Below are 72,089 nucleotides of genomic sequence, written 5' to 3'. Positions count from 1 at the left end.
AATTGAACCTTCTTTAATCTCAAATATAGCTTCGTCCTTCAGATTGTTTTATCAGGAACTATACGAACTTATCTGATTTATTGTAGAGTCAATATCATTGGTGGTTTTGTGCCACTGCTTCAAATCATACTACATTTCATTAAGTATACTAGGATTTTCAATCTGTTGATTGACCATAGGATCTACGAATTTCATGACCTTCTCTCCAATGGGCATTTACTCCACTATTAGCACCACGCTTCCTCATCACTGTTTGGTGGAAAATGTGCAAATACTGCACACAGGCGGCAAAACAATCGGACTTCTTTTCTGTCCCTGCATTCTTCCATTAATCCCAACTCTTGTATTTTGATCCATAGACTAACTCGCTCCGACAACAGGAAAGCCAGACTTCTTCCCAGACTAAACAGAACCGTACTCGACGAAAAACAACAGCAGAACGGCAGCAGAAGCAAAAGAAGAGCAACCTATGGTAGATATAAAGGAAAATAGATGGATATGACACAACCCCCGATCACGAAACCCAACTGCAAATGTACTTTCCCACCAAGAAGTATATTCCGGAAGATGATGACATAACTCTAGAATCACTCAACGAAAGCCAGCTTGCAGGAGACCTAAGGTACCTACTGCAAGAAAGTCAGACACCCACACACCCGGCCGGCCGAAGTGGCCGTGCGGTTAAAGGCGCTGCAGTCTGGAACCGCAAGACCGCTACGGTCGCAGGTTCAAATCCTGCCTCGGATATGGATGTTTGTGATGTCCTTAGGTTAGTTAGGTTTAACTAGCTCTAAGTTCTAGGGGACTAATGACCTCAGCAGTTGAGTCCCATAGTGCTCAGAACCATTTGAACCATTTTTGAACCCACATACCTACTGACACTGAGCCAAGACTAGCAGATCCAATTATAAACGCTCGTGAGTAACTCCAAGTAGATCATTAGTGAGAAAAGCGACAGTATGATACGCTTATAAACGATCATGAGTAACGCAAAGTAGATCAATAGTAAAAAAAGCGACAAATGATAAACTTCATTTGCATGTTTTTTGACGTAATCACATGAAACTTTTAAAGTGTTAAACTGCATCGGCCACCATTGACTGTCATCGAGGCAACTGAAAGAGCATTAGTATGGGCCTCAAAAACCGCTTTATCAGCGCAAACGAATAAGCTGCATCTAGATAAAACGTAAGCATACAGTGTACAATTGTAAATTACCTTATCCAAAAATTGCTGCCTAAACCAGTATAAAGATAGTGTTAAACCATTACTTAAATAACTGCCAATGTAGTACTTTAATACATTCCGTCTTAAAATGTATGTGTTTAAATGGTACTAGGAGTAAATACAGTAAAAATTAATTCATCCTAAGTAGTTTACTATACGGCTGTAAGCAAGTGGGAAATTATAATTGGAGATATAGCAGCTAACAAATAACAATAAATGGAATGCAGTTTATTAGATTCAAGTAAACGACCGTATGAAAACAAAAATGTTAACCGATTGACAGAATAAATTAGTTATAACTAAGTAACAGGACGAAAAAGAAAAAGAAATACAGTGAAATTTTAGTCTAAGTCCCACTGAACCAAACCACTCTCAGAAAGCCCTCGTTGTCAGCAGGGAAGAAACAGAAATTGGAAAGAAACAGAATTTCCACATGTCACGAGTCTTCTCTTTCTTTTTTTGTTTATGAGTGCGTGTACGATTTGCTATTTGCATTGTATGTCTATTATACGTACAAAATTTAATTACTATGGTATTTTAATTTCATTATTTAAACTTTCCTTCGTGATGGATGGCGGAAACGCAGTTGTTTGATAAGTTCATATTATTAATAAATTAGGCTCTGGCGGCAAGAATGGTCTTCCGTTGCCTTTATTGTCACTAGACCCCCCTTCGGACGCACCTGTGAACAGTTATTATCTTCCAGGAGATGGAAAATCGATAAGGCAGTAAAGAAATTGAGGCCCATTCTTGCAGCCACAGGATGATTTACTTATAATTTCAATTTAAGTGCTTTATTTTTCTGCATACATGACTGTAAAATTGCAATGTTTATTCCCTTTGTGCATAAATATTTCTCCTTTTTCGTCTCGCCATAAATATCCATTGTTAAGCTTGTGTAGTCCAAAATGACGAAAATTTATGAATCAAAAATTTCCTTCAAATAACGGACTTAGTGGACCCTTGAAGTTTCCTAATTAATTTTGAAAGTTTTGCCTCGTTAATAATGAAGTATGCATTAACGTCACAAGCAGTTCATATGTGTGTCACAAAAATGTGCAAACAATGACACTAAATTAGTCTCACCTAAAAATTGCCTCCGCTGCATTATATCGTGAGCGATATAGATTTTTTGGCCACTACTGGTCTTGTAATTCATTAATACCTGATCTATAACTGTATCATGTTAATTTCATGTTTGAATATCCTATTTTGGAATCCTGTCTTCAAGTAAATTCTGCGAATTCAGGCAAGTGACACAGTTTCGTACCAGTGAATATTATGGGCTTTTAGCACATGTGAAGTGTGAGTTTAGCGCCATTATGGACCGAACACTTTTCACGACCTTGTTTGGTAATGTGTCTTGCTGACTTTGGAGCTCAAAATATCATTTATAATGCAGTAACCCATAGTCCACGAGTTAAGGATCACAAACGCGTAATTGCAGTTCTAGCGACATCATTTGAAGAGGCTAACAAAAGATTTTAGTTACGTCATTCCTACTATCATGTTGCTACCAAGCTCCAGTTTGGCGGTATAAGTGATCGTTTCTTATTATCTGTTTAAATTACGCGTCAATAATAACATGTAGATATCCGTATAATTCATATCCATTGAAATCGTTAGTCTAAATAAGCATTTCTAACTCCAGTAAGCATAATTATTGGTGCATGCTCTAATTAGTTGTAAACAAAAACATATTTGTATGCATATAGTCAGTAGGTGTAGACACCAGCTGTCGAGCATCCAGAACAAACTCACAAAGAACTCTTTCCTTTTGATCATTACTTTACCCTTTATTCAGACAGTACATTTGTCATCGATCGTCGTTATATCACCTCACCACCACTTCGAAGTGCGTGTAAAAAATTTCGTTTCCACTGATTCTTCTCCCGACCAGCAACTGCGGCGAATTATATTAGCATGATGTTGGGCAACGTTCTCAGTAATTTATTAACTAATTTTCCAGCACTCTCTTTTGTGACTTGAAACGTGATATGAAGTGTCATCGAGACTGGTAGTACGCTAGTTGAATCAAAGTGCATGTTGTAAAACAGCTGCTAATTTCATTTTTTTCCAGTCCATTACCACGATTGGCTGAATCTGTGAATATTTCATTATTTTCTAGGCCATTAGTTTTGGTGAGGACGTTCTTACAACATTCCGGAGCGTGGGAGACAGCCAAACATAATGCGTACTTCAATACATGGTAGCAGGTGCTGTAATTTTCGTTTTATGTTGTGGGTGTTTTCGCCCCCATTTTTTTCAGTCATCAGTCTTCTGACTGGTTTGATGCGGCCCGCCACGAATACCTCTCCTGTGCCAACCTCTTCTTATCAGAGTATCACTTGCAACCTACGTCATCAATTATTTGCTGGATGTATTCCATTCTCTGTTTTCCTCTACAGTTTTGCCTTCTACAGCTCCCTCTAGTACCGTGCAAGTCATTCCCTCATGTCTTAACGGATGTCCTATCATCCTGCACTTTCCCCTTATCAGTGTTTTCCACATATTCCTTTCCTCTCCGATTCGGCACAGAACCTCCTCATTCCTTATCTTATCAGTCCCTCAAATTTTCTACATTCGTCTGTAGCACCACATCTCAGATGCTTCGATTCTCTTCTGGTTTGGTTTTCCCACAGTCCATGTTTCACTACCATACAATGCTGTACTCCAGACGTACATTCTCAGAAATTTCTTCCTCAAATTAAGTCCGATGTTTGATATCGGTAGACTTCTCTTGGCCAGGAATGCCTTTAGTATAATTGAACAGTACGCCTTACTAATAGCGGATTTGTTCTTTGTTGCTCCCCACGTCTCTGTCTAAGTGCAACTGCCACATTTTTAAAGAAATTATCATTCGGAATTATGGATCTACTTAAGACTTTTGGCAAACGACTCGCCCTTTATATTATCTTTTAATGAGGATTATCTCTCAACTAAAGAAATTCTTGTGTCTCCTTCCCATATATCCTTTGCTGATGATTCCAATTTTCTTTCATTCCTGATTTTATAACGACGTTACAGATACAATATTTCAACTCCAGCAGTCACCTGACGACTGAAATGTGCTGCATTTCTCCTATCTAAAAGCCGATGCAGATTGGTAGCTCATGAACAAAACATAATGCAAGAAAAAGACCTATTGTTTAAGTTTAAGAAGTAAAAATCTTGATCCACCTGGTATACAATTCCTAATCTAATGTGATAGTCGTCAGAACACTCAAACAAACGGCTCAAACAACTGTCGGCAAACATATTAGAAAATGCCTTCTCATAGCTACACTGACGGCAAAATAAATCGCAGCACCAAGAAGGAGCTGTACGACCTAAACGAAAGTTGGTGGGCGTGTTCCTACAGCGGAAAGACGACATCTATTCAGATTTCGTGCGATTCATATAAGAGTCACGTAATCAGGTATACTTTAAATACACCCCGTAACGATCGTTAGCGTTAGTTGCCTTGCACATGATTGATAGCGGCGGTGGTCACGAGAAAGTGCAGTCGCAGGAAGAAAGGACTCCGGGCAGCCAACTGGCAATATCGAGAGGGAAGACAATCGTGTTTGGCGTGTGGCTCTGATGATGATGATGATGATGATGTCCGTTTGTAGGGCGCTCAACATCGTGGACATCAGCGTCCGTACAAGTTTCAAACTCTCCATTTCCAGTCGCGCCACTACTTGAATGATGATGAGATGACGAGGACAACCAAAAAAACCCAGTCTCCTGGAGGAGGAATTCCCCGATGCTGCCGGTAATCGAACCCGGGACCCCGTAATCCAGAGGCAGCAACACTAGCCACTAGGGCACGATCTGCAGACGTAAGGCTCTGATGCATCGTATCGATTTGCAGCATCAATTCTGAACAACAGTTGACTCCAACTGTTACAAATCGCTTCATTCAAGGACAACTCTGAACCAGACGTCGTGTAGCGAGCATTCCGCTGACCCTAAACCATCGCCATTTGCGAATTCAGTGGTGTCAAGTGAAAGCTCAGTGGAGGACAGGGAGGAGGTCTGTTGTGTTTCTGATAAAAGCTGGTTCTGCTTGAGTGCCAGTGAAGGCCGTATGTTGGTTAGAAGGCCAGTTGAGAGTCTACAATCAACCTGTTGGCGTGCTAGGCACTTTGGACATACATCTGGAATTACGGTCTGGGATGCGATTTCGTATAACAGCAGGAGCACTTTCGTGGTTATCTCGCGCACCTTGGCTGCAAATTTGTACTTCAGTCTGGTGATTCGACTTCTTCTGCTGCCATTCAGGAACAGCATTCCTGGGGGTGTTCCCCAACAGGATAATACTCGACCGCATAAAGCTATTTTAACCCATAATGATCAACACATTGTCGACATATGCCCTTGCCCTGCTCCATCGTCAGATTTAGCTCCAGTCGAGCAAATACGGGGCACCATCGGACAACTCTAGTGTCAACCAGGATTAACAGCCCCTGTATTGAATGACCAAGTGTAGCAGGCATGAAACTGACATACGGCACTTGTACAACACAATTCTTGCTCTTCATGTTTGCATTCAACTTTCTGGCTGTTACACCGGTTATTAACATACCACCAGTTCACATTTGCCACGACTTACCTCGAGCTCTTATTAACCTGTGGTCTTGCAATGTTATTCAGTTGTATATGTTAACCACACAAATGTTTTCTCGAAATTTCATTACTCGACATTAATAATGTTCAGTCGTTGCGGTTTTTTTCAGTCAGTATGTTTAATGATCACACACTGATCATCGATACTGGAAAGAAACATATTAGGTAAGCCACCCGCTGATGTGCACAGCTAAGGAAATGCAAGTACTAATCTCCATCATACTTCTTGTATTGGGTTAAAAGTGATATTATTGGTTGCTGATGCATAAGAGAAGCTATCCAGTGTCTTCGCAGTACAAGTAATGGAAGATTAAAGCTCAACAGAAAATTTATATTGCTTTCGTAAACCTCGGGAAAGTGTTCAAAGCATTCTGCACTCTCAGCTGGAACAAACTAAAGGTTGTTTAAAATAAATATAAGCCGCGCGGGATTAGCCGAGCGGTCTTAGGCGCTGCAGTCAGGGACTGTGCGGCTGGTCCCAGCGGAGGTTCGAGCCCTTCCTCGGGCATGGGTGTGTATGTTTGTCCTTCGGATAATTTAGGTTAAATAGTGTGTAAGCTTAGGGACTGATGACCTTAGCAGTTAAGTCCCATAAGATTTCACACACATTTGAACATTTCAACAAATAAATATTAAACTTCAATACAGAGACTGAAGCATAATTAAAAAACTATTGAATGAACCTATAACACTTGAAAGTGTTGGAAAAGGATGCAATTTGTCTCCACATCTATTCTTCACCTGCGTAGAAAGTGCCATAAACGAGAGCAGAGATTCCTTAAAAGTATCAGAATAAATACTGAAAGAATGTGGATGCTTAGGTTTGAGAATGCAACAAAACTCCAAGGAATCGTAGCAGCCATGGATAAAGAACAAAATGGAAATTAATTTAAAAAAGAGTGAAATACTCCTTTACTCCAAGGCACCAGAAGAAACAAGCATTAAAATTAGGGGAAATAAAATAAAACAATGAATACCATAGAAATAGTTAGGAAGTAAGTAACGGAAAATGGAAGAAGCATGCAAGACGTAAAGCAAAGAATCAGAGAAGTGGTAGCAAGAAAACTGCAGTGTCCTTACTACATAAATAATGTAGTGAGGAAATAGACGGTGGTTAACAGCTGCACTATAAGCTCTAAGACTGTGAAAAACGGTCAATTAGCACCTACAGAGTGAAATATCACTAATAGTTTGAGGTTGTTGTTGTGGTTGTGGTCTTCAGTCCCGAGACTGGTTTGATGCAGCTCTCCATACTGCCGTATCCTGTGCAAGCTTCTTAATTTGCCGGCCGGTGTGGCTGTGCGGTTCTAGGCGCTTCAGTCTGGAACCGCGTGACCGCTACGGTCGCAGGTTCGAATTCTGCCTCGGGCATGGATGTGTGTTAGGTTTAAGTAGTTAGGTTTAAGTAGTTCTCAGTTCTAGGGGACTGATGACCACAGATGTTAAGTCCCATAGTGGTCAGAGCCATTAGAACCATTTTGAACTTCTTAATTTCCAAGTACCTACTGCAACCTACATCCTTCTGAATCTGCTTAGTGTATTCATCGCTTGGTATCCCTCTACAATTTTCACCCTCCACGCTACCCTCCATACTATCCTATCTTGTGCAAGCTTCTTAATTTCCAAGTACCTACTGCAACGTACATCCTTCTGAATCTGCTTAGTGTATTCATCCCTTGCTATCCCTCTACGATTTTTACCCTCCACTCTACCCTCCAATACTAAATTTACAATCCCTTGATGTCTCAGAACATAACCTACGAACCGATCCCTTCTTAACTGCAAGGGCACGATCTGGCACACCGGGGGCGATGGCTGGTTGCTTCGACATCCCGTCGTGGTGATAATAATGTCGCGAGTATAGCCCGAAAATAAATTATACAGGTCTGGTTGTTCCGGACTAAAGACTTCCTCTGAGGGATACGAAGAAGGCTTACTACACAATCACTGACGGTACAGTGATTGATTTTAACAAGCGAAGTCACACAGTAACTCCGATACAGTCAACTTTACCCAGAACTGCTCAAGACGGACAACATAGGCCGCTTGTACGCAGAACGCTCAATTGCCAACTGTACTTGGAAAGTTACGTTGAAGTCGAAACTTCAGCAACTTCGTCAAACAGTTACAATTAAATGACGGTATATTAGACAGCCAACGGAAGACAGGCTGTCCAGACCAGCGAGAGCTCAGTCTTGTAACCTACCCCGACCGAAAAGCTAGAGCCGACTTCCTCAAGAGCACCCATACAAGCTGAACACAGAACATTCCCGCCCTCACGATATTGACCATGGTTAAACGTTCCAATCAGCAACTCGAAAACCGGCGGAAAATTCCACTCTACTGCCGAAGCACTACTATTCCACCAATGGAGATACTTGGCGCCAATTTCTGCGCCGATTTTGCTACGTCACAGAGCTATCCCCTGAGCAAGCCAATCACACTTATGATTTTGCAGAAAACGCGGGAATTTGGCCGCCAAGACTGCCTGGGAACACAAGTCATTCCCACGCCTCGCTGGTAGTCCGCCATTAAGTGTTTTCACTAAGTGTTTGCGAAGTAACGGAATCTCTAGCCCCAGCCGCTCCTTCAGGCCCCTCTGGCGTGTCGCCCCCGATCTTATGACAATGTCAGTGTCTGAACAGGATTCACTTGATTCCCTCACAACCATCGTCATAACCCTTTCAAGATCAGCAGATCCTGTCTGTCACCAGACCACCTGGGTGACGAGAGACGCTGTGTGGAAAGTCCGCGTGTGAAGCAAAAGCAACTTTTCACCACATGCAATTAGAGAGGAAGATATGAATATCTTCTGAGTTCTCAGTACTAGCCTTGTAATGACAATACTCGGCTGTACTTCCCCAAATCAAGTTACTCAGAGTAAGATATAAATACGCAAAGGGGCAAGTCACTGTGTGCATCTTAAAGGCATGCCACCTCCAATATCCTATCTACTTAGACCATCATCAGTTATTTTGCTCCCCAATTTTGCATTTGTGCTATGGTGCTGCCAACGTCTGTTAAAGATATTATGGATAGATAACCCCCTCGCCCAACCAGGAAATCATTCAAAGAACTGGTGAAGAAAGGACATTCAGGAGAACAATAGTGTAAGAACATACAACTATATAGGTAACATATACAAGACAACCAGTACCTAGTAAATTTTTAAATGATTTTGTGATGCCTACAACAAATATTTTCTATATTTGATGTATGCCCTTTCGAGTATCTAAAATGGAAGTACTATGCATTAAATGGAGAAAGAAGGAGAAAATATTTTTAAGTAACACGAATCAGAGCCCGCACGGAAAGATTTAAGCATCAGTTTTTCCCATGCGCTGTGCGAAAGTGAATCGGTACAGAAATAGAGTGAAAGTGATTTGATGAACCCTCTACCAGGCACTTAATGGTGAATTACAGAGTGATTCAACACAACTGAGAGGTATTGCCGCTGTAATTTGTTGACAGATTGAATCATGCTATCGTGTGTTGTTATCAACTTCACCGTTCCAGTAACCCGACCAATAAATATCAGGCGAAGAAGGATTTTCGATCTTGCAGGCCAAGACACTGGGCTGATTTTTGTGATCCACCGATGATTCTAGACGCGACCTAATACTCCTCGTGCTACTACAGAACAATGTACTGGACAACCATCACGCTGTTTGTCGCAAGTCCCAGGGAAGGTTTGCAAGCAATACTGAAAAATAGTCCGCCAAGAATGTTCGATATTTATCACCACTGAAGGTGCCATCGATAAAGAATAGACCAATGAGCTTGTCAACGATTATTGCACATCAAACATTCACATTCCACAGAAGCTAATGTACAACTTGGAATGACCAATGTGGGTTTTCCACATTCAGTTAATGCATGTTGTGTCGATTAATGTTACCATGGTTCGTGAAGACCGACACGTCAGAAAACAGAACATCACCCAAGAAATAGGGGTCTCTCTGTATCTGCAACCACTGGAAAGATGTTACTCGGTTCTGATGGAGGCGAATACGAAACGGGTTTTTAAGTCTCAAAGCATAGCAGAAAGTGTCTGCTTAATTCCCACTTCATTACTTAATTGGAGCATGGTAGGGCGCTAAAAGCATGAAGTATTTTTGTGATTCTTAGCTCATAGATATGACATGTCGGGAGTTTAAAGTGATTGGCAGCGAGTCCATCCTTTAGTAAATCTTGCTGGTCAGGTCCACAGCCATACAGGGCAGACAGGGCAGCTCCTCATCGAGACAGGTCTCCAGCAGAGCAATGCCATGCTACCTGCTGCAGCGCCAGCAGAAGTGTGGGCTGGGGCTGTAACGTGTGCGTGGGGCACACGATACTCATTAAAGCATGTACTATAGTAAGTCAGTGGGGATCACCTTACGAGACAGGATATTTGTATACATATTGACCACGTGTACCTGAATGGTGGCAAATCAGACTTACACCCACTCTGTAATAACAATGATACGTCAAAGAAGTCCGAAATTCAACTACATGTCAGGACGGACAAAAGCAACACAGCAGATGCTACCAATCTGTTAATAATACGGTCGCCAGCCTAATTAGGCATTAACTGAGTTTCTTCCCTGTACTAGTTGGCAGATATTTGTGCAGAGCAACAAGTAGTAACACTGCATAATATAGTAGAATTTTAGAACCAGGAAATCTACTGAACTGATAGTTTCACATTCTGTACTAATATGGGAAAAACCATAAATACACTCCTGGAAATTGAAATAAGAACACCGTGAATTCATTGTCCCAGGAAGGGGAAACTTTATTGACACATTCCTGGGGTCAGATACATCACATGATCACACTGACAGAACCACAGGCACATAGACACAGGCAACAGAGCATGCACAATGTCGGCACTAGTACAGTGTATATCCACCTATCGCAGCAATGCAGGCTGCTATTCTCCCATGGAGACGATCGTAGAGATGCTGGATGTAGTCCTGTGGAACGGCTTGCCATGCCATTTCCACCTGGCGCCTCAGTTGGACCAGCGTTCGTGCTGGACGTGCAGACCGCGTGAGACGACGCTTCATCCAGTCCCAAACATGCTCAGTGGGGACAGATCCGGAGATCTTGCTGGCCAGGGTAGTTGACTTACATCTTCTAGAGCACGTTGGGTGGCACGGGATGCATGCGGACGTGCATTGTCCTGTTGGAACAGCAAGTTCCCTTGCCGGTCTAGGAATGGTAGAACGATGGGTTCGATGACGGTTTGGGTGTACCGTGCGCTATTCAGTGTCCCCTCGACGATCACCAGTGGTGTACGGCCAGTGTAGGAGATCGCTCCCCACACCATGATGCCGGGTGTTGGCCCTGTGTGCCTCGGTCGTATGCAGTCCTGATTGTGGCGCTCACCTGCACGGCGCCAAACACGCATACGACCATCATTGGCACCAAGGCAGAAGCGACTCTCATCGCTGAAGACGACACGTCTCCATTCGTCCCTCCATTCACGCCTGTCGCGACACCACTGGAGGCGGGCTGCACGATGTTGGGGCGTGAGCGGAAGACGGCCTAACGGTGTGCGGGACCGTAGCCTAGCTTCATGGAGACGGTTGCGAATGGTCCTTGCCGATACCCCAGGAGCAACAGTGTCCCTAATTTGCTGGGAAGTGGCGGTGCGGTCCCCTACGGCACTGCGTAGGATCCTACGGTCTTGGCGTGCATCCGTGCGTCGCTGCGGTCCGGTCCCAGGTCGACGGGCCCGTGCACCTTCCGCCGACCACTGGCGACAACATCGATGTACTGTGGAGACCTCATGCCCCACGTGTTGTGCAATTCGGCGGTACATCCACCCGGCCTCCCGCATGCCCACTATACGCCCTCGCTCAAAGTCCGTCAACTGCACATACGGTTCACGTCCACGCTGTCGCGGCATGCTACCAGTGTTAAAGACTGCGATGGAGCTCCGTATGCCACGGCAAACTGGCTGACACTGACGGCGGCGGTGCACAAATGCTGCGCAGCTAGCGCCATTCGACGGCCAACACCGCGGTTCCTGGTGTGTCCGCTGTGCCGTGCGTGTGATCATTGCTTGTACAGCCCTCTCGCAGTGTCCGGAGCAAGTATGGTGGGTCTGACACACCGGTGTCAATGTGTTCTTTTTTCCATTTCCAGGAGTGTACATAACACTACACTATAATGTATACTACAAAACTTCGTTCTGTCTATTGATCTGATTATAATCGGGCATAGGTTACCCTAGAAATAGCACTTTCGAATCACATACACAATGTCAATTTTGATAAAGGTAAAACACTGATAAATTTTGGCTTTTATATTGACTTTAACTTTGCTGGTCAAATCAGTTTAAAACACTTCAGAATTCAAATAAATGAGGGGGGGGGGGGTGGACCCTGAAACTGTTATGATCACTGTATTAAAAAAAAATTTGATCACTGAATTCATTATGCGCTCAAGATTTCCAGTATATGAGTTACTACTCTTTTTATCTTATTTCCTGCTTATTTAAATACCTTTTTATCTGACTCGAAATAATTAAACTTCATTACTAAATCAATATTAAAGTTATCTTCCAACTTTGTCAGACCTTCGTTATTCATTTACTGGTTCATTAACAAAACAGTTCTTTAAACACCATTCTAATATAGTTAGGTCTGCAAGTAATTATTATTAACACAAAAAATTTAATATTTCATTTCGGGACACTCGGATTGCACGACATTTGGAAAGGACACTATCTAGGTTAGTTGTGAGGATAATTGAATGATAGGAAAGTTCAGGTAAAATTTAAGTTGTTATTGAACAGTATGGAACAAAAGTAACACTGGTCCATACGAATACAGTACTAAAAGTTTCAACCTGTTCGTATCGATGCGGCGGTTGGCAGGCGGCGAGCTGGCGAGGCACAAAGCACACATACAACCACAGCTATGGCTCTTGACGTATCGGCACTTTATTTCTTCATAGCGTCGAAATACTTTTCCATTTAGTGCCTATGGAATTTTGCCGTGCTGTATGGGCGTTGGAACGGCATACCCGAGGCTCAATGAAACTACGTCTTCGCGGAGAGCCTCCTCGCTCCAGAACGTGTTGCTCAGACCAATGCCAAACTCCAACTACTACTGCTGAGCCCGTTGTGCCGTGCAGCGCCCGCGCGCATTTTTCCGCGCTCGCCTGCCATCCACCTTTTACCGCTCCCTTACAGACAGGGTATTCACCCGAGGTTTTACATTCTACATATTCTAACACATTGCCTACGCATGGACCAGACGCACAGTTACAATTTTAAACATCTTACAATAGTTTCAACATTTGTTACATTTCAATTCTATTACAATATTGCTTGACGTGACTACGTAGGCTTTCCCGGCGTAATAAGTCTTGAAAGTCTTTTCGGGTTTGCTGCCGGATCCTAAAATCAACTTGACTCGATATTTCGGCGATCCAACTGTTCGCCATCTTCAGGAAATGCTGCTTCTGCTGATGAGTCCCGCTGAGAACTGACGCAATCTTGCGTCAGTTCTCAGCGGGACTCATCAGCAGAAGCAGCATTTCCTGAAGATGGCTAACAGTTGGATCGCCGAAATATCGAGTCAAGTTGATTTTAGGATCCGGCAGCAAACCCGAAAAGACTTTCAATATTGCTTGACATTTGAAATTAACATTAATACTAACATTGAAACTTGTTTACAGTTTTCTTAACACAATGACATGAAAAAAGAAAACAAATGAAATCAGAACATCAATTACTCAAGTTTAACGAAAAATCAGATGGAAAAAAAAAATTATTTATATGTACAATAGTACAGCGTTGTTGTTCTTACAGGGCGACAGACTGAAGGTATCCATCTCCACAGTGGAGTAGTAACCCCAGGCATTGTGTGCAGTTTTCATGTTCGCGGATAGTGCAAATAGGCCATTGAACCACTTCCCCAGCCACCTCAGTTGTAGAAGAAAAATCCGGCATCTGAGAAATGTTTAGAGATAGCATCTTTATTACACCTCATAGCTAGGACTAATAAACTCCAAGGCACAGGCGATTTAGATAAAGATCTTTAAGATTGTATATATTCGCTTGTTGCTGAGGGAAGCGACATGACTTCAAAGAAAATCGTCTCTTTCCCCTCTGCAAAAACTTAAAAAACCTTGTAATTGGCGGTTTCCTTTTTTTCAGAGACGCAGGTTTCTTAACCCTTGCCCTGGTTCGATGTAAGTTTGTGCTGTCGTGTGGGAGGGGAGATTTAGTGCCTCTAGAGCTCAAAGATTGACTAAAGACGGTGTGAAGGTGGTGTCGTTCGTGCACTTTGTGGAAGGAATGGATTTTTTTCTGGAATGGTGCGAAGTACTCAGTTGCAAGACTTTGCCTGGTAAGGACTACTGGTCGTAGCTCTGGCATGTGTGGTTGGTACTTGGGACCTGTCCTGAGATTGATTTCACTTGCGAGTAGTTTAGACTGGGGAGACTGTGGTGAAGTACCGACAGTGCGACTTCAATCATCTTAGACTACTAGTTTTCTGAGGGCACATTTATTCGCTTTTGGTTTACCAGTCTTGACGTTTGGTATCCTTGTGCACTCTGTCATATAAGTGAGCCAAATTGGTCATTGGTACGACCAGCGAACTAGTGTGTGACACACTGAAATCTACCGTGATTTCAAGGCACTGGTAGAGAATAAATTGCGATTCATCTGCCTGATCGCTAGACCACGAGATTTTAGCATTTCTTTCGTGGCCGAAATCGATTCATAGGTGCCACCTCCACGTCTCAACTCCGCCTCACACATCTCGCCAGCTGCAAGTTACATTGTGAGACGAAGCAAACAGGACAATGTACTGCTACTCCGGCATTGTCAGGGCGTACAGATCTCAATCGCCACTTGCTCTCAGCAGCACCTATGTACAGACATTCAGAAGATTTGATCAATCAAAGTCTGCTCAGCATCAGATCAATTCAGATTGTGTTATCCACATTTTTAGGGCCAGAGTACTTGACTCATTCCTCTAGTTAAACTATCTCTGCCAACCAGGATCCTTGTCCAGTGTAGTCTTGAATCACCTGTTAGTTGTTTACAGTATTCAATCAATAACTTGTTTAGCATCGTTTATGTCTGTTACAAAAGAAAATGGTTACAACACCTATCTTTGTGTTAAACAGATGTGTCACAAGCAAAGGGTGACAGACAAAATAAGAAACCTCTTCAGTATAGACAATGTTACATTGTAGAAGTCTTGATGCTAAAATTAAAGCAATAAGAGTCCTCAGTCGCAAAATAGATGTTTGGACCTAGGTTTCGGCAGTACTATGACTGCCTTCATCAGAAGCAAAACACTCAACCTGACATGTCACGCATAAAATAAATATCAAACGATTAAGCTTTATTTTTCTCCTTTACCGTTATGTCATCGTCCTCGCCCCATATGGGATAAGAGCAGAGGGTGGGCTGTCAGCGACACAATCTTCCCATCTTCATCCAACGGAATTGAAAAGTAAACAAGAATGGGAAGAAAATAACTTTACGGCTGTTTTTGCATTTTATATGAAAAATCAAAGACTTGTAGCTAAAACAATACATTTTAAAAACATATCGAAGAAGGGTGAAATTCTTTTGAGAAAAATCGCTGATGCAGTGCATTGGGTGAGAAGTAATTTGGGAGAAGAGAATATGTTCACTAGTGTTGAGGGGTGTAGGTAGAAAAGATAGGGCTGAATTAGGAAAACTAGGGAGGTGAAGGTAGGAGTTGTGGGTGTATATTGGGAATAAAGAAGGACTGCTGACCCAGTCACAATGAAAGTCCCTTGTAAATGCCGTAGAACGAACACTGCAAGAGAAGGTAACTCAAGGAAGGCTGTAAGTCGCTGTAGATAATGCAAGGGTTTGCCATTATTTAGAAGTTAAGAAATTAGCGTTTGGTGTATTCATTCAGGAGAGAAGCTGGAAGCCAATCGAACGGTTGACGATAAAAAAGAACACTGTATGCCTGTTGGGAAGAAATAGTATACCGCCACTTTGCTCAGAATTTGCATGAGAGTTTATTTTAATCCTCATTAACTACAAACTCAGGTTACTTCGAAATCCTCGTCGTATTCTGAACCCCCTAGGATTTCAGAGTGCTTTTCTTAAATGCGGCTGTTCTTTCCGCCGCCTACCGTACTTGGAGAGACTGCCGTAGAGCTGTGACGCAGGTGTGGCGGCGGATCGCGATAGGCAGTCGGCGGCGGTGGAGAGTGGAGGCGCGCCGGCCCCAGGGGATTCCCCCGGCTCGCGGGGCGGCGCGTGCCGTGCTCCATTTAGAGCAGCCGCCGCCAGGGGCGCTGGCTGAGCCGCGCCGCGCCGCTGCCTCCCTCGCCCCTGATTGTTTTCGGAACGTCGGCCGCTTGCCATAGCCGCGGGGGAGCTAAGCTGGCCCTCGATACCCGGCCAGAAACAAACTTCGCCAGAAACTTTTATGGCGAGTGGCTTTTTCCTCCTCTTTCTCTTCCATGTGTTTTGTAACATGGTAGACAAAAAACTTCGCTTTTCCTTGCGATCGCCTTATGTCGCTCTCGAGCTTTGTATCAATACAAACGGTTTGCTGCCTCAGAACTAAAGGACATGCCGACGTACCGGCGAGTAAATCATAGAATTCATGTAAGACTATCAGCTCGGTGATCATCGATAGCAAGGGAAACTACTGAATTGCTGAATGTGTGTAGTATGACTTCTTGAACGTTACATAGAAGCCTAAGCCTTACTAAAAGTATGTCAGCGATTTTATTGGTAACAACAATACTGACTGTAATTGTTCTTTCATCTTTGTCTGTCATTGTTTTGCAATTCTCTGTAGAGGCGAGTTATATCATTGAATACACAATCTGGATTACAATTCATCCTCCCTTTTCCGATTCTTCGTCCTCAATAATATTGTCGTCAGACAGTTACACGTATTACAGAAGTAGTATCAGCTCTGCTGCCTTCCCGTGGTTTATAGGGTCTGTGACGGACATCCTCATCTGAATTCTTGTATATCTGGTTCCTTACTTGCTCTCGGTGTAGATGATGATAAATTATTTCATAGCTATACATTCTGATCTGATTCTACGTCGAGCACAATGATGATGATATAACGGTGCCGCAATACTGGGCCTCGTCGACTCAAAGATCTGGCTCCGCTCTCGTGAACTAATCTCTTTTCTGCTTTTATATTGGTTCTGTAGTAACTTGTTTCACTCGCATTTTTTGTCTTACTGATTTTTTTTTTGTTTTTTACTTTTTTTCTTTTATTTGATGCGGTCCGCCACAAATTCCTCTCTTGTGTGCTTTTTATCTCATAGTAGCAACTTCCTTCCTCACTTGTTTGATGGATATGTTTCATTCTCTACCTTCTTATTTACAGGGTGAAAAGTATTTAAACCGACAAACTCTTGGAGGTTGTACGAGACATCAAAACAAATATTTTTCCCTACTGTAATTTTTTGCTATGAGGATTATTTAAACCGGTGGAGGCCGTATTTCGCTCTTCAGTTGCTAGAGGCCGTGTTACGATCTTCAGTTCTCAGAGGGCGTATTACGCTCTTCAGTTGTAAGCAACTGCTGTGCACCAATGTAGGAGTCCATTGTCTCTGTTTAATAATGGAGCGATACACCTGGAGTGAGTACACTGATATGGTTGGTGCGTACTACGTAGCGCACCACAACGGACGAGCTGCACGGCGGGTTTATCAACAACAGTATCCTAATCGCCATATCCCGCATCATACGACCTTTCCCGCTGTGTACCAACGTCTGCGTGAGACCGTGTCATTTAGCAGATTACCTGGACAGGGACGCCGTCGCACGGTAAGAACGCTGCAATTTCAGCAAGCTGTCTTGCAGCCTGTTGAGCGGGATCCTTCAGTCAGCACTCGTGCAATTGCACGTAACATGGGGAGGAATCAGACGAATGTAAGAACAGTCCTTCGAGAGCAATTGTTGCGTCCATTTCACTTACAGCGTGTCCAAAACCTGGAACCAGTTGATTATCCACCCAGAGCACAATTTTCGCAGTGGTACCTGGAACAGTGTGAAATGCATCCTACATTTCCATCCTCTGTGTTGTTTACTGATGAAGCAACGTTCGGGCGTGATGGAGTCTTCAACATGCACAATTCGCATGTTTGGAGTGAGGATAACCCACATTCCACAGTTACTAGCGCTCATCAAGTGCGGTTCTTCGTTAATGTGTGGGTCGGTGTTGTTGGGGACTTGGACCGTATCTGCTACCTAGGCCATTAAATGGCAGGCACTATTACAATTTTCTCGCCAGAGCATCGCCAGAATTTCTGGAAGACGTCCCGCTCCCTACAAGACAAGGCATGTGGTTCCAACATGGCGTGGCGCCGGCACATTTCAGTCGTCGTGTGCGTCGATTCCTGGACCGACTGTTCCCAGAAACGTGGATTGCCAGAGGTGGTCCTGTACCATGGCATGCTCGATCCTCAGATATGTCCCCTCTGGACTTTTTTGTGTGGGGAGAGATGCGCAACCTTGTTTACGCAGCTCCTGTTGCATCAGAAGAGGATCTGATTGCCCGGATAGTAGCAGCAGCAGGAACAATTCACTATACTCCTGGGGTATTTGTCCGTGCCAGACAGATGATCCGACGGTGTAACCTTTGCTTACTTGTCAACGGAGGCATTTTTGAAAATCTACTGTAATTGAAATTGGATTGTGTTAATGTGTTGTCTCTTGGTCATAAAAAATGGAAAAGTGTTCGTTGGTTTAGTTAATTTACCACCAGAGAGATCTTCCTCTACCGGTTTAAATACTCCTCATAGGAAAAAATGACAATAGGAAAAAGTATTTGTTTTGATGTCCCCTACAACCTCCCAGAGTTTGTCGGTTTAAATACTTTTCACCCTGTAGATTTTACCCTATACAGCTGTGCCTACTTCCATGGAACATATTCCGTTATGTCTTAACAGAATCCTACCATACTGTCAGTTCTACCTGTCAGTGGTTCCAGTATATTGCTTCAGTCATCGATTCTCCAGAGAAACTCTCCATTTTTTACCTTGTCATTCCAACTAATTTCCAACATTCTTCTGTAGCGCCACGTCTCAAATGCTTCGATTCTCTTCTTTTCCGGTTTTTCACACTCCACTTCTCACTATCATACAATGCTGTGCTCCACACGTACATCTTCAGAAATGTCTTCCACAAATTGAGACCTATGTTTCATACTAGCAGACTTCTTTTGACCGGGAATGCCATTTTTGCCAGTGCTAGTCTGCTTTTGATGTCCTTCTAGCTCTATCCGCCACAAGTTATTTTGCTGCCTGGGTACCAGTATTACTTCCATGTACTTCGTGGCCATCAATCCTGATGGGCACGAAGCAATGCTGTGTTCCAAACGTACATTCTCTTGAAATTTCTTCCTGTAATTGAGGCCTATGATTGATACTAGTAGACTTCTTGCGGCCATGAATACGCTTTGGCAGTCCTGGTCTGCTTTACATGTCCTACATGCTCTGCCTGTCATAGGTTATTATACTGCCTAGGTAGCAGAATTCCTTAATTTCATCTACTTCGTGATCGCCAGTCCTGGTGTTAAGTTTCTCGTTGCTCTCATTTCCTGCTACGTCTTGTTACTTTCATCTTTCTTCTAATGGCTCTGAGCACTATGGGACTCAACTGCTGTGGTCATCAGTCCCCTAGAACTTAGAACTACTTAAACCTAACTAACCTAAGGACATCACACACATCCATGCCCGAGGCAGGATTCGAACCTGCGACCGTAGTAGTCGCACGGTTCCGGACTGCGCGCCTAGAACCGCGAGACCACCGCGGCCGGTGTCTTTCCTCTGTTTACTCTCAAACTATGTTCTGTCCTCGTTGGACTGATCATTCTATTCGGCAGATCCTATAATTCCACTTGCACCGAGGACAGCAGTGACATCCGCAAATATTATCTTGATATCCGTTACTTTTGATACCCCTTTCTTTTGTTTCTGTGGTGTCACCGCCAGACACCACACTTGCTAGTTGGTAGCTTTTAAATCGGCCGCTGTCCGTTAGTATACGTCGGACCTGCGTGTCGCCGCTATCAGAGATTGCAGACCGAGCGCCACCACACGGCAGGTCTAGAGAGACTTCCTAGCACTCGCCCCAGTTGTACAGCCGACTTTGCTAGCAATGGTTCACTGACAAATTACGTTCTCATTTGCCGAGACGATAGTTAGCATATCCTTCAGCTACGTCATTTGCTACGACCTAGCAAGGCGCCATTATCATTTGCTATTTATCTTGTGATGCATGTACCGTCAGACCGATGTTCACCAATTATGGATTAAAGTTAAGTATTCCAAAAGCTACGTACCTTTTTTGCTAGTCTCTATTCTTTTAACTGTTCCAGACCTCAAGCCAGCCTGCGTGAGCTTAACCGCGTGCCTTTCGGCTATCTCATAGTGGCTTGGCTGTCTTGCCAAGTCACAACAGTTTCCGTATTTGGTTCTTCAATGTATGGACTGACCAGTAGGGCCGAAAGCATACAGCCCTGTCTCATACTGTATTCTTGTTAATCTGAGCACTTCGTTCTCGGTATTCCACTCTTATTGTTTCTTCTTGCGGCTTGCACGTATTGTATATTATTCTTTCCCTATAGTTCGCCCCATTTCTTCTCAGAATTTCGACCATCTTGTACCAATTTATATTGTTGAACCCTTTTTCCATTTCGACAGACCCTGAACATGTCTTGACTTTTCTTCATCCTTGCTTTCACTGTCAACCGCAGCGACTGAACAGCCTCTCTGGTGCCTTTACGTTTCCTAAAGCCAAACTCATCTTTGTCTAACTCATCTTCAGTTCTCTTTTCCACTGCTCTCTCTTCAGCATCTTGGATACATGAGGTCTCAAATAGACTGTGCGGCAACTCTCACGCTTGTCGATTCTTGCAATCTTGGGAATTTCGTTGATGATGTCTTTTTTTTGGAAAGTCACATGGTATATCGCCAGACTCATACATACTAGACACTAACGTGAGTAGTCGTGTTGCCACTTCCTCCAGTGGATTTAGAAACTCTTGTCAAGTTAGAGGTCCTTTTTTTTTTTTTAGAGTTACTTCAAGTATAGCGTTTATTTGTGGCAAGTAGACTAGTGAAAAAGGTGAATTATCTCACGATTTGGTTAAGTTCTCAACATTCTGCCATCTGATTAATAAAGTTTCTGGCGTCACGATGAAGAACAGGGTAATAGTTGTGTCGGAGCTAGCCTAGATGGCCAGCAGTAGCTTCTCAGTGACATTTAGTTCATGCAACAAACCCTTTGCATGCAACTAACGCCACACAGCATAGCAATTATAAATGTAAATGCGCGGAACTATTGACGTCAGCAACAACGATTCAAAAAGGGCAGTCGACACAATTCCTGAGAGGTACAGACATCTAACAGTCAGTGCTTGGACGCCAATTGTCAACATATTTTACAAAGTAGAAGATTATTAAGTTGGTGACATCGATTTTAAATAGTGATTCCAAAGTTTCTGACTGAAAAGAGGGAACCACTGAAGTGTAAGGTATGGTCCTTATTTGTTCATGGATACACCGAAATTTAAACAATAAAAAAGTATGTTGAGTCGCGGAATGTAACGATATAGGAATCATCTATTTGTGTTTGATATCATCATAAGACACTGTAGTTTTTATTTGTGTGATTTCGAATACAGTAGACATTTGTTTAACGCTAAGAATTTGTTCACCTTTAGTACTGTTATACAGGGTGAGTCACCTAACGTTATCGCTGGATATACTCGTATTTCGTAAACCACATCAAATATTCACGAACCGATTCCACAGACCGAACGTGAGAAGAGGGGCTAGTGTAATTGTTTAATACAAACCACACAAAAAAGGCCAATAGATGTTCAATGTGGTGGCCATTATGTACCGTGTGTACCGTGATGTGCCTACAACCCCAGAGGATATGAATCAACGTATTGTGGCAGCCTGCGGCGACATTACACCAGATGTACTGCGGCGTGTACGACATTCATTACGCCAGAGATTGTGCTGCAATTGTGTGCAGCAAATGATGGCCACCACATTGAACATCTATTGGTCTGACATGTCGGGACACACTCTATTCCACCCCGTAATTGAAAACGGAAATCACGTGTGTACGTGTATACCTCTCATGGTAATGTACATGTGCGTCAGTGAAAAAGACCAATAAAAAGGTGTTAGCATGTGGACGTAATGTGCTGTTCCAGTCTCTTCTGTACCTAAGGCCCATCACCTTTCCCTTTGAATCCCTATGTAATTCGGTGCTCTCCGATACACACGATCGAACAACGGAGGAGTGGTACTCAAGCGTCAACTTTAGGTTACAATGTCTCCGGATATAATTTACATTTTGAAATGCAACAAACGGCACTGATTACGTGTTTATTTATATGTTCAGATGTGCTAACAAAACTAACGTGGTTCCATTAAAAAAAAACGTAGGTTTGTGTTAAAAAACATACTTCCGTGCATTTTTTTATGGTTTGTATTAAACAATTACACTAGCCCCTCTCCTCACGTTCGGTCTGTGGAATCGATTCGTCAGTATTTGATGTGGTTTACGAAATATATCCAGCGGTAATGTTAGGTGACTCACCCTGTATACTGAGAGTTTTTAATATCACAATGGAACGTCATCGAATCGAAGCAAATTTTAAAGAGGAAAACAGAACACTGGTGAAATAACATCCTTGCAGTCGATTTTGCCTCATAATTTGAGCTATAATTTTGAAAGCAGGTTTGACCATCTGTGGTGTACATTTTAAGCATTTAGCACGTTGCAGTACCGCACCCCACTGTATCCTCTTAATGGTAAAGCATGAAGCACGAACACAGCTAATTGGTTAAACAATTATTTTAGTAACAGATTATTAATTTTCAATTTACAAATCCATGGCGTTGAAGAATGGTGTAACTCTTGAATCTTTACTTCACATGAATATTGTCAGCTTTACAATTAAAAGGAAGTGTTCCCTTCACACTACCTCTAACAATTTTCCAAAGGATGGTGATATGGAATGACGTCCACCCAGCTACTCAAGACATCGGCAGCGAAATTGATTCACTACTGGACATAACATTGCTGCATATAAGCCGGTACTTTTTCGAATGGTACGCTCAGTAGTTTCCACTACATTTTGAGTTTACACATATAATAAAATTGTAACGTGTCTGTACGTAGAAGATATTTAAGAAAACTGAATACGACGGTGTTTTTTATAACTGTTACCGAAGCGAAAAAAGATTTTTTGAATTTTTGTGTTTATGCCTGTACGCACACCACGCAAAAACTAATGCACGGAATTGGATGCGATTTTCAGTTGCATTTTTGCAGGTCTAACTTAAAATGTGATACTGCTTTCATTTTGACACGCCAAGTAGAATCAAAGTATCCAGATTTGCCATAAAAGCATGTGCTGTTATACACAATGGACATTGTCGCTTGCTGAAAACAATCAAATGTGCCGGTAGGACGACAAAGCTTTGTGAGCCGCCACCCGCGCCGGTGTCTTCTATGCGCGAACGAACTCACGTGTAAAACCTAGTTGCAGCATAAAAATGTACAAACAAAGATGCCTGGCCCTAGTGACAGACTATTAAAACACGCGAACAGTCGCAAAACCATATTTCACGGGAAGTGGCGGAAAAAAATACGTGTACTGGAGAAAGGTTAAGTATGCGTGGCACTGGCTTTTTTTAATGTCCGTTGAACGAAACTACACACACAACTGTCACCATTAAGTAAATTTTCAGCAGAGAGTGTTTGTTAATGTATTGTTTTGGTTTCAATCATTCTAATTTCTCCGGCGACAGAAAAAAGTGCGGACTTACCTCAGACAGTCCGGCCCCGCAATGGGCAGGCTTGGACGCGGTCAATGCGTAGACAAATCCGGAGAAAGCCTGACTTGTGACAACTCTAAACCAGTAGGCATTCTCCTTCCTCTTGGTTGTACCGTCATTCTGGAAACTGCAGACTCTTTAGTTCCATATTTTTTATTCACTGACAAAGTTTTGTGACCTGGAAACTATAAGGGAATGAAAACTAATCTACTGTAATCTTCTATGATTTTAGAAAACACGTCTTCTCGTGCCATCCGTAAGTATTCCTTGCCTATAAAATGACCTGTCTGCTAAAACGTGATCCCCATAAACCAAACTTTGCTCACCTCGTGCCCCTGGTATGCACGTCGCTTCATTTAAAAGTAGAAACACAGGCGACAGCAAGTGTCGATCTGCAGATACCGTTGGCATGTTATTTACCGCTATATAGTTTAATGACGCACAGACTGCACGAGTGTGTCGTCTTTCGTCCCTTTTTAGTAGGAGGACGACCATACGTGACTTCTAAAATGAAAAAATGCTTTCACATATTCTGCCTATTGAAAGCTCACATAGGCACAGTAGCTAAGGTGTTGAAAAATTCGTCACACACAGTTTATATGACTGTTTCGTAACGATACCTAGTTGTTTTGTTGTAGTAAGCTGCGTTACCTTTCTCACCACAATAGGAATCTTATTGGATACGTACACCCACGCTTCAGATTGTTTTAATAAATTGGGCCCACCTGTATTGTGGCTATAACGTCCCATTGTTCAATATGTTTACCTCGCGTACCATCACGGTATTGTAACATACGATCTTAAATTTATGTAGATCGATTATGCTGACCTATGAAAACATTTGTACAACAGTAGATTGCTTTCAATCCTATTTACTGTTAATTTACAGATCGTATTTGTTATAATAAATTTGCTTAACAGCCCTGAAAGATTCTCTTCTTTTTAGTTTCCAGAAAGTGAGAGACGGTTTCCTATACTCCTCCCTATCATCTCAAGTTATTACTGATGATTTTAAATCTTCTGAACAGTCTTCATTATCACTTACTCTCCCATTTTGGCGTCCATTGTCCTTACCACCACTGAAGGTTGCAAAGAAGCATCGAATGTCAGTCCACTATTTGCATCTTCGTTTGGAAAGTTGTCTATGATATCTGCAACGAAACTGAAAAGTATGAATAAGATCGCAAAGAAGGGCCCATACACTTCCATTTGAATGTGATATAGCAGGAAAATAATGATTTTAGTCAGTCGCTATTTTACATTCAACCGTTTAAATTTGACGGTCTTTATATTCAAATCAAGGAATTGCCACACTGTAGGTCGTGAGTAGCCGGAAAGTCGAGATTACGTATGTACTTCGCGCTTGGCTTAAAATGGCTGAAGTGTTGCAGAGCGAGTGGCGAACAACCATTGCTCATAAGTATAGTCAGGTCTTAACTGCATACTTTCATTATATGATCCATACTCTCAAGCTAAGTCGTTTATCGGAGCCGACTTCTTACCAGCGTGCTTCCCTTATTAAATATAAAACGTGAAACCAGTTGGATGATGTTTTGTTGAGAGCGCTAATTACGAATAATTTAAAGATGTGTCTGAGTTTGTATTGATTAGTAGATAACAGCTGAGAGCTCACTCTCAGTTTTCTTCTTCCTCCTGCATAGTTTTTATGGGAAGAGATTCAATAGATCTCGATAGACGGGAAGCAGTAGTAGTTTAACTCTTGGAAGGCAACTATCGGTTTCTCCTCACTCTCGTATAGTGCTACTGACCAAACTCTCGCTTCTGCTTATATGACACGTACCATTCGCAAAAGCTGTATGGGTGAAAAGCTCTCATATATATATATATATATATATATATATATATATATATATATATATATATATATATATATATATATATATATAGCTTAGAATTTGTGCAGTCATCTGGCACTAGCTTCAATAGAAAATGGACGTATATTGTTTACGATACGTACGCAATCCGATTAAATAGTAGTGTTCCATTTTAGTTGGTAATTTATTTTCTCTTCTACACCGATCAAAGTAACCACAATGAGCAGCAGATAATGGACGCCACTACGCTTCTGGAAGTGCAAAGCTTAAAGAAAGAGACGAAAAGGAGAGAAAGACAAATGCTGTTGTACCTAAAATGCGTAAATTGTATGAGTTTTTAATGTTCAGAATGATTTTGCCGCATATGTAATAAATGAAGTATAAAATACAAAAGCTGTAGTTGATTGTAGGGATGATAGTTACACTACAGAAGATTCATCAGAATATGCAACTTTTTCCGATGTAGTGGCATTTTGCACAAGTGATACAGCAATTGAACGGACGGCAAGTCTTCCCAGTACGGCCATATCGTCTCCAAGCCAAACTGAACTGAAAAGCATAGGAAGTCCTATGGGCCCAGAGACCTCGTCCTCAAGACTAAGAGAAGTCAGAAAAATATTATAGGTCTATCATGTTACTGCATCTTGTACAAGTGGAATACATAATGAAAGTAAAATGTATTCCAACAGTATTGGGGGGGGGGGGGGGGGGGATGGCCAAACAATTTTGACAGAGATTATTGGATGATGAAAGGAAGTAGCGTAGTTCAGCGTATGAACAGTAGTTTTTTGTCTTCAGTGAAAATATATGAGATGGAAAATAAGCCATTATTCTGTAGAAAGCCGTTTTTCATGTACAAACGTAAACTAACGAATAAAACTTACAGGAGAGATTGGTTGGTCTATTCAGAAAGCAAAAGGCGACAGTTCTGTTTTGTTTCGCAGATTCTGATGGCTTGCCACGGTTTACGAATGACAGATTTGATGGCTGGAAAAATGCAGATGTTTTGCTGAAGAGACATGAAGAAAGCAGTTCACATAGAATAGCGATACTTTCCCTGTTAGTTCTAAAAAAAAAACAGGGAGGCACGTGTCGATTGTCAAGTGGCGAACACTCTTAGAACGAATTGTTGCAGTCATAAATATTCTTGCTGAGCGAGGGCTAGCATTTCGAAGTAGTGATGAAATTGTTGGTTCACCCACAATGGAAATTATTTAGGGTTATTAGAATTACTAGCTAAATTTGATGTGTTTCTGGCCCAACATACACGTATTCACGCAAATAAAGGAAAGGGACATTTGTCATAGTTGTCTTTTTATGTATTATTGTAAATAAATGAAAGGGATATAGGTCATAGTTGTCAAAAACAACGCTCGTGGAATTTATGCATCTAATTGCATCAGCCATAGTGGATCATATTATTTGCGAAATTTAGAGATTCAAATACTATTCAGTCTCACTGGATTCTGTTCCTGATATATTTCACGTAGATCAACTGGCTCTGACAGTGCGCTATGTCCTACCATTCGGACCAGTGGAAAGATTTATGGAGTTTTTGAATTTTAAAGGTCGTACTCCTCAATAACTCTCCCGAAGCTTACTGTCTTTTTTAACAAAGAGTGGCACGAACATCAAAAACTGAAGTGGGAAAAGTTATGGGAATGCCAGTAACAGGAGTGGCAGGTACACCGGCTTGGAAACACGAATTAAAGATATAAATAAGTTCTCTGAATCTATACCCTGTTTCTCACATTTGCTAAATCTGTTCGCCAAGTGTGCTGCAGAATGTTTTACGGAAGTATCCATTTTCTTTGAATTTCTTGAAAGTATCTACATATTTTCTTCCCTCCTACCTATCGATGAGGTCTTCTTTTGAAAGCACTGAAGATTGATTCTACCAATTCCGATTTTGAAGAGATTACCGAACACTAGGTGGTCGGCCAGGTGCTTTTATTTGGTTTTCATACGATGAAACATGTTTTGAATGACATATCTATTAATATGCATCAAAAGGTAATGTGTCGCAATCAGCCTTACGGACTGGTTTTGAAAATGAGCAAGTTGAAAAGGGAATAATGTGTGTCGCTGGAACAGAATCCTAGAACACTTGCAAGCAACTAGCGTTTCGCTGCAGTCGTCTTATGAAGATCTGAGAACCGGAAATGCACTTTAAAAGACTTACATGAATATATCGAAGCACTGAGGTTCAGATTATCAGAAACTGAAGCAAAACCCGAATCCCTTACTATTTGTGAAGAATATCAGCAACAAACTTCAAGGCGACAGAAGCGAAATACCAAGTACGACCATTTTAGTGGGTCGACAACACTCGATGAAGTTGTAGAAAATCAAACACCTGGAGAACATCTTGATTTCATGTGTTTATTGTGATAATTGACAACGTACTGGCTGCATCAGCTAAACGTATGAAAAAATACTATCACCTGACTAATGTTTTTGGAATATTACGGGACTTTAAATCTCTTACAGCGGAAGAAATCTGGAGAAGAACTCCTAATATCGTTAATGCTTACTCAGATGATTTAGAAGAGTCACTAGGCGGCGGACTGTTACAGCTCGCAGAGCTTCTGAAATCGGATATCGCTGCTGCCTTTGACAGAAAAGAGAACGAAGCTTTAAAACTACTAATTTACAAATTTTTAACGGAAAATTTGTTAGGATCGTGTTTTCCAAATGTTGAAATAGCCTTACGTATTTACTTATCTTTAATGATCACCCTCTGCAAAGGGTAAATTCTTTTTCAGCGTTAATGCGCATTAAAAAAGAAGTAAGGAATACGATGGGACAGGAATGTCTAAATGACCTCATTATAGTGAACATTGAATAGGATTTGCTCAGACACATTTATCTAACTTGTATTGTTTCTAAATTTGTCTGAAATGAAATCGAGAAAAGTTTATTTACAACAATCTTGCTTTATTTTAAATCCTAAACCACATGAGCGAAACAAACCAATGGCCCCATGTCAATATGTATTATGGGCACCGCGCATACTTAATCCAGCACTGATTTGAACATGTAAACGTCATAGATCCTTTATTTCAACATTCAGTTTTATTAATAGCCTTTTCTTCAGGATTTTCATTGCTGTAGGCAAGCAATGGTAAGCAGTTGATGCATACAACTCTAGCGGGAGTTCGTCTGTAGGAAATCGATAAAAACATTTGAGAAGAAATTAATTGGCAATCTGACAGTACTGTGGTATCGTGAACATGAAGAATTATTTCCACTGCAACAGTATGTTAGGATATGGAGAGTACTAAAGCTACTGAGAAAACTGCAAATTGACTGATGTTGGCACAGTGCCGTTTAGTGTGAGCTTAGACTATTGGTGTAAGGTTCTGCTAGACGATCTCAGGATGTATTCCTTATATGGTATAGGAAACAGTGCCGTCCCCTGTCGTTCTTCTTGCAAATGTTGTGATAGTGGAAAGTGACCCCTGGGTGGGGGATCGTGTTAGGCGACAAAAATCGTGCTCATGCGTTTTCGGTTTCTGGATCAGTAGAATTACAGAATCAACCTTAGTAGAGTGTAGAAAAGTGGTACTTGATAAACGATGTAGTTGGAGAGTCGTTGTCACCATACTCGGTTTGGTTTGGTTTGTGGGATTAAAGGGACCAGTTTGCGATTGTCATCGGTCCCTTTTTCCAAAAAGCTAAAATCACCCACAGAGAATAAAAAAAACAAACAACAGAAAAGACGTCAGACGGGACAGGACAAGAAAGACTCAGACAGAGATCAGACAAAACAAATTAAAGTCACACAGAGTGTGACGGTGGTTGGCTGACCATAGAGATAAAAAAGGAAAAGCCAGCCACCGAGAACGCATTAAAAACTCAGTTTAAAATCGTAGGCCAAAGGCCAGAATCAACACAAAACAATAAAATGAAACAGAATCACTCAGATTAAATGATAAAAACTCCCTGCCCGAATAAAACGTAAAACGAAGCCAGCCACAGCAGGGTCATCAGTTAAAAGGGCAGGGAGCGTATCAGGCAGCGCAAATGTCTGCCTGAGCACAGCTAAAAGCGGACTACACAATAAAATGTGCACCACCGTCGAAACGGCCCCGCAGCGACAGAGAGGCGGGTCCTCACGACACAATAAATAACCGTGCGTCACCCGGGTGTGGCCAATACGGAGCCGACAAAGGACAACAGAGTCGCTGCGAGTGGCTCGCATGGAGGAACGCCACACAGTCGTCGTCTCCTTTATAGCACGGAGTTTATTGGGCGTGGTTAGATCTCGCCATTCAGCGACCCAGAGCGCAAAAACTTTTCGGCAGAGGACTGCTCGCAAATCACTCTCCGGGAGGCCAATGTCCAGAGATGGTTTACTGGTGGCCTCTTTCGCCACGCGGTCAACATTTTCATTGCCAGGTATCCCTACATGGCCAGGGGTCCACATAAAGGCCACAGATCGGCCGCAACGGGCAAGAGTATGCAGGGACTCCTGGACAGCCATCACCACACGAGAGCGAGGGAAGCACTGGTCGATAGCTCTTAAACTGCTCAGGGAGTCGCTACAGATAACGAAGGACTCACCTGAGCAGGAGCGGATATACTCTAGGGCACGAAAGATGGCGGCCAGCTCAGCAGTGAAAACACTGCAGCCAGCCGGCAATGAACGTTGTTCGGAATGGTGCCCTAGAGTTAGAGCAAAACCAACACGACCAGCAACCATCGAACCGTCAGTGTAAACAATACCAGAGCCCTGATACGTGGCGAGGATGGAGTAAAAGCGACGTCGGAAGGCCTCCGGAGGGACTGAGTCCTTTGGGCCCTGTGCCGAGCCGAAGGCAAGGGCGGGGCACACACCACGGAGGGTACGCAGAGGGGCCCAGAAAGGAAGTGGAACTGGGAAAACCCCAAGCCCGGAGAGAAGCTCTCGGACGCGGACCGCAGTCGTACTACCCGATCGGGGCCGACGTTCTGGGAGATGGACGACTGACTGCGGGAACAGGAGACGATGATTTGGGTGCCCGGGGAAGCTACAAACATGGGCAGCATAAGCAGCCAGTAAATGTTGGCGCCTTAACTGCAGTGGAGGGACACCTGCCTCCACAAGTATGCTGTCCACATGGCTGGTCCGGAAGGCACCAGTGGCAAGTCGCATTCCGCTGTGTAGGATTGGGTCCAGCACCCGCAATGCAGATGCTGAGCCATAAGATAGGCTCCCATAATCCAGACTGGACTGGATTAACGCCTGGTAGAGCCATAACAGGGTAGATCGGTCGGCGCCCCAGCGGTTGTGGCTCAAGCATCGCAGAGCATTTAGATGCTGCCAACACATCTGTTTAAGCTGCCGAATATGAGGCTGCCAAGTCAACCGGGCATCAAAAACCGCACCCAAAAACCTATTTGACTCCACCACAGCAAGAAGTTCGCCATCAAGGTGAAGCTGCGGCTCCGGATGAACAGTGCGTCGCAGGCAGAAATCCATAACGCAGGTCTTGGCGGCCGAAAACTGAAAGCCATGGGCTACAGACTGCGCCTTGCGGATAGCGCCCTGCAGCTGACGTTCAGCAGCTGCAACGCCAATAGAGGTACAGTAAAGGCAGAAGACGTCAGCATACAAGGACGCTAAGACAGACGTTCCCACCGCCACAGCGAGCCCGTTAATTGCTATTAAAAACAGACAGACACTTAAAACAGATCCCTGTGGCACCCTGTTCTCCTGAACTCGGGAGGAATTAACGGAGGCCGCGACTTGCACGCGGAAGGTACGATACGACAGAAAATTCCGGATAAAGATCGGCAGAAGCGCAGAAAGGATGTGATGACGCCATGTCGTATCGTACGCCTTCTGCATGTCAAAAAAGACAGCGACCAGGTGCTGACGGCGGGCAAAGGCAGTACGGATGGCCGACTTCAGGCTCACCAGATTGTCGGCGACGGAGCAGCCCTTACAGAACCCACCCTGAGACGGAGCCAGAAGGCCCCGAGACTCCAGTACCCAATTCAAGCGCCGGCAAAGAAGCTTGCAAAGAACGTTGGTGAGGCTAATGGGGCGGTAGCTGTCCACCTCCAAAGGGTTCTTGCCCGGTTTCAAAACGAGGGTGACAATGCTCTCCCGCCATTGCGACGGAAACTCACCCTCGACCCAGAGACGGTTGTAAAGGTTGAGGAGGCGTCGCTTGCAGTCCACTGAAAGGTGTTTCAGCATCTGACAGTGGATGCGATGTGGCCCAGGAGCGGTATCAGGGCAAGCAGCGAGGACACTGAAATTCCCACTCACTGAATGGAGCATTGTAGGATTCAGGATGGTTGGTGCGAAAAGAAAGACTCCGACGTTCCATCCGCTCTTTAATGGAGCGGAAGGCCAGTGGGTAATTCGGAGAAGCGGAATTTAGAGCAAAATGCGCTGCCAAGTGGTTGGCAATTACGTCGGAGTCAGCACAAACCGCTCCATTTAGTGAGAGCGCAGGGACGCTGACAGGGGTCCGAAACACATAGAGGCGTCTAATCTTGGCCCAGACCTGCGATGGAGAGACATGGAGGCCAATGGTGGAGACATACCGCTCCCAGCACTCCTTCTTGCCTTGGCGGATAAGGCGGCGCGCCTGCGCACGCAGCCGTTTGAAGGCGACGAGGTGCTCTGTGGGGGGATGTCGCTTGTGACGCTGGAGCGCCTGCCGGCGATCTTTAATCGCTTCAGCGATCTCAAGCGACCACCAAGGCACAGTCCTCCGCCGAGGGGACCCAGAAGAACGGGGAATGGCAGATTCTGCGGCAGTAACGATGCTGGTGGTGACTGAGTGAACCACCGTCATTAGAGAGAGGCTCAATAGCGGCAATGGAGGAGAACAAGTCCCAGTCAGCCTTATTCATAGCCCATCTGCTGGGGCGCCCAGAAGAGTGACGCCGTGGCAGTGACAGAAAGATCGGAAAGTGGTCACTACCACACAGGTCGTCATGCACACTCCATTGGACAGACGGTAAGAGGCTAGGGCTGCCAATCGAAAGGTCAATGGCGGAGTATGTGCCATGAGCCACACTGAAGTGTGTGAAGACACCATCATTTAAAATCGAAAGATCGAGCTGCGCCAATAAATGGTCAGCGGTGGCGCCTCGACCTGTTGCCACTGACCCACCCCACAGAGGGTTATGGGCGTTGAAGTCGCCCAGTAACAAGAAAGGAGGCGGCAATTGGGCTATCAGTGCAGTCAGAACATGCTGCGCGACATCACCATCCGGTGAAAGGTAAAGACTGCAGATGGTAACAGCCTGTGGCGTCCACACCCGAACAGCGACAGCGTCTAAAGGGGTCTGTAGAGGGACAGACTCGATGTGAAGAGAGTGAAGGACATAGATGCAGACCCCACTAGACACCCTTTCATAAGCAGCCCGGTTCTTATAATAACCCCGATAGACACGGAGGGTGGGGGTTCGCATCGCTGGAAACCAAGTTTCCTGAAGAGCAATGCAGAAGAAAGGGTGAAGGCTGATAAGTTGTCAGAGCTCAGCTAGATGGTGGAATAAACCGCTGCAGTTCCACTAGAGGATGGTATTATCCATGGCTGAGAAACGCATAAAGGGACTGGGGAGGCCGTTTACGCCGTGTGTTCACTCACTGCCACCGTTTCAGTACCCACGCGAGTGACATCCATGGCGTCTGAGGGACGCCAGGATCTCGACCTCATCCTCAGACGCAGAGCTCGAAGGGTGCGGTGGGGTCGGCGCCACCGCAAGTTCTTTGGCCTCAGTATAGGTCAGCCTGTCCAGGGTCTTATATTCCATGACTTTGCGCTCTTTCTGAAAGACTTTGCAGTCTGGCGAGCAAGGTGAATGATGCTCTCCGCAGTTCACACAGATGGGAGGAGGGGCACATGGAATTGAGATGTGATGGGAGTCCGCAATCTCGACATGTGAGGCTGGAAGTGCAGCTTGAAGACATATGGCCGAACTTCCAGCACTTAAAGCACCGCATCGGGGGAGGGATATAGGGCTTGACGTCACAACGGTAGGCCATCACCTTGGCCTTCTCCGGTAATGTATCACTCTCGAAGGCCAAGATGAAGGCACCTGTAGCAACCTGATTGTCCCTCGGACCCCGATGAACGCGCCGGACGAAATGAACACCCCTACACTCTAAGTTGGCGCGCAGCTCGTCATCTGCAAAAGTAGGTCCCTATGGAAAATAACACCCAGGACCATATTTAAACTCTTATGTGGTGTGATGGTAACGTTAACATCCCCCAACTTGTCACAAGCAAGTAACCTACGTGACTGGGCGGAGGATGCCGTTTGTATCAGTACTGACCCAGAGCGCATTTTGGACAAGCCCTCCACCTCCCCAAACTTGTCCTCTAAATGCTCGACGAGGAACCGAGGCTTTGTGGATAGAAAAGCCTCCCCATCAGCTCTCGTGCAAACTAAGAATCGGGGCGAATAGCTGTTACCGCCATCCTGAGACTTACGCTCCTCCCACGGCGTGGCCAGGGAGGGGAACGTTTTCGGATCGTACTTCTGAGAATTAAATTGAGCCCGAGAACGCTTAGAGACTGCTGGCGGCTGGCCGCCAGCGAGAGATGATGTACTAGTCTTCATTGCGGGTCATCCGCCCTGATGCCACCTACTCCGACCAAGGGCCCTCCCTATGGGCGCCACCCAGCCTCAGCAAAAACCACCTTGCAGGATGGCCATTGCCGGGAGTCCTGATGCCTTAGGGAGATGGGCATCTACTCCTTGGCATACGTGGGGAGTTAATGGCGCAGGCATCAGTAGAGCGATCCCTGTGTTGTAAGGAGCTACAACCAACAGGGTATATGGCAGCCCCACCACAACAGACTGGCTATCGTGCTGGATGTTAGGTGGCATGTGGTCCATGGTCGCCGTCAGTGCCGAAAGTGGCACTGCACAGCGCAAGGTGGAAAGTACACGCAGGAATGTATCCATGCCCAAGAGATGGAGAGCGGGCAGGACTGCAATGCAACGACAAATAAACTGGCGAAAGGTCTGATCGCAAGATGGACACAATGCACCAAGTAAGGCGCCCTTCCCCAATCGGCCCGATCTCCGGAAGAATTTTGAGATATGGTCAAACCCAAGAGGGGACCGTCACATAAAGGCCGAAACGTTTGAGACTCCTTTTAGTCGCCTCTTACGACAGGCAGGAATACCGCGGGCCTATTCTAACCCCAGAACCTGCAGGGGGGTGTCACCATACTCGTGCGAGTGTCTTTGTTATAGGAGACGTGGCTAAGACACGAGGTTTTAGAGAAACAAATGGGCAGCAACGGAGTATAAATGACGCTGACTTTGGGGACAGGACGTCATTCAAATCGGCGGCTTTGTCATTATTGATTAGCCGCACCGCGACGCTGCATCACTGCCGGACCACAGGACGACTGGGGAACGCTAACAGCAGCCTCCAGTTCGAGACCAGGCTGCGCCTGCCGCCACAGTGGGTCCTTCAGAGCACTTCGTGCCACAGCCCCGCCAACCTGTTCTGCGTGCCCAGGGAATGAACGCCATGACAATAAATAGCATTGTAAGAGGTGGCTGGTTGTAGTTATCATCAATGTAAGAGTCAGCCTATATTTTATACACAGCCGTGGGATCAGAATGTCAGTTTTCGAGAAAAGAGCAGTAATTCATAATGTCCAAACACAATATAAGTTTCAAAATCATGCTGCATATTGACGTTAACGATATGGGCCTGTAATTTATTGGATTATTCCTATTGCCTTTCTTGAATATTGGTGTGACCTGTGCAATTTTCCAATCTTTGGGTACAGGTCTTTCATCGAGCAAGTGGTTGCATACGATTGTTAAGTATGGGGCTATTGCATAAGCATAATCTGAAAGAAACCTAACTGGTATACAGTCGGGACCGGATGACTTGCTTTTATTAAGTGAATTAAGCTGCTTCACTTCTCCAAGGTTATCTATTTCTAAGTTATTCATGTTTGCAGCCGTCCTTGATTTGAATTCTGTGATATTTACTTGGCCTTCTTTAGTGAAGCAATTTCGGAAGGCTGTGTTCAGTAACTCTGCCTTAACGGCACTATCAACGATAGTATTTCTATTGCTGTCGTGCAGAGATGGCATTGACTGTGTCTTGACGCTAGCATACTTAACATACGACTAGAATCTCTTTGGATTTTGTTCCAGGTTCTGAGAAAAAGTTTCTTTGTGGAAACTATTATACTGTAAGTATCTCTTATTAAGTTCTCGCTAAATTTCGAGTTTCTGAAAAAGATCACCAATGGCTGAAATTCTGCGTTTGTTAAATTTGGCATATGTCTTCGTTGTTCCTACCACACCGCTCTGACCCATTTTGTGTACATGGGGGATCAGCTCCGTCGTTTGTTAATTTATTTGGCATAAATCTGTCAGCTGCTGTCGATATTATTTCTTTGAATTCACGTCACATCTGGTCTACACGTATATTGTTAATTTGGAAGGAGTGAAGTCTGTCTCTCAGGAAGGCGTCAAGCGAATTTTTTTCCGATTTTTTGAACAGGTATGTTTTTCTTTTACTTGGGACTGTTTGCGAGTTACGGTATTCAGTCTTGCTGCGACGCCACTGCGTTCAGTAATCGCTATATCTGTTTAGATGCTTCTCGGAGGTTGGGTTGTTTGGGGGAAGAGACCAAACTGCGAGGTCATCGGTATTGTCGGATTGGTGAAGGACGGGGAAGGAAGCCGGCCGTGCCCTTTCAAAGGAACCATCCCGGCATTGGCCTGAGCGATTTAGGGAAATCATGGAAAACCTAAATCAGGATGGCCGGACGAGGGATTGAACCGTCGTCCTCCCGAATGCGAGTCCTGTGTGCTAACCACCTCGCTCGGTGCTTCTCTGAGATTAACAGGTTAACTCAGGAGAGAAAGCAATGGCACGCTGTGTAAGGCCAGTCAAATGACTGAAGACCTGTAAAAAAGTAACTCATGGTTGAACTGATTTACTAGACACGTATCGTCACCGTCTTTCATGCTATGAAAATTTTGTTTGTTGGGCGCTCTGCGATTTTCATGAATTTGATAGACCTCATCTTGTTGTATACAATGAGCTGCACTTTCAAACACAGGACCTTTCTGATGGTGAAAAACAATGTGGGCGCCTGTGGTTCAGAGTTTGTTGTGTGTACGAAACTGTGAAATGCTAACTGTGCACACTTCTTAGTCGTATCGAACACTCATCACCATCATAAAGATTGTATACTTGACAGACATGACAGCTGATTTAGTCGTACACTTAATATGCCACTGATCATGGGCTCCATGCCCAAATACCAGTCCGGCAGCACAGAACGTTTGAAGTGCAATTCATGGTATACAAACGTACAGTTTTTCAAACTTTTAACTTACAGTTCATCATTTTTTACTTGGTTCTATTGTGTATCACTCCGTTTTCATAACCTAATTGCCGACCAGAGGATGCAAAGAAATTTCTTGATCGACTGTGTCGCATGTTTCATGAGTCCACTACCAAATCTGTAGTCATAAGCTGTCACCAACTATTCAGGACGAAGAAGGAGGTTTGGCAAGAGAGAATCGTATGTTATTATTGGCCAGACCATCACGAGCTGCCTCGATTGGAAAGGAAGAAAGATGACGTAAGAAATAATAAACAATTAAAAAAAGTCGGAAGTTGTGAAGTTGTAACAAAAGAGTCTCCAATGACAAGTCATTCGACGCTTTTCTGATTAGTTTTTCTCACAGTATTTCCCAGCCTTTATGAACAGGTGTTTGAGACTTATTTGTGTGGCACATTACTCCTCGCACTAGATCTTTTCATGTTCCTGCAGTTCTGAGAAAAGCTTTGCGAGAATATTACTATGTATTACTGCCAACAGCATCAAACAGCTCTGCACATACTGGATTGCTCCTCAGTGGAGTATATATTTTGTGGAGCTACTTGTACTTTATGAAACTAAATGATTTCTATTGTTTGCTTGCTGAAGGAAAACAGTTTAATTTTAAAAAAATGGTTCAAATGGCTCTGAGCACTATGGGACTTAACATCTGTGGTCATCAGTCCCCTAGAACTTAGAACTACTTAAACCTAACTAACCTAAGGACATCACACACATCCATGCCCGAGGCGGGATTCGAACCTGCGACCGTAGCAGTCCCGCGGTTCCAGATTGCGCGCCTAGAACCACTAGACCACCGCGGCCGGCAACAGTTTAATTATTTACAAAAGTTTAGAAGCAGCATACGCTGATTGTTAATACCCTTCTGCCAACAATCGGTACTTACCGCTTAACTGTAAAGTGCCTCGAAGTATTCTTTTTAGTTGCCATTTTTCATAGAAGCAAATATTAAACAAATTTAATCACCCAAGCAAGCGTACACACACACACACACACACACACACACACACACACACACACACACACACACACGACACACACACCGAGAGAGAGAGAGAGAGAGAGAGAGAGAAAGAGAGAGATAGAGAGAGAGAGAGGGAGGGAGGGAGAGAGAGATAGAGAGAGAAAGAGATGCTTAGTCTGGTATACAGTATCGCCTACATTCAATGAGTTATGTGTACAGGAGGAAGTTTAAGGTGCTAATGGACCATGCAGCTTTAATGTGGTTACTGCGCTTGACGGACCTGACAAATAGATTAATAAGACTGGTGTCGAAACTCGGTGAATTTGAGTACGAGTAATCCAAAAGGTGGGAAAGAGATACGGAAATGTGGATGGGCAAGCAGAAAGATAGGTGTGATACAAGCACTGAGTCATGATCTTGCTGAATGGTGAGAATCACAGAACATGGACGATGACTGTAGGCAGTATAGGAAAGAGCAGTAATTTGGTATACATGACTCATAATAATTCAGTAGGCAAAATAGGGCCATGAGTGGAGATGATGGCGAAGTTAAAATTATAAGCGTTATATGAGATGCAGGATCACATTATATCATGTTGGAAGCAGTGCGGCGAATATAAGGGTGCCGGAGACCTGTTGGTGGAAAGGAGGAAGGATAATGTGGATCAATAAGTCAAGAATTGTGAGGATTTTGCACAGAGGGCCAATTTGAGTCAGCAGCAGATACAGCTACAAACATTGCCAGAAGCAACTGAAACTTTTAGTTTCATTGGGGTGGACGTGTTAGGACCGTTCAACCAAACACCAGAGGGGAGTAGTTTTACGCCTACCATAATAGATAATTTTTATCATTATGTCGAGATCGGGCCAATGCTGCATCAACAGGCAATCGTAGTGGCACAGGCCTTTGATTTTCCCCGCTGTGGCTTTTCCTATCTGGTTTTTGAATATCAGACCACAGATAAATAATAATAATTATTAATAGTCGTAGTATTTGATCAGTTTATACAAACTTTACGCGCTTGACAATGGCTCTTCCCATAACGTCCGTTCATTGTGAATTGACGGTGATTTTATGGTAAATATCGGACTTCGTAGTTTGAATGATTCCAAAGCTTTGGTTCGTACTGGATCTTGATATAATTTGTAACATGGAACCTTTAGCCTTGCCAAGACGCCGCTTAGTTGGAACAATAGCTTGCAACATAAATGAAACACAAGATTAAATAATATTACTGTATTCACAAAATATTCTATTAAATTGAGTAACATAGACACATTAATTCTGTTGCTGTGAGCAACTATCAGTACGTCTAGTGAGATTGCGTCTCAATATATATAATAATGTCAGTGTGCCAAATAATTATCTGCAGCGATGGTAGACATGCGTCTCATCAGGACGGCTTCTAGAACAAAAAAGGTGCCGTCTTCCCGGCAAGACAACTGAACTGCGTAACTATTCTAATGTTTCAGCGGTTGTACGCCACAATCTATACAACCACTTGTACTAATGAATGTCTTATGTAATTTTTTTATTTATATTCTGAACTTATATCTATGTTTTTGTGATATATCCATGCCCATCCTACAAATGTGCCTTTAAATTTCTCCCTGAATTGCGAGGCGAAAGGACCCACCAGTAGGCGAGCAATTCACCGTAAAGCACATTCAGTACAATATTTACATACATATTCAAATACAGTTCATTGTATATAATATGTGAATGAGGCGCGTGCACCCAGAAGATTACAGTGTTGGTATTGCGGCTGCCGTACATGCGCAGTCGCGTGTATTTCAGTCTGGCAGTAGACGTTAGCTGAATTCGCGACACGGTGATCACAGTTTATATGTATAGTTGGTGTGCGCAAGACATCACTGTGACAGGACATTCCAAGAAGTTTTTTTACAAAAAATATGCACTAATCTCTAAAACAGGTACAATAATCTTAAAACTACTACATGTATTGAAGCAAAATACATTTCATTATTGGTCATTGTCTCTCAAGGGAAGTATAACATTTAAAATGTTTTTCTGTTTTAGATTAGCTGACCTCGTACGACGTGTCGTCCTTTACAGTTCATTTACACAATACACACAATAATAACGCAAAGGTGAGCATTGTTTTGGCAGTTTGCCTAACGTAAATGTTATTGCATATCGACATCACTCTTCATAGATTTGACAACCGATATGTGGCCATGTTCACTCGTTGCACTGTTTATTTTCACAGATAAAACTGTTCTTCCTAGGTCACGCTTCGCGTGATTAAAGACTAGTTTACTTCCATTCCGCCGCAACGTGAGTTTCGTGAAGACATGGATGCAAGACTTCGGACGGAAAACTACTGGCTGGCATCGATCCTCGATTTGTCCAGGTATGAGTGATCGTCGTAATCCGAGAATATTGCATTCCCTAATGTCCAACCCAAAATTTCTCCACCCGTGGAGTTGTCTTCAGTGCTTTATTATTAAGTACTTTTACATAAATACTTCATCGCGATCATTTTCATGTCGATATATGAAGAATAGTTTTTAACAATTTTGCACACATACTTCATCGTGATTACAGGCATTGCGATGTATATGGAATGTCTTTAAAGCAGTCTCATTCACATAAATCAGGTGGTTTTACGTATTTTGATACATATTACAAATTCTGATCACATTTGCATACCAACATATTAAAGTTTGCTTTTTATCAATATAGATAATTACTCATAAATACAGAAATTACATTTTGGGTTTATATGGAAGTATTTACGTAATTTTACAGACATTACAGAATTTTTAACCAAATTTTGCATTCGAGCAATGATGTCACCTGAAATTGGAGAGATTAGACACAACATCCGGATACATCAGCAAGCAAGCCCAATCGCACATATACTAATGGACAATCGTCTAAAGCAACACACTAAAATCATATACTTGCATCCCTACCTTGAATTAAAGCTTTCGCTTAATAATATTAGAGTAGTATCTCTTTCTTGCATTACCATGATGTGTCAGCGTGTTTCGTACTTCTCTTATCTTTTCATCGTACGACTGTTGCTGAGGTGGTAGCTTCGCTCCATTCATTTGATTCTTTGCGGTCGAACATAAGTTCGTTAGGTGTATAGGTTGTGTCGTATATATTCAGGCTGTTGTGAACTTATTCAAATAGTGACAGGGAACTTACCCAATTAGAATGCTGCGTAGGTATATATGTCGCCATGAATCTGTCCAGTTCTCTGAAAATTCGTCAGTTGGAATAGATTGTGGGCTAAACTTCGAGATAAGGATGGTCTTAATACTATTGTCCTTCAAGAATTTTTGCCATTTGTACCCTGTGTAGTACGTGGCGTTGTCAGATGAAATTGCCTTGGGTTTTCCCACGTGAGGAATGTAGTCAAGTGAGAATCGTCTGATGATTGCGTTAGCAGTTGCAGATTTTATGGCATACAGCTTAACATGTTTCGAAAATTTGTCTTAAAATGCTAATATATACTTCACACCACCACTACCGTCTCCAGAATTTGGCTGGGTAGTATGGAATGTAGATCTGTCTTGGAAGATAGGTTCTGAGGTTTAGATTTCTGACAAGATACGCACGTTTTAAATACATTGTGAATGTTCCGTTTCATGTTAGCGAAATAACAATACGTGCTGAGTTTTGCAAGGAACTTCTTCGTTCCATAATGTCCCCTAACTAAGTGTGTGTATCAGATTAAGTTGTGTTCCGAGTCGTTGGGAATACATACACACCAGTTAGAGCCATCAGGATAACGACAACAGAATAAAACCTCATTATATTTAAGATAATGACTAGATAGTGGATGGTCAGGTTGATCTATGAATAAAGTTCTTATCTTGTTCCAGTGTGGATTAGATTTTTGTAAAGCTGTCATATGGTTCAAATGGCTCTGAGCACTATGGGACTGAACTGCTGTGGTCACCAGTCCCCTAGAACTTAGAACTACTTAAACCTAACCTAAGGACATCACATACATCCATGCCCGAGGCAGGATTCGAACCTGCGACCGTAGCAGCAGCGCGGCTCTGGACTGGAGCGCCTAGAACCGCACGGCCACCGCGGCCGGCAAAGCTGTCATATTTCTACAGAATCAATGTAATATCGGTATTACTGCTTATCTTGCATTAGGAATATTCTGTAGTCATTGACAGTATCAAGATCAGTTTTACAATCATACATACCTTGTGGAAGACGGGACAAAGCATCACCAATTATGTTGTCTTTACCTTTGATGTATACTATCTCAAATGAGTAATTCTGCAGAGATAAAGCCTAGGGTGATATTCTAGGATAAACTAACTTACATGTTAACAAAAATGTCAGAGCTTGGTGCTCTGTATAAACTGTCGTAGGTTTACCGTACAAATAACTTTTTGAACGCCCCGTCAATAGAAAGAGTTTCAAGTTCATTAGTTGAATAAGTACGTTCACATTCACTTAAAGTACGGCTTGCAGATCAAATGATTTTTACCTGTTACTGTTCTCCATTCTGACTACTTCAAAATAGGCAACACCTCAAGCCACTGCATGGTGCATCACACATCATACAAAAATCTAAACTTAAGTCTGAATGGTTAAAAATGTTTGCATTCACCAATGCGTGCTTAATGTTATTAAAATCTTGCTGGCGCTGCTCAGACCAGATCCATACCTGATTCTTATTAAGTAAACCTAGGAGATGCTTACTGTTGAATAGTAGTTGTGACAGTATACCTCGAAAGAAAGAACAGTGTCCTAGAAATGACGTCAGTTGTTCTTTAATGCGAGGACTAGGAAACTTCCTAGTAGCGTCCAACTTACCTGGATCAGGGCGTATACTATGTGCAGTAATTATGTGTCCAAGATACCTAATCTCATTACAAGCAAATTTTGACTTCTTTAGGTTAGTTGTTACACCAGCTTGTGCAAATTTATCCAGAATCATTTTAAGGGTGTCAAGATGTTCATTCCAAGTCTTAGTAGCTATCAAAAGATCATCGACATGAAGTGTAACAGTCTCAACTAACTCGTCACCAAGCACAGTATCCAAAGCAGTAATAAATACGCCTGAACTGACGCTCAATCAGAAAGGAAGAAGACAGAATTGATATGTTTGTGCCCCCCCCCCCCCCCCATACTAATATGAAAGCAGTATATTTTCTGGAATCAGGTGTGATTGCGACTTGCCAAAACGAATTTGTTAAGACGATCGTCGAAAAGTACTTATTATCTAAAAATTTCTGTAATTGTTCCTCTAAATTTTCAGGTTTAGTGCGTCCAGGTATAAGAATTTTATTTATGGCACGTGCGTCTAACACCACTCTAATGTTTCCGGTAGGTGTTTTTGACAACAAGTAGTGGATTACTGTAGGAAGATATGGATAGTTCAATGATTTTCTGCTCTCACATCTATTTAAGTTCTTTCCACACCGCAGGTTGTTGAGATAGTGATACATCATAGGTTTGGTGGTAGAAAATTTGGTGAGGCTTGACATCGGTTTTACAAATATATGTCTTAATGACACCTGGTTTTTTGGTAAACACCTGTATATACTTAGATAGTACTTGATAAAACTCATTGCGTTCATCACCACTAATAGCAGTGGTTTCACTTAACTTATGGCTAATCAGTGTTTTCAAGTAATCATATTCTTTATCAGGTGCGAGTGCCTGTATGTTTGTTTCGTCGCTCTCTTGCAAAAATTGAATTTTGTACCCTGTACAATACTTGTCATGTTTGAGAGTCCTGGAACCCAAGTCAATTGTGATTTCACTGCCCTTATGTCTAAGGAAACATTCACGTTTCGTGAAGTCAGTAATACTGACCGTCTCACATAATATATCTAAACCTATAATACAAATAGTAACATGATTCTGGACCACGAGGAATGGCCATTGTACTGTACGATTACCTATCTTAATGGTCACAAAAACATATTTCGTAACATTATGTATTCATAACATATGTGCGTCGGTGTCTTCCTCGTTTTTAGTCATTTGATTATGTGTTGATAACATATGCGCTCTGGTGTGTAACCTTCCTGTATAAATAAAAGAAATGTAAAATAATGATGTGTAACCTTCCCGAACGGAAAATAAAAATAATTAAATTAGGATAATTGAATTCTGACGTATGAAAAATGATAAATCTTAACTCATGAAAACTGATAAATTTTGACGTATTCAGCGCTACGCCATGGCCCTGTGAAATCAATCTCAATCTGTCCGTGAGAAATAAACTGAAAAATTCTTACGTCGTGATGGTGTCGCCGGATAACGCTGTCTATATATCTGCTCGTAAATGGCACAGCTTAGTGCAATGCTGGCCTATCTACTAATACTGGATAACATTTGTCTGAGATCTGAATTACGAGAAAAACTGACTTTACTTAGCGACACAGCTGCACATCTGGTCGTCTGATTACTAAAGAACACATGACTATGATCTGACAAAAATTCTGGAATATTTTAATGTAGATAAATGATTGGATCAGAACTGCCAATGACTTAAGGGGAAATATTCTTCTATAATTGACAGGTAAAAACAATTATATTGTGAAAATTTTATACGTTATTGATAAATATCCACAATCCATTGCACAGGAAAATGGAATATTACAAATCCGGGTCAACTGGTGATGTGGAATCACAAAAGAAAAGATTCTAAGGAATTCTTATTAACATCTCAGTCACGTGACGTAACTACGCGCATGCCAATAAAAAATATTATAAAATTTACCCTACAATAGATGGTTGACTTAATTACACTGTTGATTTTTCGTTATATTAACAGTTATTCATTTGTTCATCGTCATCTAATTCCATTATATCATTTAGCTCTGCGGCTGATCAGAATTCTTATTCGGTTCCATATAATAAAATTTTATAATTTGTTCAGCACTATGACCTTAACTACTAACTGTAAACTGCACTGTACCAGCCACAGACAACAACTACACTGTAGCAGCGAGTGACTCCAACTGCCGCAGACACTGCTCTAACCTGCGGCTCTATTGCAGCTCTCTTTTAACGGGGGAAAAGATATTTTATGTCTCAGACAGGGCCTGTGACTTGTCATTCTAGCAAGTGAGCAAAACATCGAGATTACATTTCCTCCAGCAGGGTGGTGAACCCCTCACGCGTGTCTTCCTAGTTTTTAGCCTCTTGATTATGTATTGATAACATATGTGCGTCTGTGTCTTTCTTCTTTTTAGTCATTTGCTTGACAATAGTGTCAGACATGTTAAGGTGTCAGGCAAATCCAACACCTCCATGAAAACCCTGACATGATAAGCAAATCCGCCAGTATGTCACATAGCTCCGAATAAATCCTGACATTAAATTAACCAAAGTAATACGATCAACAAGTGTTGTTGTTGTTGTTGTTGTGGTCTTCAGTCCTGAGACTGGTTTGATGCAGCTCTCCATGCTACTCTATCCTGTGCAAGCTTTTTCATCTCCCAGTACCTACTGCAACCTACATCCTTCTGAATCTGCTTAGTGTATTCATCTCTTGGTCTCCCTTTACGATTTTTACCCTCCACGCTGCCCTCCAATACTAAATTGGTGATCCCTTGATGCCTCAGAACATGTCCCACCAACCGATCCCTTCTTCTGGTCAAGTTGTGCCACAAACTTCTCTTCTCCCCAATCCTATTCAATACTTCCTCATTAGTTATGTGATCTACCCATCTAATCTTCAGCATTCTTCTGTAGCACCACATTTCAAAAGCTTCTATTCTCTTCTTGTCCAAACTATTTATCGTCCATGTTTCACTTCCATACATGGCTACACTCCATACGAATACTTTCAGAAATGACTTCCTGACACTTAAATCAATACTGGATGTTAACAAATTTCTCTTCTTCAGAAACGCTTTCCTTGCCATTGCCAGCCTACATTTTATATCCTCTCTACTTCGACCATCATCAGTTATTTTGCTCCCCAAATAGCAAAACTCCTTTACTACTTTAAGTGCCTCATTTCCTAATCTAATTCCCTCAGCATCACCCGACTTAAATAGACTACATTCCATTACCCTTGTTTTGCTTTTGTTGATGTTCATCTTATATCCTCCTTTCAAGACACTGTCCATTCCATTCAACTGCTCTTCCAAGTCCTTTGCTGTCTCTGACAGAATTACAATGTCATCGGCGAACCTCAAAGTTTTTATTTCTTCTCCATGAATTTTAATACCTACTCCGAATTTTTCTTTTGTTTCCTTTACTGCTTGCTCAATATACACATTGAACAACATCGGGGAGAGGCTACAACCCTGTCTCACTCCCTTCCCAACCACTGCTTCCCTTTCATGTCCCTCGACTCTTATAACTGACATCTGGTTTCTGTACAAATTGTAAATAGCCTTTCGCTCCCTGTATTTTACCCCTGCCACCTTTAGAATTTGAAAGAGAGTATTCCAGTCAACATTGTCAAAAGCTTTCTCTAAGTCTACAAATGCTAGAAACGTAGGTTTGCCTTTCCTTAATCTTTCTTCTAAGATAAGTCGTAAGGTCAGTATTGCTTCACGTGTTCCAGTGTTTCTACGGAATCCAAACTGATCTTCCCCGAGATTGGCTTCTACTAGTTTTTCCATTCGTCTGTAAAGAATTCGTGTTAGTATTTTGCAGCTGTGACTTATTAAGCTGATAGTTCGGTAATTTTCACATCTGTCAACACCTGCTTTCTTTGGGATTGGAATTATTATATTCTTCTTGAAGTCTGAGGGTATTTCGCCTGTTTCATACATCTTGCTCACCAGATGGTAGAGTTTTGTCAGGACTGCTCTCCCACGGCCGTCAGTAGTTCCAATGGAATATTGTCTACTCCGGGGGCCTTGTTTCGACTCAGGTCTTTCAGTGCTCTGTCAAACTCTTCACGCAGTATCATATCTCCCATTTCATCTTCATCTACATCCTCTTCCATTTCCATAATATTGTCCTCAAGTACATCGCCCTTGTATAGACCCTCTATATACTCCTTCCACCTTTCTGCTTTCCCTTCTTTGCTTAGAACTGGGTTTCCATCTGAACTCTTGATATTCATACAAGTCGTTCTCTTATCTCCAAAGGTCTCTTTAATTTTCCTGTAGGCGGTATCTATCTTACCCCTAGTGAGATAGGCCTCTACATCCTTACATTTGTCCTCTAGCCATCCCTGCTTAGCCATTTTGCACTTCCTGTCGATCTCATTTTTGAGACGTTTGTATTCCTTTTTGCCTGTTTCACTTACTGCATTTTTATATTTTCTCCTTTCATCAATTAAATTCAATATTTCTTCTGTTACCCAAGGATTTCTACTAGCCCTCGTCTTTTTACCTACTTGATCCTCTGCTGCCTTCACTACTTCATCCCTCAAAGCTACCCATTCTTCTTCTACTGTATTTATTTCCCCCATTCCTGTCAATTGCTCCCTTATGCTCTCCCTGAATCTCTGTACAACCTCTGGTTCTTTTAGTTTATCCAGGTCCCATCTCCTTAAATTCCCACCTTTTTGCAGTTTCTTCAGTTTTAATCTACAGGTCATAACCAACAGATTGTGGTCAGAGTCCACATCTGCCCCTGGAAATGTCTTACAATTTAAAACCTGGTTCCTAAATCTCTGTCTTACCATTATATAATCTATCTGATACCTTTTAGTATCTCCAGGGTTCTTCCATGTATACAACCTTCTTTCATGATTCTTAAACCAAGTGTTAGTTATGATTATGTTGTGCTCTGTGCAAAATTCTACCAGGCGGCTTCCTCTTTCATTTCTGTCCCCCAATCCATATTCACCTACTATGTTTCCTTCTCTCCCTTTTCCTACACTCGAATTCCAGTCACCCATGACTATTAAATTTTCGTCTCCCTTCACAATCTGAATAATTTCTTTTATTTCATCATACATTTCTTCAATTTCTTCGTCATCTGCAGAGCTAGTTGGCATATAAACTTGTACTACTGTAGTAGGTGTGGGCTTCGTATCAATCTTGGCCACAATAATGCGTTCACTATGCTGTTTGTAGTAGCTTACCCGCATTCCTATTTTCCTATTCATTATTAAACCCACTCCTGCATTACCCCTATTTGATTTTGTGTTTATAACCCTGTAGTCACCTGACCAGAAGTCTTGTTCCTCCTGCCACCGAACTTCACTAATTCCCACTATATCTAACTTCAACCTATCCATTTCCCTTTTTAAATTTTCTAACCTACCTGCCCGATTAAGGGATCTGACATTCCACGCTCCGATCCGTAGAACGCCAGTTTTCTTTCTCCTGATAACGACATCCTCTTGAGTAGTCCCCGCCCGGAGATCCGAATGGGGGACTATTTTACCTCCGGAATATTTTACCCAAGAGGACGCCATCATCATGTACTCATACAGTAAAGCTGCATGCCCTCGGGAAAAATTACGGCTGTAGTTTCCCCTTGCTTTCAGCCGTTCGCAGTACCAGCACAGCAAGGCCGTTTTGGTTATTGTTACAAGGCCAGATCAGTCAATCATCCAGACTGTTGCCCTTGCAACTACTGAAAAGGCTGCTGCCCCTCTTCAGGAACCACACGTTTGTCTGGCCTCTCAACAGATACCCCTCCGTTGTGGTTGCACCTACGGTACGGCTATCTGTATCGCTGAGGCACGCAAGCCTCCCCACCAACGGCAAGGTCCATGGTTCATGGGGGGGGATCAACAAGTGAGCAAATGGAATACCGTAGACTAACACAAGAACGCCTAAATGCATTTCATACCTTCTCACCGTGAAACAGACGCAGTTCCGAGGGGAGAAACGAGAACAGAAGCCGAGAGCAGAACTGAGTTAAGCTAGAAGGCCCTACGATAAGGGACGGACACCCATGTCGCCAGCCTACCGCCAGGACCACCCCCCAGCCCATGCTAAAAAATAGAGCCCTCCAGAAGAACAGTATAGATCTTACGATAACACTAAAAGGGCCACACCAGCTGCAAGTTTAACGTGAGACTTTTTCGCGTCTCTGTTACGTTGCAAACGTTAAAAACATTGCCCCACCACGAAAAGTATAACGTTTCTCATAGGACAGACAGAATTTTTGTAGGCGGAGCTTAAGGTTATCATTGAGACCCTGATTGGTCAGATGAAAACACAGCCAGATAGGTTTTTTTACCAACTTCGGTAAATTGTAGTAAGGAGAAGTTAGGAGAGAGTTGCTTCCGAGACGGCGAGCTGTATGGAGCTGCGGCGCCCGCCGCCCCCTGACGCTGACTAACCACCGACGAGGTAATGAACACACGCGATGCAGCATAAGCGCTCATTAAGCTTCACTCAGAACTGCGGAAGTCTCATCTGTTACTTGAAGTAAAAATCTGAAACTCGATGATTTTTCTGTTATATAATTATTGAGAAGCCACATCAGCCACTGTAATTTACGACAAGTTACATAAGTAATTAAAGATAATTGAGGGTCACTGTAGACCATTTTGAATGTTTTCTCTTTTGTGATACTTAATTTAAACCTAGATTATATATGTGACATGGCATAGGTCATCCTTCGATCCATTGTAGAACTTGGGAACCCATTCAGGGAATATTCGTTCACATTTTTGTTGAACGCAGTTGGTTTTTCCTGTATTAAAACATTTCCTTTTATCAATCGTGCAATTTATAAACAACGTTTTGTGAGTAGAATAAAATTTCCAATAGTAAACTCAACTGCTTTTTCGACGTTATTTTACCAGCTAACTAAAAATAGGAAAGCCTTGAACACCTTCCACTAAATTTAGTTAGTATTAATATTCTTTTAGAGGGAGTGCAGTGGAGCTGACGCTGAAATCTTCAAGTATTTGATTATATCATCGCTAGTCTCACTGAACTCTTCTGAACTCTTCATGTCATGTGTGGTCTGGCGTCTCCTTACCAGCTACAGGTCCCAGGTTCAAACTAGTCAATTCCCTAAAAAACTCGCTCAGAGCGTCGTTGCGCGAAAGTGGTTGGGAGACACGACTTAAAACAAACGGACACCACGCAGAATGTTAGACATGCTGTCAATATTTGTCAACTGAAATTGTTGTGTCCCGCCACATCGTTTGTCATGACGTCACGGACAGGAATGGGCTCTGAGCTGGATTTAGCTATTTGACTAGTAGTCGATGCATTTCCGAGATTTCCGTCACTAGACATGTTAACTGCTGATTAATCGGTACTGTAGTAGTCAACTCTGGAGTCATTGTCGATGTTTTGTCCAGTGTCCAAATGGGATTCGGTTTTCGTCTGTTATCTGTCGTGTTCCATTTGTGCTAATCGTTTACGCGTTACCACCATGCTACAAGTAATGTGTACTGCAAGATAAATCTTTAAACACGTTTGAGAATGAATTCATGAAATTGATTTCGTATAGCAGCAATGTTGGCTTAACTGACTAAGAATTGCCATTAATGGCAAAAAAAGTTTAGTATTCATGGCTGCTTGCCACTTTGCGTTGCACATGACACAATTCGGCCTTTTTGTGGAATGGTATGATTGTATTGTTGCAAGAAACTGTATGATAGAAATAATTGGGAATACGCGATCTAGCGCAAAAAATGACTGCTTCGGTTACGGAAAATTTTCACGAAGTTGGGAATCAAGCTACAATTACTGAAAGCAAAAAAATGACTGCTACGGTCATGGAAAATTTTCCCAAAGTTGGGAAGCAAGCTACGATTACTGAAAGCGCTTGGACTAGCATGTCAATGTAAAACTGTAATGTCTTACTTGGATCCAAGTATGCAGTGTAGATTCCAGGTTTCATCATCAGTTTCAGTGGTTCGTCTTTTTGTTTGGTCTTTACAAATATCCAGTGGGAATGACTCGTCAGATATGATCTCATTATCCATGCAACCTAGAAAAACAATGTAGCAAAAACGATAAAAGGTCCAGACACGAAGTCACCATTCAGTGGTTCGTCTTTTTGTTTGGTCTTTACAAATATCCGATGGGAATGACTCGTCAGATATGATCCCATTATCCATGCAACCTAGAAAAACAATGTAGCAAAAACGATAAAAGGTCCAGACACGAAGTCACCATTCAGTGGTTCGTGTTTTTGTTTGGTCTTTACAAATATCCAATGGGAATGACTCGTCAGATATGATCTCATTATCCATGCAACCAAGAAAAACAATGTAGCAAAAACGATAAAACGTCCAGACACGAAGTCACCATTCAGTGGTTCGTCTTTTTGTTTGGTCTTTACAAATATCCAATGGGAATGACTCGTCAGATATGATCTCATTATCCATGCAACCAAGAAAAACAATGTAGCAAATACGATAAAAGGTCCAGACACGAATTCACCAGTTTGATTTTTCTCGCCGTGGCTTTTCCTGCCTGGTTTTTGAACATAAGACAGCAGATAAATAATAATTATTATTGATAATAGTAGTATGCGATCAGTTTATAAAAACTTTGCGCACTTGACAATGCCTTTTTGCGTAAGGTCCGTTCGTTGTGAGTTGACCTTGATTTTATGGTAAATATCCGACTTCGTAGTTTGATTAATTCCAAAACTTTGGTTCGTACTGGACCTTTGTATAATTTGTAATACAGAATCCGTAGCCTTGCCAAGACGCCGCTTAGTTGGAACAATAGCTTGCAACGTAAATGAAACAAGGATAAATAATATCCCTGTATTCACAAAATATTATACTAAATTGAGTAACATAGACACTTATGTTAATTCTGTTGCTGTGAGCAAATATGAGTACGCCTAGTGGGATTGCATCTCAATATATACAGGTGAGGCAGCTAAGTCATAACGCCCCTTGTATCTCCGCAACCGTAATAGATACAAAGATTCCGTGTGGACAGTGAATTGCAGGGACAGGGGTTACTTGAAGACATCACATTTAATGTTTGTGCTAGTTTTTATTACAGACATATGAGGCCATGTTTGGTTTTTTTTAATGGAATCCTATGTTACATTTTAGTGTAACATGATGGGGTTAAAAACACGGTTTCAAATATGTGTATATCATAATATTTAGGCGAATAGTTTTTGAGACACAGATATGTTCTCGTATCGTGTTCGTCCTTCGAAGCGGCGTTGTCCAATGCGACCTTTCCTGTTGACCACTGAGGAACTCAACAGGGACGGCGTTGTTCTGCTTCTCGATAACACCTCAAGCTGACGCAAGTGGTAGCTGGAGAGAAGGGTATAAATGTGCTGCTGGTGTAATGAGAAATCGCTTTTCCGCCACATTTTCTTGGAGCAGACATGTAGACCAACGAAGAAAAGGTAGATATGCTTCTAGTGTATGGTGAAAGCATAAGAACTGCTGTTAGACCAATAAAGTGATATGTAGAGCTCTGTCCTGATCGTGAGGGTCCTACGCGCCAACTTCTTGCACGTATTTGCAAGAAACTACTTGAACCGGGATCATGGAACGCCATACAGAGGACAAGGCAGAAAACTACAACTGGCGAGGTTCATGAACAGGGCGTTCTAGCGTTGGCGCATAACGAACCTACTGTCTCGTCGCGACGTATCGCCTCGGAATGTGGTATAAGTCAGAGAAGTGTTCTACGCATATTGCACCGGCACAGATTTCACCCGTTCCACCTCTCATTACATGAAGCACTCTCCGGTGTGGGATTCGAACTGCTCTGCAGCACCTACAAGATAATCCAACATTTTTTCAACGGGTGCTTTTCACTAATGAAGCGACTTTCACCAACCACGGTAATGTGAATGTGCATAATATGCTTTACTGGTCAGTAGTGAACCTCTTTGGCTTCGACCGGTACAGCATCAGCAACCGTGGAGTGTTAACGTTTGGCGCGGTATCGTCGGAAATGTCATTGTGGGGCTTGACGTCATTCCGCGTATACTAAATGGCAATAGCTATGCACAGTTCCTGCAAAACGTTCTGACCATTTTGCTGGAAGAGGTACCACTAACTACGCGTCAGTGCGTGTGGTTCCAACATGACGACTGTCCTGCTCACTCTTCTCGCGTGGTTATAGAGCTCTTAAATGAAAAGTTACCGGATTGTTGGATAGGACGACGTGCTGAAGTGAAGTGGCCAGCCTGGTCTCCTGTTTTGACCCATCTTTTTTTTATGTGGGTTAGCAATCAAACATAAAGTGTATGCTCAAATACCAACTACGCCAGACGATATGAAGCAACGTATCATCGAAGCGTGCGCTGATATCTCACGTGACACCCTCGCAGCCGTTCAGAAATCGTTCGGACGGCGACTAAAAATGTGCATTGCAGCAGAGGGAAAGCATTTTGAGCACATGCTTCACTAAAGTTTTGTATCATGTACAGTACGTATTTTGCAACTTTGTGTGTATTTGCTTCGTATTGAGATCAATAGTAAATATTTTCAAATAAAAAACAAATACGTACGAAATAATTGTGACCAATAAGGGCCTCCTCATTTCTGTTGCTTAAAATGTATTAACATCTTGTAGTATTTTAATACTGTATGTTGTCCACTATTTTGATATCACAGTTGTCAAATAACTGAATAATATTGGCACGATATCATCAGTTAATTTTTACGCAAAATATCACATTATGTATTACTATTGTCGGGTAAAAGGGCGTGTTTGAGTAAGGACGGACTCGCGACGTTTACCATGTACTCTACACAACAGGAAAGACCGCATTGGACAACGCCGTTTCGAAGGACGAACACGATATGAGGACATATGTGTCTCAATAACTATTCGCCTAAATATTATGATATCCACATATTTGAAACTATCTTTTTAAGCCCATCATGTTACGCTAAAATGTAACATAGAGTTTCATTTAAGAAAACCAAAGATGGCCTGTAATAAAAAAAATATCACAAACATGAAACGTGGTGTATTCAAGTAGCCCCTTTCCCTGCAATTCACTGTCCAAACGGCATCTTTGTATCTATTACGGTTAGGGGAGATACGAGGGGTGTTATGACTTAGCTGCCTCAACCTGTGTAGTAATGGCGGTGTGCCAAACTATTATCTGCAGTGATGGCAGATACGCGTCCGATCAACTGAACCGCGTAATTATTCTAACGTTTCAGCGGTTGCACGCCACAATCGAAACAACCGCTTATACTAATTAATGTCTTATGTAATTTTTTTATTTATATTCTGAACTTACATCTACGTTTTTGCTATATATCCACGCCCATCCTACAAATGTGCCTTTAAAGTCCCTAATTAATATGTGGATACTGAAGTATGGAGCTACACGGACGAGGATAACGGACCATGGGACGAACTTCATGTCACAACATGATGAAGGAATTTTGTCGGCTGCTTTGAGTGAAGAAGCTGAGGCCAGCCTATTACGTTCACAAGTTAATGGAAAGATGGAGAGCGTTCATAGATCAATTAGCAACTGGGAAAACGCTTATTTAGTATGTGGATTCAAATCTTTGAAACTTGACTACAAACCTGGCTTTTGTTGTAAATGCATAAAATTCTAAAGTACATTCCAGCATTAGGTTATCACTATTCCAGATAGTACTTGTTTTGTAAATAAAACCACCTTTGCTTGTTGCCAATTTAACATGTACATCACATTTAAGTGCTTGGCAGAGGGTTCATCGAACCACAATCATACTATCTCTGTACCATTCCACTCCCGAACACCGCGCGGGAAAAACGAACACCTAAACCTTTCTGTTCGAACTCTAATTTCTCTTATTTTATTTTGATGATCATTCCTACCTATGTAGATTGGGCTCAACAAAAAATTTTCGCATTCGGATGAGAAAGTTGGTGACTGAAATTTCGTAAATAGACCTCGCCGCGACGAAAAACGTCTTTGCTTTAATGGCTTCCATCCCAACTCGCGTATCATATCTGCCACACCCTCTCCCCTATTACGTGATAATACAAAACGAGCTGCCCTTTTTTGCACCCTTTCGATGTCCTCCGTCAATCCCACCTGGTAAGGATCCCACACCGCGCAGCAATATTCTAACAGAGGACGAACGAGTGTAGTGTAAGCTGTCTCTTTAGTGGACTTGTTGCATCTTCTAAGTGTCCTGCCAATGAAACGCAACCTTTGGCTCGCCTTCCCCACAATATTATCTATGTGGTCTTTCCAACTGAAATTCTTCGTAATTTTAACACCCAGGTACTTAGTTGAATTGACAGCCTTGAGAATTGTACTATTTATCAAGTAATCGAATTCCAACGGATTTCTTTTGGAACTCATGTGGATCACCTCACACTTTTCGTTATTTAGCGTCAACTGCCACCTGCCACACCATACAGCAATCTTTTCTAAATCGCTTTGCAACTGATACTGTTCTTCGGTTGACCTTACTAGACAGTAAATTACAGCGTCATCTGCGAACAACCTAAGAGAACTGCTCAGATTGTCAACCAGGTCTTTTATATAGATCAGGAACAGCAGAGGTCCCAGAACGCTTCCCTGGGGAACACCTGATATCACTTCAGTCATACTCGATGATTTGCCGTCTATTACTACGAACTGCGACCTTCCCGACACGAAATCACGAATCCATTCGCACAGCTGAGACGATATCCCATAGGCCCGCAGCTTAATTAGAAGTCGCTTGTGAGGAACGGTGTCAAAAGCTTTCCGGAAATCCAGAAATACGGAATCAACCTGAGATCCCCTGTCAATAGCGGCCATTACTTCGTGCGAATAAAGAGCTAGCTGCGTTGCACAAGAATGATGTTTTCTGAAACCATGCTGATTACGTATCAATAGATCGTTTCCTTCGAGGTGATTCATAATGTTTGAATACAGTATATGCTCCAAAACCCTACTGCAAACCGACGTCAATGATATAGGTCTGTAGTTCGATGGATTACTCCTACTACCCTTCTCAAACACTGGTGCGACCTGTGCAATTTTCCAATCTGTAGGTACAGATCTATCGGTGAGCGAGCGGTTGTATATTATTGCTAAGTAGGGAGCTATTGTATCAGCGTAATCTGAAAGGAACCTAATCGGTATACAATCTGGACCTGAAGACTTGCCCGTATCAAGCGATTTGAATTGCTTCGCAACCCCTAAGATATCTACTTCTAAGAAACTCATGCTAGCACCTGTTCGTGTTTCAAATTCTGGAATATTCCATTCGTCTTCCCTGGTGAAGGAATTTCGGAAAACTGCGTTCAATAACTCCGCTTTAGCCGCACAGTCGTCGGTAACAGTACCATCGGCACTGCGCAGCGAAGGTATTGACTGCGTCTTGCCGCTTGTGTACTTTACATACGACGATAATTTCTTCAGATTTTCTACCAAATTTCGAGACAATGTTTCGTTGTGGAACCTATTAAAGGCATCTCGCATTGAAGTCCGTGCCAAATTCCGCGCGTTTGTAAAGTTTAGCCAATCTTCGGGAGATCGCGTTCTGAACTTCGCATGCTTTTTCCGTTGCCTCTGCAACAGCGTTCGGACCAGATTTGTGTACCACGGGGGATCAGTTCCATCTCTTACCAGTTTATGAGGTATGAATCTCTCAATTGCTGTTACTACTATATCTTTGAATTTGAGCCTTATCTCGTCTACTTTTGTTTAGTCAGTTCGGAAGGAATGGAGATTGTCTCTTAGGAAGGCTTCTACTGACACTTTATCCGCTTTCTTAAATAAAATTATTTTGCGTTTGTTTTTGGTGGATTTGGAAGAAACGGTATTGAGCCTAGCTACCGTCTGAGGCTTCGTAAAACTGCAGAACTTATTTCAGGCTTTAGCCAGCTTTCTGTACCTATAACGATTTCTGCTTCCGTGCTTTCTATTAGCGCTTGTAGTTCAGGGGCTTTCCCAACACAACTACAACAGTTTACAGCTACAATTCCGACTGTTCCTTTATCCAAGCACGTCCTGTATTTGTCATGCACCCTTTGAGATTGCAGCCCACCCCGTACTTTCCCGAGGCCTTCTAACCTAAAAAATCGCCCAGTCCACGCCACACAGCCTCCGCTACCCGTGTAGCCGCCAGCTGAGTATAGTGAACTCCTAACCTATTCAGCGGAACCCGAAACCCCACCACCCTATGGCGCAAGTCAAGGAATCTGCAGCCAACACGGTCGCAAAACCGTCTGAGCCTCTGATTCAGACCCTCCACCCGGCTCTGCACCGAAGGTCAGCAGTCGGTTCTGTCAACGATGCTGCAGATGGTGAGCACTGCCTTCATCTCCTAAGCAAGACCGGCAGCCTTCACCAAATCAGATAGCCGCTGGAATCCAGAGAGAATTTCCTCAGATCCAAAGCGACACACGTCATTAGTGCCGACATGTGCCACCACCCGCAGCTGGCTGCACCCTGTATATATGTTGAAAAGTAACGTTCATTCATGGTGTTTATAGCTGTGCGTGTGTGTGTGTGTGTGTGTGTGTGTGTGTGTGTGTGTGTGAGGGAGGGGGGGGGGGGGTGTTGTAAAGTGTTGCATATTAATGTAATAACTGTTGGAGAGTGGTTGAAAGCTTTGGGGATGAGCTGATTTCAGTTTTCGTTTAAATGTTCTGTGGAGGGGTTCATGGACAAGTGAGTGGAAAGGCGTTGGGTGGTATTATTATTATTATTCTGATAAGAAGCCTCATACGGAGTGTTATTCTGTTATTTTATCTATTACTGTAAACAATGAATTGTTTGGCATGTGCACTTGATCATTCTACAGGGTTATCTTTGCTGCTTTGGTTTTCTGAACGCAGTAATTTCCTTGTAGGGTTAGGAAGTGTTTATTTATTGTTAAGACTAATTATTTTCATGTCTTCTTCACTGTTGGTTGGTTTGTGGTTATGTTCTGTTTGGTATTTTGCAAGTGTGGAGTGGTTTGGCCCATACTTCCGCACTCTGATTTGTTTTCTGTATCCGACACCAAACACCCTATCTGTTTGTCCTATGTATCTGCCACCACAAGTGTTACACTTAGTTCATATATACCTACTTTCTGGTATATTTCTCTGTTTTTTGTCAGTTTTGGGGTGTATTTCTGTACAGAATTGCCCGTTTATGCTGTGTTTATTCACTGTCTTTTGAAAATGTTGGTGATTTTGTGTTTGTATGGCATCGTGTACCGTCTTGTGTTTCCTTTTATATTTTTCTGATCATTCTGTGTAGTTTTTATGGTACTGTGCGTTTGTGTTTCTCTTTGGTTCTGTTGCGTTGTTGGTGTGGTTTGCTGCTTTTTAATTTTATTTCACTTTAAATTTTGATGTTTAGCTTTGTGACAATGTCACTATTGTAACCATTGTTTTGTGCTGTTTGCATTACTATGTCAAGTTCTTTTTGGTAGTTTTCTGTGGTCAGTGGCACTGTGTGTGTGTGCTGCCTGTTTTTTTGAAATTTACAAGAATTCCTCAAATCCAAACCTGTATTTACTCGTGGTGCAGCAGCACTCTTCCAATGAGTAATGCATTATTTTGGCTAACATGTGATTTGCAGAACTTTAATAATATTTAGATGTGGAAATATTTGTTTAGAGGCTCCTTTTCCTTTGACAGCAAATGTGATATAACAACTGCAGTTTCCTTATTGTCCAGTGCAGCTTAATCTCTAACTTAAATTAGTACTGTCAAGTAAATTTTAATGTACGTTTTAGACTTGGAAAACTGTGATTTACACCAGTCTAGTGAAAGTACTTATATATTCTCACAGAATTTTGGGCATGGAAACAATATTGTGAAACTTCACACAGTATGATGCTTGACCGAAGCTATGCGTATGTGCTGAGGTACTTTCGGCAATTAATACAGACACTTTAAAGGTGGATATTCTGAAAGTTACATCACTTTGATAAATAACTCAAATTATTCAGATACTTTTAAATATGGTGCCAATGTGTGCAATTCAGATTTGGCTTATGTATTTTTGACATAAAACACATACGTATTAGATTTGGAAGTACAATAACGTACACTAGTGTTGCCAGTATCTTTCCTTCTTTACTGATAAATAATTCATGTCATTTGTAAGCTTCTGAACATGGTGCCAGTTCATGCAATACAGGTAGTTCAAATACTTCCGTACATGGTGCTAACTTACGCAATTCAGGTCACCTGAATACTGTTGGAGATGCCTGAAGTGACGGCTGTGGTGCTTTATACTATTTGGCTGGTAAAACACTGGGGTGTGATCGGGAGTTATATCTGTGTGTGTGTGTGTGCGTGTGAGAGAGAGAGAGAGAGAGAGAGAGAGAGAGAGAGAGAGAGACAGAGAGAGAGAGATGAGGAGTGGAGGGTAGAGGAATAGGAGAGTGACAGATGAATTTTACCGACAACGCAAAATTGTTGCTGACGGAACTGTGCATCAAGTTGCTGTTGGCAATGTGTCTTGCTGCTCTCCTACCCCCAACATATTTTGTTGTGGCTGTTTCTTAGGGACTTCTGGTTTCGTGTGTTTTAGGCCAGTCGGCCCGTTTCGGTCAACACAGTATAAAGACGATGTGTAACACAACACAAACGGCGGTTTGTGAGAAACTCCGAATTTGATTTATGTGCACTCAATTATCCACAAAATTGGCAATCAGCATATCTTAGATCTATATGCAAATTAATTTGATTCATAAGACACCTAGGCAGCAAAACAACCCATGATGGATGGAGCAAGGCGGACATGAAAAGCACTCTAGCACTGGCAAAAAGGGCATTTCTGGCCAAGAGAATTCTAGTATTATCAAACAAAGGCCTTAATATCAGGAGGAGGTCTCTGAGACCACTACATCTGGAACAAAGCATTGTATGGTAGCGAAACATGGGCTGCGGGAAAACTGGAACAGAGGATAATCTTGAAGCATTTGAGATACAGTGCTACACAAAAGTGATAAGATATGTTTGTCACCACAAACCAACAGACTGAAAGAGGCAGTGTCAGTTGAAGATGGACGTTAGTGGCAGAGTCTTGTCACTATATCGAGGACTGTAGCAAGTAGACGATTTGACAACTATAGCTATGCACAGTTTTCAAGATAGTGCTTTTTTTACCAGTCTAAAAGCTCCAACGCTGTTGCAGCGAGATATTTCAGTGCATTTCACATCTGGGCACAATAACAAACAAACTTTATTCAAATTTTTTGTTTGTAATTTACAAAGCTGAAGACCACGCCAAACAAAAAAAGGTTCCGTGGACCTGGAACAGGGTGTATACGACCTGGGACAACCGGGAGATCCGGGAAAAACCCGGGAAAGTTTTCAGCCGAGAGAAACCGGGGTAAATCCGGGAAATTTTTAGAATTCCGGGAATTTTTCGTTGTTTTAGTTTTCAGTTAAATTTTTGTAATTCTGACTGGTAAGAATCGATACTCTAACAAAGGATAGTACTGTGTCCTACTACTGCAGAATCACACTGCAACTATAAAACGAGAACGAGAAAAAATATGAAAATGAAACATAAATTGCAAAAGAAATGTGCCATATACAACAACAAAACACAGTGCTCATACAAGCTGTTTGCAATGCTTCATAACAACAAATTGCCTCCGATTAGCGTGACGTCACAACTGTTTACATTAGATTCGGTTTAGCAGTTACGAGCGCATGCGCATGCGCAGATGAGTGGCGTATGAGTTACACCTTCTGCTCCATTCTTCAGAAGAAAAAACCTTGATCACGAAGCGTCTAGCATCCAGTGCACGTTGGTGTATCGATTACTCATATGATTTTGAAACGCATCTCTGTTGGTTTCTGAACACACTGTGTAAGTTGATTTCTGAACGAATCATAAGTTCTTCTAATAATTTCCGGATATGCAGCCGGATCCCGTCGACATTCTGCCACGATATTTCGGCCCAGAGACGTCCGGCCATCATCAGGTGAGTACACAACTACTGAAGAGCCCAGGTGCAGTAGTTGTGTACTCACCTGATGATGGCCGGACGTCTCTGGGCCGAAATATCGTGGCAGAATGTCGACGGGATCCGGCTGCATACCCGGAAATTATTAGAAGAAGAAATACGCCGGGAAAATTTCAGAAGTCGAATCATAAGTTGATTTTTGAATGCGTGCATAGTGTACGTGATGTCTGTCAGGGGAATTCTCGTCGCTTCTAGAAATGAACTTTCCTGCAGGAGAAAGGGGACCGGGCTATACGAGTTGCGCGGAATAAAGCCGAACGAGTGAACGCCAATCTCTGTCTGATTATGTTGTTGATTGGGTTTGCGAATGATCAGCGTTGTTATAATTAGCAGCAAAATCCATAGAGTCAGACTACCAGAGTGTAAATAAACGACTAACAGAAATAACAGGTGAGAAAGATTACGTATTATCTTCTCGGTGTATCCAAGAAAATGAAATTCTGTCAGAAAATTTTTGGCCAGATCGCTACACTAATAAGGGCCAGTTGTACAGTCCCCGTCTAGCAGCCGCTTAACTTCTATTTTGGAAGTAGCGCGGAAAATGGTTTGTACGAAAATAACAGCGCCTAACCGAAGAATAATGAGGGATAACTAAACCAGTGATTCTAGCAGAGTTAGTGAAGTTTATCGGCGTATAAGTTTTGACAAAGGCAGGAATAGTTCCAGAATTAGTCATGACAAATTTGTTTGTTATAACGGGGAAGGAGAAGAAACGGGGACACACATAATTAGGAAAGAATATGACGATTAAAATTTATATAAGACTCTAGTACTACTGCTTTTCGATCTCATGCTCGAGCGTATGAATGAAATGTGAACCTATTTTCTAACATAAAGCTTTTAGCTTCTAGTAGGCCTAATAGGCATTTTATGTTGGTCTTCGTGAATTATGTTCTGTCGTGTTATAAAAATGACCATTTGTACCAAAACAGTCTCGTTTATTTGGCGTGTGTTACAATTTCTGCAGTGTTATAAAGGCCTGTTTTGTTTTATCAAGCAGACAGTGATAAAATAGACGTAATCAGATCGAGGAACCACACCAGTCTTGGATACTATTTGTGTTAACAGCTTACGCGGTATTAGACAACGCAATTTGGATTTTTCTTGTAGCAAAACGTTTGATGAACTTTGATAAGGTAATAGATTCTTTCGCAGAAAGGAAAGCACGGCATGTAAAGCTGTAGCAAGATTAGAGAGAAAACAATGCTAGGAGCTAAGGATTGAAGAAATGTGTACTGTCTTGCTTGTCTCTTGTCTTTACTGGTTTTATGTATCCTATATTTAATTTTATGTCACTCAGAACAGAAAGTTTTTAGCTAACAGGTAAAGAGTGCAAATTTTCTGAAGAGTTCCTGTCCTCACGATTACAAATAATCCCATCCAGTATTAATTGCGACTTTTTTTTTTTTTTTTATAAAGATGGGTAGGATGTCAAACCGGGCAACTGGGAGCAGGAGAGGCACCACAGGACATTTTAATTTTCACTGTCCTGATTATAGTTTGATGGCATCCAGTACAAAATAGACATGTTTTAATTCCACGGAGCGAAATACAGTGACGTGCGATATAATAATGCTGTGTGACGAGGGTTCACACTGCACTCTGGCACTCTTAAGACCAAATAATGTATCTTAAGTTTCCTCGGACATAGGTGTTTTATGTATCAGACTGTTCAGAAAGAAGTGCGCTACAAAATGAACATATTTTTGAAAATTCGATTTTTGAAATTTTTGACATCGTATCTCAAACGCTCGAAGAAGGGGGCAAGGGGGGGGGGGGGGCACTATCTTATTATTTCCCCGGTTGGGAAATATCGTAGATCTGGGGCTGATGCGCAGAGCAGTCGGAGCTACAGGGGGAAGTGTGTAGTCTCCACGTGACCCGTGTTTACATTTAGTGATTTTGCTGTTTCCTCTTCGTTTACTGCTCTTACGTCAAACCAAAACAAAACCGATATCTGTAGCCGGGAGCTATCAAGTGAATTAAAATACATTCACATAATTACGGAAGGCTAATATATGTTATTAGTTTCAGTTTGTATTTTATTTCCACTTTTCTGACAGTCGTGCATATTAATCGCCTTGTAGAACAATGAAGCTATTTTTGTCAGTTTGCTAAGGAAATTTGGTTTTTATTCATCTTTTACGCTGAGGCTGTGTTTCAAACGAAGTGTCTAGTTCCATACTATTGGCTAATTTCCACTGCTCGCTACATTTCAAGTGCACGTTTTCATCTTCTAGCACGTATGGCATCATGCAATAATAAAGAATCAAAAATTAGTTAATACAGTACTGATACTCCAAGAAAATTTACAACCCGAAAACCACACTGAGAAGCTAAATGTCTGGACGAGGCCTACTTCATTGGGAATCTGGTTACAGGAATGTGCACTTAAAGTATGCACTTTAAATGTGCCATTTTCGTATGGTTCACGAATTTCGATGCTCTTGGAGTATCCTCTTATGTGTTTTTTCTCTTATGACTTAATGTAAGATCTTTAAATGTTTTACATGTACGTACATAAGGGCTTCCTGCGTCATTGTAGTTGCCAAAGTGCGGTGATGCCTATTATCTGGCACTCTCTGATAACTACTGAAACGAACCTGTTTCTAACAGGTAGCGGGAAAATATTGCGAATGGTGGTCTGAAAAGCGTTACTTTCAAAGTAAATTTCCTTTTACGCAAGTTGAACTGTGTGCGAGGATGTACGATGAATTTATTAAATCACAGAGCGTTTCAAGACGAGCCATTTAGAAGCATTTCGAGCCCAGAAGATCAGACATTCATGTCGTTATTTTGAGCAAATCGATGGAGTGCTACGAGAAGCTCTCTCTCCTCTGCGGTAGCTAATTTATTTGTGGAAAATTTTGAGGACAATTCATTGGACTCGGCTAAAAATTTTACTGGCACACTTGTGTGATATATCTTAAAGTGTAACCCGCACAAAAAAGATCAACATTATATGTGAAAGTTTAGCTTCTCTTGCAGCTTATTAACCTTAGAGACCAATATTATATGTGAAAGTGTTGCTTTTCTTGTAGCAACAATACGTATATTAATTTAAAACATTACCTTTTCCTGTTAGTGTATCCGCGCTACTTAACAGTGATGTTGCTATTAGCTGACTACATCACGTGTCCTGGGGTCTGAATATCTACTATCATCGGCTGGCGAGACCACGTGACGTGAGCTATGACTGGCTTACAAAAGCGCATCGCAATCCCGATTACAATGGTTCGGAGAGTAATGTAACCTCCCCCTCACTTATCGACCTTAATGACAGTGAAAAATGAAACCGCGTGTACCTAATGGGAATTTTGGAAAAGCAATCGTCACCGAAGTTAACGTGTCGGTAAAGAGGGAGGAAAGGGTTACATCTAAATGAAAGGAAAAATGCAAGTGAAACTGGTGGAAATTAATTTTGAAATAGGGATAAAGTTAATAAAGAAAGTAAATGTGCGGCCGTTACGTTAACAATCAACTAGCGGTAATTAGATATTTGAGATTTGGGGGAAATTACGGTCGCCAGTCCTATGGACAATTACTATAATAACTGAAAAAGAAAGGTTATTACACATATAATTAGCACTAGAAGCGTGGTAACTGAAGGTTGACACGTGTAGTGTGAAAACTGAAAGTTTGTCAGAAGTAATAAATTTCGCAACACTTAATTTAGCAAAAGAACTAATGAAACCGGAAAATCGAAAGTTAATTTAGTGACTAAAGTTAATAGTGAGCTTTCTTTCTGAAGCACATCGAAATACAGTTAGTCTTGGACTACCTCAACAATCATTTCTAAAGCTACTTGAATCTACGCAATTTAGAAAGAAGAGATTTAACTTTGAACTTGAATTAAACGATTCTGAACAATTAACAATAGTAAAATTCAGTACGTACCAAGCTGAGCTGCAGTCACAGGTAAGCTAAAGTACGGTAACAAAACTCGCACTCTTAATTTGTGGTTGTGTAATCTAACTATTGTAGCCAGCTATGAATACTTAAATTTAACTTTGAAATTAAAGCAGTGAAATGGAATTATGCTGGCGTTTGAATTTCAACGACACTCGGGTTCATTTCGGAAAAGGAAGGGACCCTGCTTGGCAATGCAATTGGGACAATGAGCAACAAAGGTTCATGCTAAGTTGCTGTAATTTTGCGAGGCAAATGGAACAATTTGAAAAGCTGAGGTCTGCCATACAGTTCTGAAACTTTACGTGCTTTTAGTCTTCCTTGTTGGTTGATTGAAGGTTTGAAGCCGTCGGTCGAGGAGGTGGCGACAGTCACTCATTGTCGGCCGTCGCTGTTGCAGAAGCTGGATGTTGGCGCGCCTTCTTCTCGACACGGTCACCAGGCGAAACGGACTCTTGATGTGCGCCAGCTAATGCTTCCCGTCCGCGACACCATGTCAGAAACTATCATTGCGAGTCGAGCGCAATTACATGCTGCCAAACCCCGAAAGAGCGGCTACTCGCGGGAGCGTCACACAACACACCTGCTCCACTCACTACTCCAGCCAGACTCCCACAGCTCTGCCCGCGCTCCACGCGGCAGAGTTAACACTACCAAAGATCCTACACACTTTGAGTCTTCACACGACCTATCGATGTAATCGTTCGATAGCAGTTCTCCCTAGGCAAGACCCAGCGTAAAAATACAAATAATATTTACGAAACAAACCAATTATACATCGACATAAATGCATAAATATATATATACAAATAGTAAAACAATTACAATATGTAAGGACACAGAAATGTCATATATTCAGGTAACAAAAATAAGGAAAACAAATTATAGTACAATAGATGGAAATAGGAGGATATGCATTTCCTGCGTTATAGTAACATGCGTTGTTTGGTGCAATTCGAATTTATACTTTCGTAATACGAAAATATGCATAGTACATGTTGCTGCACATCAAAAATCTTTCCAAAAGAGATTTTCTTCCCTGAGTTTCGTTTTCTAAAGTGCCGGGAAATTCTATGCCCGTGTATAGTAACATGACCATTCAAACGGATTGATAAGTTTTACCGTTCCGAGGGAAAATATACTGTCACTTAATAACACGGAAAAAGTGTGTTTTCATCCGGGAGAAAGTGTATTTTTTACGAGGAAACCCGGGAAAAATCAGTGATTTTTTTTTTACTTTTCCGCGTATACACCCTGTAGAAACAGGGCAAACATCGACCGGTCGCAGGTTCGAATCCTGCCTCGGGCATGGGTGTGTGTGATGTCCTTAAGTTAGTTAGGTTTAAGTAGTTCTAAGTTCTAGGGGACTGATGACCAAAGAAGTGAAGTCCCATAGTGTTCAGAGCCATTTTTTGAACAAACATCGACCACGAATGCAGCCACAGAAGTTACGAATATGGGGCTCTCCTTTGCTTGTGGGAATCGTGTTAAGTCCATTTCACATAGTTAATAAACTATTGGTTGGTCTCAGCGTCTTGTAAAGTAACTGAAGGAAAGTAACATACCTTTTCACATGGCATGTGCGCCCTGCACAATCTTTTATGTGTATCATTATCCAAAGAGAAACCCTTACTTTGAAGCATATCTACAATTGAAAGAGGAAGAAGAACACACACACACACACACAGAGAGAGAGAGAGAGACTGAGAGGTTGAGAGAAATGGCGAGGAGAGAGAGAGAGAGAGAGAGAAAGAGAGAGGGGCACGCAGTGGTCCAAAAAATGTGGATTAATGCCGACAAGGTAGATGTAAATATCATTTACCTCATGGTGTGAGATTGCGTAGCTCTGAAGGAATATTGTGAAACAAAACAGCCACCTTTCACTGTTATTTTACAGCCTAAAATTTCCCGAAAACTGCATCCGGTGAATAGAGAACCACGTACCGTATCGTAAGCATTCGTTACATCACAACGTGCCTTCACCGCCTCTGTATACTTGTGTATACATGATGCAATAAACCATAATCGTCGATGCGCGAGAAATTATTTATTAGCATCCTGCCTGATTAAGCGGACCGCTCGCGACTGCCTCGTTAATCCGTGCGGCAACCTGTCGGCCATGACGCATATGGCGGATGTTCGGGGAATTAATTACCATATACTGTCACAGGTACCGGTAAACTGCTAAACGACGAAATTCATAAAGCAGCACGACGGGCAGAGCAAACTCTTTTTTTTCTGTCTTATACGTAATTTCCACTTTGCTAAATACAACTGAAAGGAACTTAAATTTCATATGCAACGATAGAGAAATACAACAAATTTTTTTGCGTTCTTTGTGGTTCTATGCAAGCTATATTGTGACATTTCATCACAAATAAATATGCTGAGTTGATTTTTAAAACATTTTTTCACGTTTGCTACGGATGCACATCAGCGTGGATTCATTTTTTACTATTATTATTATTATTATTATTATTATTTATTTTATGGCCTTCATTGGACCACTGTAGTCAAAAATACAAAGTTCTAAACAAGTTGTTACACATGGATACAATTTGGTTCGACAGTAACTTAATATACACTGCTGGCCACCGTAAATGCAACACCCTGAAGGAAGCATCCGAATCAAGTGAAAATTACACCATGAGTTTGCAGCGATGAGATATGCAACTGATTAGAATTTCAGCGCAGACGCACATCACGCGCGCCTGTGGCGCCACCTCATAGCGCCATTTAAGGCATGGCGATTTCGACGAGTGTACGTTCGGCACGTGTGTTTACCTTGTGAGCCGGCCGAAGTGGCCGTGCGGTTAAAGGCGCTGCAGTCTGGAACCGCGCGACCGCTACGGTCGCAGGTTCGAATCCTGCCTCGGGCATGGATGTTTGTGATGTCCTTAGGTTAGTTAGGTTTAACTAGTTCTAAGTTCTAGGGGACTAATGACCTCAGCAGTTGAGTCCCATAGTGCTCAGAGCCATTTGAACCATTTTTTTACCTTGTGGTTGTTTCACAAGACGATCAGTTATGCCTCGTAGACAACAGCGAACATCTTTCGATCAAGTATCCGAGTTCGACAGAGGAAGGATAGTGGCTTACCGAGATTGTGGATTATCATACAGAGAAATCGCTAGTCGTGTTGGACGAAACCAAACAACTGTAATGCGGATATGTGACCGTTGGATGCAGGAGGGTACGACGGACCGACGTGGTCGATCGCATTCACCTCGGTGCACCACTGCACGTGCTGATAGGCAAATTGTGCGCATGGCAGTGACGGATCGCTCAGTGACATCCCGAACCATAGCACAGCACATTGCGTCTGTAACGCATCATCCAGTGTCTGCGCGTACCATTCGACGCCGTTTACAGCAGAGTGGTCTGTCCGCAAGACGTCCATTGCTTCGTCTACCATTGACGCAGAACCACAGACGTCTCCGTCGCCAATGGTGTGATGACAGACGGATGTGGACGGCAGAATGGAATGACGTTGTCTTTACTGACGAGGCACGCTTCTGTCTGCAGCACCACGATGGTCGGATTCGAGTATGGAGACACCGTGAAGAGAGGATGCTGGACAGCTGCATTATGCACCGGGTATTATGGTATGGGGCGGTATTGGATATTACTCTCGCACGCCTGTAGTACGCATTGCCGGTACTTTAAATAGCCGGCGCTACATATCCGAGGTGCTGGAGCCAGTTGTCCTTCCGTACCTTCAGGGCTCGGCCACAGCCATATTTCAACAGGATAATGCGCGACCACACGTGGCACGCATTGTCCAAAGGTTCTTCGTCAATAACCATATTGAATTGCTTCCCTGGCCGGCTCGCTCTCCGGATCTTTCGCCGATAGAAAACATGTGGTCCATGGTTTCTCAACGAGTGACCCAGATTACATCCCCAGCTGCCACACCAGATGATCTTTGGCAACGTGTGGAAGCTGCTTGGGCTGCTGTACCCCAGGAACACATCCAACGTCTCTTTGACTCAATGCCGAGACGTGTGGCAGCGGTGATCTCCAACAATGGCGGCTACTCTGGCTACTGATTCTGGCAGGAACCACATGTCACAGACGTCTGTAAACGTAATCATTTGATACTTGGTCAACATGTTATCTACAAAATAAATTTTGTTGTGCTACCTCTTGTCTTTCTTGGTGTTGCATTTACGGTGGCCAGCAGTGTATTTAGGTAATATAATTATTAGAGGCTATTCTTATATGAAAGGTGTTTTGCTCTTCTGTCTGCCCAATATTTCTTCATTCTTTCAGATATTTTCTTTCTTTCTTCATCTGAGACAACTCTTCCTGTACTCGTTTTATTGATTTTCATTTGTAGTCTGGTTTGCGGGTCTTACAGTATTCTGGTTTTCTCTGTCTTGTTTTTTGGGTCATCTACTGTAATTTGAAGTTCTTTTATATCTTCCTTAATTTCTGTGATCCATTTAATGTCACTCTTGCTATTCCACAATTTTTGTATTATTTTTTTACTAATTCTGTTTTCTGGAGTTCTCATCAGATGTCCAAAGAATGAGATGCGTTTCTTCCTGATTGTGCTCATGACTGGTTCTATTTTCTTATATACTGTTTCATTTGATGCTATTCTCCAATGTCCATTTATTTTATACTGTTTATTTATACATGTCCTAATTATTCTTCTTTTTATTTTTAGTATTCTGTCAATTTCTGCTGTATTAGTTGTTTTGAAGATAGTTTCAGCTGCATACGTTATTTCTGGTTGTGTAACTGTTTTATAGTGCTTTAATTTTGCATCTATAGATAGGCTTTTTTTGTTGTCTGTAGTTTTGGTAATGTAATTTGCATAGTTCAGTTTTTTTTATTCTATTTTGCCATGATGGCTTCTCATTTAGATTAAATGTTATTATTTCGTCTAAATATTTAAATTTATCAACAATTTTGATTTCCTGTTCTCCTATTGTAATTTTGTTTGCAAGTGGTGGATCAGTTAGCATAATCTCCGTTTTTTCAAATGACATTCTAAGGCCTACTTTCTCTGCTATTTCTTGTAGTGATTTCACTTGTTGTCTGGCTTCTTGAACGGTGTTGGGTAGGAGAGCAAGATCATCAGCGAATCCCAAGCAGTTTAAGCTAATATCATCTTTTGCACTTCCAATTCTTATCCTCTTTGGATTGTCCTTGTACCATTCTCTCATTATGTATTCCAGTGCACAGTTAAAAAGTAATGGTGATAGGCAGTCACCTTGTCTTAAGCCTGTTTTTATGAGGAATGGTTCCGAAATTTCTCCTCTAAACTTCACTTTTGATTTGGTGTTGGTTAGAGTGAGTTGTATTATTTTAATTAGTTTTGGATGGAGTCCTAGATTTCTTAAAATTTTTAATACTGAAGGTCTGTGGAGACAGTCATATTTTTACTATTATATCTTAATACTGGACGTTTCACTCCAACACCGTGATTCACATTCACGCCAAAAGCAATCAAGCTCTACAACTTTAAATTTACTAGTATAACCAGATCAATGCCCAGGTTCTGTGGACTATTTAGTGCCGAACGTCTGCTGTGTCATTCTCACCCAGTGTCATCATGAGGATGTAGTATGGAAGATGTGGTGTCAACAGAACGCTTTCCAGTCCTTTGTCAGCTTCCTAGACCTTGAACAAGCTACTTATCACTCAGACAGTCAACTTGTAACACTGTTATCGATATTACCTATGATGGTCTTACCTAAACTCCTTGTCTGTTTTTACTTAACGTGACTTCTGTACAACCACGCTCTTTGATGTAACATTAATTTAATTTATGTAATCGTAATTAATGTATGGCTGCGATTTCAAAATTAATATACTGTAAGAGAATAAAAATGTTAAATCTTTGCGTGTAACACTTGTTCATGAGTAGGCAAAGTAGGTTTGTAATCATGTAAAACTTGAACAAGGAAAGTCCGTCCGCTGTGGACTGAACCAGGCGAGAAGAACTGCAGGGTTGTATAATATAGCCTCACAGTTACGTAATTTGTCTTATTATTCATGGCTTAGTCTGGCTGGCTCTGTACTCAAGAGAATTTTCGGTTACACAGGTAGAGCGATGGGTACTTGTGCTGCCATATTTGAATAGCACAGGGGACCGACATCGGCCTCACCTTCATCTCAAATTAGAAGTTGGGTACTGCATAATTACATGGACCCGTTGCTTTTTCAATAATAAATTTGTGTTCCGTAAACTTTGTGTTGAGCCCCTACATTTTATCCTTAGGCGTTTACCTACACGGTATCCTATCCGAAATGCTACGATATTTCCGAATAACCTGTTTTATTGAACTGAAAAGTCATTTTTGTGAGCTTTCACTATAGTTAATATACTTTGTTGAGTAGTAAATTTCATAATTCTTCAGTGAGCGTAAGTTTTGAAGTACTCAAGGCTTTTGTCACAAAAAGATAGTTAAAAGTTCCGTCAAAGTACAATTACTAAGAGAAGATTTAATTCATTCAGTTTAAATATTCTTCTTACTGAAATAACAGTGTTTGTATTTTCATGAGTTGTGTAGTTAACAATGTTTTTAATATTGCGTTGTGGTTAAAATGTTCAGCTTAGCTCCGAGTCTACTGACAGACTATTTTCTGAGTCCCAATGCAAATAGTTGAGCCAGATCTAAATTCCTTATTGCAATAACATTACTCAGGAAGTACAACTGTCAATCTTAAAACTTGTGTGTACAACAGTAAGCAGTTAACTACAGTTACTCAAACTGTAATAGATTCAGGTATCACATGGCCCATCTGAGTTAAATAGTATAAGGAAGTGAATGCTCCTTGAGAATGAAAATAAAAATCAGTACAAAAGATACAATTACTGCAAAAATATTTCAGTAGCAATGATGTCCAATACTAAACTGACATTAGAACCCCTTGTCGACGTTAGTAGTGCTCCACCAGTAGTAATCATTAATCTATAAAGATCATTAGCTTCCTATTATAATGCAGAGATACTAATAGTTATGAGCCAGTGTTTGCCTAAACGTATTAATACTCCTCCTGTGTAGTTCATGACAAACCACTTGTACATTACTTGCTAAACTGCGCTACTGCCTTGTATCATATCCTCAATACGGTTTTTCAGTATCAAATGGTTCAAATGGCTCTGAGCACTATGGGACTTAACTTCTGAGGTCATCAGTCCCCTAGAACTTAGAACTACTTAAACCTAACTAACCTAAGGACATCACACACATCCATGCCCGAGGCAGGATTCGAACCTGCGATTGTAGCGGTCGCGCGGTTCCAGACTGTAGCGCCTAGAACCACTCGGCCACCCCGGCCGGCTTTTCAGTATCAAGTAAAGACAGTACTAATAGTTAAATTTCTTTACAAACGATGTTATTACTTGACGCGGCTCGTGTTCATGCCGTTTATTATTTTTCATCTTCACTAACGCTACTGCCGCCTCGTTCTCTTATTCCATTTACTGGCGTCAGAAACTTCCTGCGTTACCTTCCTTGAGTGTCAGCAGCAGATCTAATCGATAAGTGCACTGTCATGCCACCTCTGGAGCGACCGATAGTATTCCTGGGTCGTCGTGTGTCTGGGGATGAGTGAGGACGCAGTAGCAGTGAAGTCGGGGACGGAGAGCCA

The sequence above is a fragment of the Schistocerca serialis genome, chromosome 2 (genome assembly GCF_023864345.2).
Source record: "Schistocerca serialis cubense isolate TAMUIC-IGC-003099 chromosome 2, iqSchSeri2.2, whole genome shotgun sequence".
NCBI classification, from domain to species: Eukaryota; Metazoa; Arthropoda; class Insecta; order Orthoptera; family Acrididae; genus Schistocerca; species Schistocerca serialis.
This window is presented reverse-complemented; position numbering follows the sequence as displayed.